This window comes from Alexandromys fortis, unplaced genomic scaffold (genome assembly GCF_014885135.2).
Source record: "Alexandromys fortis isolate MF-2015 unplaced genomic scaffold, M_Fortis_MF-2015_v1.1 scaffold_0, whole genome shotgun sequence".
In the NCBI taxonomy this organism is placed as follows: Eukaryota; Metazoa; Chordata; class Mammalia; order Rodentia; family Cricetidae; genus Alexandromys; species Alexandromys fortis.
Window position 1 is genome coordinate 43,083,865 of NW_026067949.1, and position 72,089 is coordinate 43,155,953.

At 40.9% G+C, this 72,089-nt stretch overlaps 1 protein-coding gene across 1 annotated transcript; it reads right to left on the reverse strand.

Moving 5' to 3' along the window:
• Positions 1-14,547: 14,547 nt before the first annotated feature.
• Btc (betacellulin) lies at positions 14,548-56,552 on the reverse strand. The gene is made up of 6 exons (XM_050150046.1): positions 56,244-56,552; positions 34,985-35,083; positions 24,024-24,141; positions 19,821-19,967; positions 18,101-18,208; positions 14,548-16,319 (listed from the first exon to the last, which is right to left on the reverse strand). The coding sequence occupies exons 1-5, from the start codon at positions 56,305-56,307 to the stop codon at positions 18,103-18,105; spliced, it is 534 nt and encodes a 177-aa protein (XP_050006003.1). The 5' UTR covers positions 56,308-56,552; the 3' UTR covers positions 14,548-16,319; positions 18,101-18,102.
• Between the last annotated feature and the right edge of the window lie 15,537 nt (positions 56,553-72,089).

The following is a 72,089-nucleotide window of genomic DNA, read 5'->3' on the forward strand; positions in this document are numbered from 1 at the left end:
CTGAACTCGAGAGAAACCATTAGAAATTTGCATCACTGATTTTTTTCCGTATCAAAATACTTTAGCTACAGCACTAGGAAAATTATGTTTATCAACAAAAAATAAGCCTCATACTTGAATATGAGCAGTAAAATGTTGGGGGGAAATGCACTGGCTCTTGAAGCTCTCATCTTCTAGAGACAAAGAGAGCTGTTCAACTCAAAACACATTGTCAAGATGCTCCATGAAATGAGAATTTCCTGTGTCAAATGATAATGGGAACATCCTGTCGTGTCATGCTTACCCGGGTCTGCTTGACTCCAGTCTCTGATCGTGTCTGCCACATGATTGCCGCCCCTCCGGATCCTTTCAATGCGATTCTCAGAATTTCTCCAAGAGGTCAAGATAGGACTGGTGAGGGACACTAAAATGCGCAAGGCTTTTAGGACAGCTGTAGCTTTTCAGAATTGGAGAAAATTACTCAGTAAAGCCAAGCAGACTCTTACTATTCAGTCTTAGCACTGGTCCCTTTTGGCTTGGTTGCCATGACAACGTGTATTTATTGCTTGATTCCTGGTGTATTTGCTGGGGCAAGCTTCAGCAAGCGGTTGCTTTCCCTCAGCCTCGGGTGGGTATGAGAGAGAAGCCACTCAGAAAGCAACAAGTATACAAGGAACCTTGTTTATTATTTTTGTGACTATTCTCCTAAAATGCCTGTCTTCATGATAATTATAATCAAAAAGTAAAATTAATGTCAATAATATTGTCATTAACCACCAGCTAAGTAAGCCATTTGTACTACTTGTCTTGATGCTTGAGGCATTTCTTCATGCCCTCCCCTCTCTGCATCCTCCCATGACCACCACTGTAGCATGATTAATAAAGACCCAGAGACAGATATTGTGGTTCAACCTAGCAGCCAGCCACTGACTCTCACCTCAACTTCAGTCTGAAAATGGTGATCCTGCCTCCAGGAATCTCAGAATGAGACTGAGACTAAGAGCTGTCTCTTCCCATTTTATAACCCTCTCTAGTTCTGGGATTAAGGGTGTGCACCATTGGGATTAAAGGCGTGCACCACTGGGGTTAAGGACGTGCACCACTACCACTTGGTTTCTATGGCAAGCTAGTGTGGCTACTGGGATTAAAGGTGTGTGGCATAGCTACCTGGTCTGTAAGGATAGGCAGTGTGGCTGCTTTACTTTTCTGATCTTCAGGCAAGCTTTATTTATTAAAATACAAATGTAATTCCATTACACACCCCTCTCTGCATCTTTCCCATGCCCACCCCTCTCTGCATCATCTTCTCCATCCCCACCCCTCTCTGCATCTTCCCCAGGCCTGCTCTTCTCTGAGATACCTCTCATCTTTCTGCATCCAGGCAGTGATGTCTGCTCCTGCCACTGAACAGAAACAGAAGATAAGCACAGGCTGACCTACAGGGATATTGTATGCCAGAGGTACCGCCATTACCTGCTGTCAGTACCATCGTGTTAGAACCCCTCTTGTCTCTGATTCTCTGACCCTTTACCGGAGAGTTCACTGCAACATCGAAGGAATCAGCTGTTAGCAGCACAGTACACAGGTAGGCAATTATACTGTTGTTATTGATAACCCTCAAACAGTAAGGAATGGGCATCCATTAATTAATACTCGATCCTCGCACAGCTTTGGTGGAATACTTCTGTGGGTATTGACCAGTTCTTCTGAGAGACCTGCACTAAACTGTTCACAGCAGCAGTCCATTCACTAACACACCCGAGAGCTGCTCAACTTCTCAACGTTCCAAGCTCCCACATACATTCGGAAATTAATTTCTGCAAAAACAATCATTCTCAAATTCTCATCTCAAAGCCTGCTTTAAAATGAATGCAAATGAAAATACTAAGGTACTCCTTTCTTGACACCACTGTCTCTAATGGATAATATAATATTAATAATTATTAATATTACTAATTAAAGAAAAAGTAAGTTGGCATTTTGAGGGTCGCCACTACCCAATGTCTGCTTCACCGTGGGTTTTGTTCCCTTAGTGAAACAGAATCTCCATGTACCTACATCAGAGGGCTAACTGCAGAGCATTTGAGGCTCAACAACCATCTAAGACTAAGGCACGGAAGGTTAAGATAGCCCCAGTGAGAAGCAAGTGACTTGGTTACACACTGGAAAGCACTGCTCAAGTTAGGGCTGCTTTCTGTTCACTGACTTCCCACTGGAGGACCGCATCTCTGTCCTCTCCTACTTCCCACACGGTGTGAATTAAAATTCTAGCCTGGAACCACGAGAGGAAACGTGAAAACCTGCAGCTGTGGGCTTGATTTCCTCCTAAGATTCAGAGTGGACTGCGCAAGGGGATGCTCACAGAACAGGAAGTGTGCAGCACACGCTGATAGAACCCACCAAAGAAGCCAGAACTCAGCGTTAGACCGTGCTGGGCAAACTTACTACCCAATATCTAGACAGCACAAACACCATCATGTGTCATCCTTTTGTTTTCTTAACCAAAATTAGGCAGAAATTCTAGTCCAGCTAGAATCAGACCATGGTAATTGAAACCTAACCATACATGTCCATTCATCTTAATTAGTCAGATGTCCCCAGTTACCCTGCTCAGCCCTGCATTTAGGAAACATCTTAATGAATCCAAGTCGTAAATCATTCTCCCTACTGCAGCCCAACATGCCAAGACCCGCTCCTCATGCTGGGTTCCATAGTTAAGCTATAGCTAAACATGGAGGAACATTTACTTATGAGTTTACTTTGTGAGATAAGTGCTGACTCAGGTTTTACTCTAGGCAGGACCATGTGCCAATGCACAGATACCTGCAGCTTTCTGCATTTCGAATTAACTGTAATTTCAGCTCAGTCCACCCTCCTTGTGCCTGATGCCCCCATCCCTTGCTTACTGGCTTCCTCCCGCTTTGGCTTTGGTTTTCTTTACACCGAGTCTGTTTCTCCTCCCATCTCTGGTCTTTCTTTCTGTTCTATGGTTGGGTCTACCTTTTTCAGTCGGGTATCTCCTCCAAAAATCATTGTTGAAATTCTTCCAGCTTTCTCTCTGGAGATTATTAATACTCGAAGGTCTAATAGTCATATTGAGATTCTAATAATCCTTCAAGCCAGAAGAACTTGGCATGAGGATAAATGATCAGATTCGTGTGAAATTTCACCCCCCGCCCTTGACTATAATCTCTTGCTTGAATTCTCTGGTCAGAACACCTAGTTACCTCAAAGAAAACCGAGTTTCTAGGCTTGCTTTAGTTTCTAAGTGGTTTGAATACTGAGCTAAGAATTAGACAGCACCTCTGACGCTTGCAGTGGCAGTGCGGTGACGGCCTGCAGGTGTGAGGGACAACTGGACTGAAGGCAGATGGAGAAGGAGAGAGAAGTCAGCAAGACAGCAGAAAGAAGGCAAGGCACAAGGGAGAGAATGAGTCCTTGGTTCGTGCTTACATCCAGAAAATAGGAGCCTAACTTCCTCTGCCACAAGAGCCAGCATTCACAGACAAAATAAACAAACAACAGCCAGGTGAGCCAGGGCCATGTTCCCGAGGCAAGACCTCCACCCTTGGCTCAGACATGTAACCATAGAAAAATAAACAGAAGGTTGGAGACATTCTGAGAATTTGAGATTTTTTTCTTAATTCCAAACAAGCCCAGAAATGTCTAGAAAAGCCCCTTTAAATTATTCTAGTGAATTCAAACCAGATGGGACATTTAATTACTTTGGTTTTATCCTTTTTTAATAGGAAATGAACACGACATAAGAAAAATGATTAATATATAATTTACTATATGTATTTCATGTGCAACCAAATCTCTCTCTCTCTCTCTCTCTCTCTCTCTCTCTCTCTCTCTTTCTCTTTGTCAAAGCTCACAAAATTGCAAGCCTCTCCAAGGCATTCACGGCGCTTCTGAGGGTGAAGATTTAGATTTTATATTCATATCCTCAGGATCGCTATCAACTTGTCATGACGCTTTTTCCCCTTTGCAAACTCTATGGTTTGGGCTGTAATGTATAATTGATGCTAGCAAGATACCCTCACTCCAGCTGCATAGACAAGCTGATGCCCGGTGAATGCACAACAGAGCCACCATCCCTCCTCACACTCAGCACTACCTCACCTGGGTCTCACTGTCCTGAGCATGCCCAGTTTCCTTGTCCATACTAGCATCAATGTCTCTAGGCTTCATCTGTGTCTCCTACATCCCCACTGCCGCCCAGATCTGCTGATCTTTCTTCTTCCTTGTATGTCTAGTGTCCGTTTCTTATCTCTGTTCCTATTGTCATTAGTGCGGGTCCCCTCAGGGTCCCTCCCTCTGCCCCATGGTCTAAGTATCTGGACACATTAGTCCATTTTCAACTCAGCAGTATCAATCCCTAAACATACTGATTTTCCTATCCCTGTGTGCGTAAATTGAATGCGTTTGCCATTGTGATGAAGCGCATAAGCTGTCGCAGTAAGTGATGCACTTTGAGGCTTGCCTTCGCTGCTAACCTGGATTTCCTGTCTTTCCTCGCTGCATAGCTAGCTTTCATTTTGAAGTCAGCACAGGACTCTTTGCTCTTCATCATTTCAATAACTTACCTTTCAGCCAAAGGAAACAGTCGGTGGCTCTTTTAGAGCGTACCTGCATTCCCATTTGACTGTTCAATTTCATACTTGTAATTTTTTAATTTGCAACTTTATCATCCATTATTAAGCAAAATAAGGGTTACTTGAACATAGCACCGTGAAGCTGGGACCTCCAGTCTGATCTCTCCAGTGACTCCTAGGAGACTAAGGGGTGGGTGATGCACACAGTGTAGGGATGATTGACAGACAAAAGCATCTTTCATATTCCAGCTGATGGGGAACAAGACAAGATCCCCTCCCACGACTTCAAATGGTATACAATGATTAGTTCTAATGATTTTCATATAATGTCTTGGTACTGAGGTTGATTAGGGTAACTAAAGCCACAAGAACCAAAATACTACCACGGGGAAACTGCTGTTATCTGGGCCGTTCCTCCTGGAGCTTTGCTATCTCAGTCCCCTGCTTAAACAGTCTTTGTCTTGGCCGAGACCATAATAACTTATGAATTCCAGGTCATCACTCTAATATATTCAGACTCCTCAAAACTACATTATTGTTCTGAAACCAAAGTCATTCTCACCCAGGCCTCCAGCCCCAGTGCTCCTTGTTCCCCGATCCACATCATAGTTAATCATAGGAAAATGTCACAGACAGGGGGCTCAGAGGATAAAGGTGCCTACTGTCCTTACAGAGGCCCTGAGTTTGATCCTCGGCACCCATTTTGGGTGGTGTACAACAGCTTGTAACCACGGCTCCTGGGGTTCTGATGGGCTCTCCTGGCCTCCACGGTACCCACACATGTCAGTCACTCACACAGGCACATAATTAAAAACAATAAAAACAGTTCTTATTTTTGCTATTTCATTTTTTTTTAAAAAAAAGAAAACAAACTATCTTATTTTCATTATACATACCAATCCAAGTTCCCACTCCCTCCTCTCCTCCCATTCCCTCCACACACCTTCCTACCCCACCCCATCCAGTTCTCAGAGAAGGTAAGGCATGATGCTTTGGGAAAGGTCCAAGGTCTCCTCTACTATATCTAGGCTGAGCAAGGTATCATCCAAAGAAGATAGGTTCCCAAGAAGCCAGCACATGCAGTAGGGATAAATCCTGGTCCTCTGTCAGTGGCCCCCCCAGTCTGCCCCAGCCATGCAAACTGTTCTTAAAACAGAAAAAAGAACTCCCTGATTGAAGCTGAGGTGGTAGTAATGTACAGATAAAAGGCTGGCATTGGGGCACACTCTTAGAATCCCAGCACTGAGAAGGTGAAGACAGGTTACTTAGGACTTCCTGCCCAGCTAGCCTAGCCTACTTGGTGAGTTCTAGGTTAAGGAAAGACTCTGTCTCAAAAGAAAATACAAATAGCTCCTAAACGATGACATGGGAGGTTGTTTTCTGTCCACGCCACACACACACACACACACACGCACATACGTGACTACACATGTTCGTCCACACAAGAACTCTGTGTTTACCAGTATGGTAGTACTCTTATTTTCCTGTAACTCTAACCTGTCCCCAGCCATTTGCGAGATCATGTTAACTCTCCATAATGGCTTGCTTAGGTCACAGTCTTCATGTTTCTCCCTCCCCCGCCCAGCACCTTTAGCTCTCTTGCCTTCTATCCTCAGCTTCCAGTTTACCCTTCACAGTTCCTGTGGAACTGTCTTCCTCAGTTAGAGATCCCATGGTATCTGTCACCTGCTTGCCCCAAACCTTTCATTCTTTCCATCCAGGGAAGCGTAGGGCCCTAGCAAGGCATATCAGGTGCACTATCATGGCAGGCACTATCATCTCACTCTGACCACTCGGGCAGCCTCTCTTGAGGTGCCTTCTTCTTCGTACCCCATTTCCATTATTCCGCATATGGGCTGTCACGTTGAGCAACTACACAGACAGATTGTACAACTGAATGTCAGCATTTGACACATGGTTAGATACACATTACTTGTTATTTTCTACAAATGCAATTCCAACAAGTCTCTGACCTCCAGCTAGCAGCATAGACCAATGCAGGAGTCACCAGATGTACCCTCACTCACTAACCCATGAGAACTCATCTCTGGCAGTTTTCTCTTCAAATGCAAACCTTCACGACACCTCCCCATCATTCCATCAATCTCTTAGCAGTAGATGTGGTCCAGTCTCTATTCCCCACCAGGGCAGGCATTATCTACTTCCCTGTATTAAGATGAACTTAAAGCTGCACCTTCCTCTTCGTATCACTGCAAGAGATGAAGTAAGGCATAATTTTTTTGCCTTACATAGTAATGCCAAAATTTTTATTTTCAAGAAGCAGTGTTTCAGTTAGGGTTCTAGTGCTGTGACAAAATACCGTGACCAAAAAGCAAGTCGGGGAGGAAATAGTTTGTTTGGCTTACACATCAGCGTTGCTGTTCATCACGGAAGGAAGTCAGGACAGGAACTCAAACAGGGCAGGATCCTGGAGGCAGAATCTGACACAGAGACCATGGAAGAGTGCTGTTTACTGGTTTGCTTCTCATGACTTGCTCCGTCTGCTTTCTACAGAACCCAGGATGGTTGATCACTAGTTGAGTGATCAATTAACCTTCCCCATTGATCACTAATTGAGAAAATGCCTTCAAGCTGGATCTTATGGAGGCATTTCCTCAACTGAGGCTCCTTCCTCTCTACTGACTCTAGTTGATGTCAAGTTGACACACAAAACCAGCCAATATAAGCAAATTTAAAATTTCACTAATAAATAGCACAAAGAGTTCTCTCTGGGGCATGATGGGAGGTGAACTCTCTTAGGGGAAAATTTACTAGGCTAGGTGGTAGACTTCGAGATAAAATCTCACTGTGAAAATACAACACCATCCCATGGTTGAGATCCCTAAATTTGTAAAATTACCTAGGGACAAAGCAAAGGGGCCCTGGAACAAGGAAGGAGGGGGGTAATGAAGGCAAGGCTTGTTAGATAGAAAACACCTGGGAAGTTGGAGCTGTAGGGAAGAAAGCTACAGGCCTGGGCTTGAATCCCATTGAAGAGCAGGGATGCCTGAGTTGGGTTCAGTCTTCTTCCTCCCTATTATGAATTGGAAGGTTTTGTGGAGCCACCAAACTATTTTAAAAGATAGAACAGGTCCACTCCCCCAAATGTGTAGTGTGCACTTGTATGAGGAAGAGTGGATGGAGCAGCATCTGGAAGGGAGACAGCATCTCCTCCATTCTGGGCACAAGCTGACCAGACACCTCCTCAAAGGAGTCGTGGGTTCCTCCAGGCCTTTCCGCACAGATGAGATCCCAGCCAAAAAGAGGTGTGGGGGGGAGGGGGAAGGGAGATCGATTTAATTACAGCTTGGCCCTCCCTAGAAGTTAAGGACTTACAAGACTGAAGTATCAAAAAGATGAAAGCAGCCATGTAGGCAGCTCTGTGTAAGCATTTACCAGCCCTGCCTTCTTTGACAGCAGTGATTTGTTGAGCATGTCAATATGCCGAGCTAAATAAAATTGCGTTGTCTGACTCAGACGGAGCAGGTTTGTTACTAGAGAGTGCGTGAATGCTTTTCTCTTCCCTCCCGGAGGCGAGCAGGCTTTTGCTGCCAATTCTTAGCCCTTTCTGGCAGGAAGAAGTATATAAGATTTTGTTTGACCACTGAGAATGGAGAGCTGCCAGCAGAATGAGAGGGAAAAAACTAATAAAATCATAAGCAATTGAATTCCAGTCATTTCATTGCCTAATAAAACAAGGACAATTTTTTTTTCTTTTTGTGGTTAGGTATTGAGACAACGAAAGCAATGCTGCTAACTGGACCTGAGGAACACCCAAGTTTCAAGCTGTTGCCAGCTGACAATTCCCAGAGGGACAGGGCTGACTGGAAGCCAGAACCCAAGGAGGCTGTGAATGGCTGAGCACTGCCTTGGGGACTAAGTAGATGGGTGGACCACTTGAAGCCACCACTTGAGGTCAGGGCATGTTGATGGTGAACCAGTTCTGCAGCTGAGGTCCTCCTTTCGGGACTGGGTGTTTAACACAATGCAGGGTGAAGCTCAAGAGGGGGTGAAGGCTCGCTTCTCTGGATGACAGCGTCTGTCACCACTAGTCATTTTGTCCCTATATGCCCTCTGCTGTCTTGCCCCCTTCCACTCTGGTGTTCCTTTTCAGAAGGCAAAGACTATATAACTAATGAGACTTTGTTTAAACCTTCACATCCCCACAGGCTGAAAACAGGGCCAGTATTTCAAACCACAGCCACAAACCAACCGCAGTGTAGCTGGTAATGCTTGTGTTTTCCTGAATGTCCACTGTGAAGCAGGCACCTGCCACAGGCCAGCTTCAAAATTTCCGTGCTCCAGTGCTAAGGGAAATGCTGAGCACCCCACGCAAAGATTAAGAATTTGAAGTCTAAGTTCACCCTAAATACAAGTTCTGTCTACTCAGCAGGTCGCAGATCTAAAAGCCAGATCTGAGCAGGGACTTCATGAGCTCAACACTCACACATGGGGAGGGGACCATTCTATCAAGTTTATTAAGAAACTGAGGCTGGATAAATTGATCCAGCCACAGTGGCATTCACACTAAACTCAGTCAAAAAGTTTTTAGGTTAATATCTAGAATATTGATAGGTATGACAAAAAGAAAAATTATTTTTAACTTCTAGTAGAGACATTTGTGTATTTAGAGAAAAGTGTGTGATCTCATAAAGTTCACTAATTTTTTTTTGATGTTTTGTTTGGTTCTGTTTTGACACAGGATCTCACTAAATAGCCATGACTGAATCTCACAGTGTAAGCCAGGCTGGTTGTCAATTTATAGATCTGCCTGTCTCTGCCTCCAGAATACTAGGATTAAAGGCTTATGCCAACACGCTCACCTAAAGCCTGACTCAAAGGAACCTTCTGGCTTGCCTTTTTTCAGTCTGGATTGGGATCAAAATAAGACACTCAACTGCTCTTGTTCCATATTTAAAGAAAAGCCAAACACCGTGAATTAAACAAATACCTAAAGTTCACATAAAATCCCCGTGAAACAAAATATTAGAATTATAAATAAAGACGGGCTGTGGTAGCTTATTTTATAGCCTTGCATAGCTGTACAACAGGAACGGTCTGTTTCCAATTAGCCTGCTGTTCTCTGGTCTGTGACGACGAGATCCCAGAGGTGCATGTTTATGAGGGCTGATGATGTTCTGTGAGGGGTGTGGACACCTCCAGTCTTCTGTGCAGTGGGGCTGCAATGCTAAAACTTGCTTTGCTTTTTCCTGCTGGGTTAAAATATCAGGATAGTTCAATAAGTATCTATAGAAGCAATCGTCCTCTCTTTTGCCTCAGAGTCCAAAACAGAAGGGCACTGTTGATAATAATCGTGTTTTCTATAACCCCCATGGTTATGTGTTTGGCACCTGCTTACAGCTGTGCAGTGCACAGTTTCAGGGCAATTGGAGACACCTGTGCCTTTCGGGTACTTGGACTGTTCTCATTTGTGCTTGCGCATTACAACCGGTCCATTCCATCCACACACCATTTCTTCCTTTTCCCGTAACCTCCCCGCATGCAGACATCTTAGCGCATGCGTCTGGTCAGCTTTCAGCATCACCTACTCAGAGCCGGACCTGGAGGAAGATTAGACAATGACGTGTTTGCGACTAGTGTCTGTTATGCTACCACTGACGTCTTAGAATGTTTTATAAGACAGCACTGATATCTCACTCACGCACTCATGCTGGGCTTTTTTTTTTTTTACAGTATTGCACGTGCTAGTCCAAGCCTAAATAAATAAATAAAATTAAATATCAATAAAATCCCAGGTTGATGAAGAAGACTAAGTTAAGGATGCTATTTTAAATTCAATATATTTTAGCTGTATCCAGTTAATTCTGGCTATCAGTAAAGGCGTTTTCATCCTAATTGCAACAATTTACGTAAGACTTTTCTGATTATAAAAGCACCAGGAATGGCCCCTAAAGTTTTCCAATCTTTTACGTTTTCATACCCCATGTTGTTTGATTGGGATGTTTGTTTTCGTTGGTCTACCAAGATGCTCTGCTCTCCAGGTAGAGATCCTTTGGGAAGGACTCTCACTGCCCTTCCCTGTCCATGTGTGTTATACTCAATGTCCTTTCTCTCCATTTTGGTGTGCTAAGCAAGCTACTTACATCTACGTCTACATCTGGGTGAAAGGTTACTACAGAGCTCTCAGGTTTGTACCCCTGTCTAGGTTTTCACTTTTTAAACTGTTCAACAATGCAATCTTACTAGTTTATTTATTTAGCAGATCCAGGGCTCAGAACAACATATTTATTATTTTAGCTCGATTGGAGAGGTAGATATTTTAAATGCACTTTCATTTCAGAATTGAAGATGCTAAAAGTTAAGATGCAATGACAACAGTGGACAAGCTGTGCGGTCCTTGGCTCTGTCCCTAAGCTCACTAGCTTCAGTTTTGCCTTCTAGGAAGTGTGCAGTGATTCTGTGAAGCCCCACTGTGGATAACAGGGGGAGGTTTGTCTAGTCCCTGGACCAAATTATTTTTAAGCCGATCTTTGGTGTTCACCAAAAGTATCTAACTTACTAACATCCCAGTATTTGCTTAAACATCACTAGTCCTTGTGTTTATTTTCATTGGTGTTAGGGCTGTTTCTTAATATTTCCCCATGCTCAAAAGAAAGAAGTAGAGAAAGACAGAATGCAAGCAAGCAGCTAAAAGAACCATCCCAGGACAGCTCCCTGAGGTGGAATTCTTCACCTAAGCACAGGTCCTTCCCACAGGAATAGAAAGACACTCTTTTCCAGAGGACTCAGAAACCTCCAAAAACTTAGTGAGCTTGCCACTTGATCTGTGTGGTCATTCAACTTGAGAGGACAGACCCTGGCTTTCCATCACTGACACCATCACTCCTACTATTGATCTCAGTAATGCACTTCTTCCTGGAATCCAGGAATATTCTTGGTGTAGCAATAAGTATTTAACTGCTGTAATCTCACTGAATCCTCTTAGCTCATCCTATTCACTATCTGTTTCAACTTCATAGAGGAAGACCTTAGCTTGGTAAAATAGTCAGCCCAGGGCCTTGTGGGTAGGTAGCAAATTGAAGCCCTAACATCCAAACAAAGAGAATATGCTCCCGACCTCCACATTGCAATAGTTCAGAGGCGAGCTTTCCCTTCCCACGGCATCTGTGCAGTGATCAGGAGCGTTGCTTTGGTCAGGAGCTCAAATGTTTCGAAGTCTAGTTAGAGTTAGGAGGCAGAGAAATGTTCCCTCAATAATTCAAGTATAAATTCCACTTGTTTTAAGAGTGAAACGAATAAAAGCCAACCAACCAGATAAAAATGCTCTGAAAGTGCCATTTTAAAAGTTTTTCTTCCAGTCCACTAAGTAGACAAAATATTCCTTAGGATGTTAAAAATATAGAGTATAAATAAGTTTAATCAGTTTGTACACTGCAATATTTCAAAAGTGGATCTAGAGATCAAGTTTAAGATTTGCCCTTACCTTTTGCTAAAACCCAGAACAAGGCGCTTTACTTTCTAACTTGGGCCACACAATTTCAAGATATTTTATTATTCTTCATCCATTTTATATAAAATAATTATACTTGTCATGACGAGCAATACTAAGGAGCTCTGTGCTTGTGGGGCACTTTGCCTCGTCAAAGAAACTGGGAACGAAAGACGCAGGGAAGCAGCCTTTTGGCAAACTTCTGTCACACATGTATTTATTTTGCAATTTAAGCTTCAGTGAAAATAAAGCATGAAGGGGCAAACCTTTTGAAAACACAGTTACTCAACTTTGCTTTTAGAAGATAAATACTGACTATAACCGTTGGCCGACTGTACCTCAAGACTCACATTTTGAAACATCCAGCAACAATCTTATCACTTGACATAATTAATGATACAGTTTTCAGAGTTATATAACTTTATAGTTTCCTAATAAAGAATTCCAGACTCCATAAATGTCAGTAGCTGATGGGGGCTTGGGAAGAATGACCTGCCTGCAGATGTGCCAACTTGATGTTATGATAAGACACACATTCCTGGGTCCAGTAACGTGAGCAAAGAGGCAAGAGGGGACTAATTGCCCCTTATGCTCTGGCGGTAATGCTTGGCTGCCAAAGAGGATCACGTGGGAACTGCCACCTAGGAGGGAAAAGGAATTGCATTGACGCATAAAGGACTCCGCAGAACAGCTGGTGCCCAAGTGGGGCACCAGTGCTCCTCGGGCATAACAAACACAAGTATTAAGAGCTAGTCTTAGACCAAGGAACTATAGCTATGCATGGGTGCTCTTGGCAGCCATTATAAAATATGTTAGTTATTGAGAGTCTGAGAACTCCCCCAATCCATCTATATGGGGTTCTTCTGTGAATATTTGCCTTGCCTTTAAGACGGTCCTGCCCTCTCTCCCTCCTGCTTTTCCTTCTTTTTTTCTTTCCTTCCTCCCTCCCTCCCTCCCTCCCTCCCTCCCTCCCTCCCTCCCTCCCTTCCTTCCTCCTTTCCTTCCTTCCTTATTAAAGCTCCTGGAAATAACTGAAATCATCAGGTTTGAAGTCTGATAATAAGCTCCTGGTAACACCAGCTGTTTTGGATAAGTCTCACTTAAGTTCTGCAGTGTGAAAGACCAGAATCACTAGAAAAGGGTCATGAGGTCAACGTTCGTTTCTTTGTTTTGAGTTTTTTTTGTTATTTTTTAATATTTTAATTGTTTTATGTAATCGGTTTAAATATAGTAGTGGCAATACTTGGCACCTTGAAAATACAGATGGATGAAGAAAGGATCAAGCCACCATAAAAGCTATGTGAGAATTGCTCTAAAATAAGTATTTCTTTAAGGAAATATCCTGGTATCAAAATCATGGATGATAAATATTCTTTAATTTCCTTCATAAAATTTTGCTCAAACTGATTCTTTATTTTATATTTATTTTGTTTTTTATTTTAAAAATTTCCATATAATATATTTTGATTACTTTGTTCCCTTTCCCTTTGAGAATCACATGATCCTTTCCTCTGGGAGCATGCTGAGAGCCAAGTCCAAAACACTTTACCAAGTTGCTCAGGTATTCCCTTGTCCAGTGAAGCTGAGCCTAATATTAATAGCATCACCCTATCCTGAGACTATCAGTGCATAGCTCATTTCCTTAGATACTATGCCTGCCTTATTCCTCCTTATGGTTTCCACCAGGAGTGGCCACAGTCCCTGCGGTTCAGTGGTGCTCAGTCAATGTTCCCTGAATACAATGTTCCCCCCTGCATGCTTCCCAGGTAGTAAAAATGGAATAGCATTTCTAAAAGTGGTCCTCCTCTTATACATTAACACATACTATTTGAAAAAAAAAAAACATTTTAGCAAAAGACACCCTTTTTTATCAGAAAACTCTTGTCTACAATCTCAGGATGCACCTGAATCACTCAGGCCCTTAGGTTCTAGGTTAAAGAAACTCAGAGTTATCTTAAGTCAAATGAGGAATTTATTATAGAGATACTAATGTGTCTCATGGAACTTATAGACAGGGATGAACCTTAGCTTTGACAGTAGATGCAGCCAGCACTACTACATTGCTCATTGAGCACTTACTAGAAGCATCTGTCTCCCTAACCACCATCTGTCTTCTCCCCAGGGGCTTCACTTACTTTTCTAGACCACACGAGACAAAGCACAGATATCAACAATGTTCAAGAGGACATATTTATACTTCTTGAATGTCAAGTTCCCAACTCCCCAAGAATTACTCCAACTGACCATCCAAATACAGCTGGAGGTAGAGTTCAAAAAAAGTCAGAGACCTTGGCAGATAGTTACCTAGGTACCCCCATACTTCTAAATGCTTCAATTGATAAAGAAAACACATGGGTCAAGTAAAATATTTCTAATGTTTCAATGAATGGTTTCTATAAAGGTAAACTTTGCAAAGCAAATATGTTTGCATTTATTTCTACTAATAATTCATGTTACTAGTAGAACATTCTCAAGAAAAACTAGGACTGCTTTGTTTAAAAATAAATTTATTTTATTCCATTATAACCTCAACAGTCTATATAAATGACAACATAGCATATGCAAAAACAATTACAAAATACACTCTGAAAAGACATGAAAATTCTGGAAATTCTTTCTAGATATTGGAATGATAAGAAACACCATTAAAAGCTTCAGATAAAAAATAAGTTTCCCAGCACTGGCTTCTTTTAAGAGATTACATTGGTCAGCCAACCGGAGACCAGGAAACAGAGACGATTACCAGGATTGGTGATATTTTTAGAAGTTCTAGTGATCATTATTTCAGGCCTGTTTGGTATCAAATATGACTGGTGAGAAAAGACATACATGAACCCATGGAGGCAATAGAAAATAAAGTCTGAATCCAGATCTAGGCAGGGGTCGTCTTGTTCCAAGGATGGCCAGTAAGTCACAAGCAAGAAAATTCATCTTGAGACAAGTCAGCTCTTTCACGTAGCTTTTCTTGGCAGGTGAGCTATTTCTTCATTAATGAAACCCCAGTCTGCTTCCAAACACTGTGCTAAAAGAACATAGGGAACCCAGGCTTTTGTTTAAATCTATGGAATCTCTATTGTGAAGTAGAATTTACAAGGATCCTGACTGGCAGGTAGCACCACAGTCTAAAGATATCTTCCCATCCTTTGTAAGTGACCCACTTAATCAATGTGAAAAATTCCATGTTCTATGGAATACTGAATAAATATAAATTTTATTTCTTATGCTTAATATATTTCCTACTAAATAGAGCACATAGTCAAAGGAGCACACGACAAAAATAGTTTAAATAATAGAAGCTATGATCAGGATGTCATGGCATCAAAATTCACCTGAAAGCACTCCTACATGCCTTGGAATTGAGGCTATGTTCTCATATGATGATCACATATTGTCACATATGGTCAGCCGCACCATCGCTGATATTAACAGTCTTTTATAGTGCTGTTTATACTGAACTGAGTATAAATACCTATTGAGGGTTTAAAGAACACCAGTCATTTACGTTCCCACCTCTATTTATTACTATAACTATGGGACAAATCTGTTTGCTTTGGAAATACAAGAATTTACTCATGTCACTGAGACTTTATGGAAAAGCTAAATAACAACAACAACAACAACAACAATAGAAGTCAGCTTTGCAGAAATCATGATGATGACGTCAGCACTAGCCATGACTCCATTTCCTGTGTTAACGAGGGAAAATTGCCCTACCATCTCAGAATCATGGGAAAGCACAATTCAGAGAGAAACCTTGGACTATTTATTGAATTAGGTTACAGAAGCACAAATTAACAAAAATGATAAGAGACCAGCTTTGAATCTGGATCCATCTCAGTTCTGACTCCATCAATACCTCAATCTCTAAGTCTAAGTGAGATTATTTAATTTTTGCATGAATGGGAATGAGAATAAAAGAAATAATATATTTTAAACTCAGTGTATGATAAGTATATAAAGCTGGCAAGCCTTATTATTGACTTAGTTCTTAAAATCTAACCTCTTTCCTACTTTTCTTTATTTGACTAATAATCCTGGCAACAACGTTCATTTTGAAATGTCCCTTCTTATTATTGTTACCTAGCCAGGTCCTTTTTCTCAATCATTAGAAGGTAATAAAAGTATTTATAAAAACAATAACAAGCAACACAAAGTTACAAATAAAAATAGCAAAGTCAATACAATATTGAAACATTCATTGCTGCTAGCTGTTTTCCTGAGACATGTCCTGTCAATCTGCAAATGAGTAAGGTGTTTGGGAGCTTGCCACCAGCTTGTGGTAACTTTGTAACCTGTGAGAATGAAGAAAATAAGAGCAGCAACTTTAAAGGCTATACAATAATTACAGAAAACAACAGCTCATCGGCATTTGTGTTTGAAGTCATTAGTGCTAACTGTAATAAACGGGAAGAACACTGTAGCTCCTCAGCAAGGAATATTGTTCACTATTGACTATTGAGACGTTTATGAGAAGGAATGTCATTTTCACAGAGAGTCATAGAAAGTGACAGCTTTCTCATGCTGAGAGTGAACAAGGAAACACCAGACCTGATTGCTCCCAGTCTCTCCTCTACTCTAGAGGAACTGGCCAGGAATTTAGCCAAATCTGTGCACAGTTAACAGAAGAGAAAAAATATATTTCCTTCTGAGTCTCGGGTGTCACCAACTGTGGGGTCAACACATTACTTATTTTTTAAATAGTTGGATTTCATGTCCAAATCTCCCCCGTTTGATTCTGCTAGTGGTGCCCTGTGTGCCACTTGCAGGTTTTCCAAGGGGCTCCTGTTGCTGTTTACACTGGGACTACACTCCATGGTTGATTTATTTTGGCTTGTGGCTATCCAGTGCCAGGCTAGTGCTGAAGATCTGAAACAGGGGCATTTTGGGGAGGTTTCTTATTGTCTTGTTTTGAGTTGGTCTTTGTTTTTTCGTTCTTGTTTGTTTTCATTGTTTAGTTTTCAGCAGTGGCTCTTTCTGCCACAGCAAATCCTCCCACCTGGAGGTGTGCCAGCCAATGCTTGCCATGGCGCCACCAGGGCATGCAATGGCTTCTTGTTGCTGTCAGAGTCATGGTGGTCCTCCTGGACTTTTGGGAGAGTGACCTGGCAGTGTGCTCATCAGAACCTTTCTCCTTAATAAGCTGAGAGGATATGTGACTACTGTTGGGATCCTGACTCACAAACACTTCAAGAGTTGAGAACTATGCTTCATGCATGCTAAATTCTCCATCATCATCATCATCATCACCATCATCATCTTCTGCTGTGGGACAATGGTCTTGTACCCTATAAAGATTTGTCCGTTGTATTGGTTTAATAAAACGCTGATTTGGCCAGTAGCCAGGCAGGAAATATAGGTGGTGCCACCAGAATAGGAGAATTCTGGGAAGAGCAAAGGTTCAGTCTGGAGTCATCACCCAGACACAGATGACACAAAATGAGAATGCCTCACTAGCAAAAGGTACCAAGCCACGTAGCTAACACAGACAAGAATTATGGGTTAATATCAGATGTAAGAATTAGTTAATAAGAAGTCTGAGCTAATAGGCCAACCAGTTTATAATTAATGTAGGTCTCTGTGTGTTTCTTTGGGACTGAATGGCTGCAGGACCAGGCGGGACAGAAACCTGTCAACCATTTTCTTCACATTGCTATTGTTATTGTATTTCCTCACTTAATATGATACATCTAAATTAAAATACTTCTTTTTTACTCAAAATTGTGGAAGAAAAATATACAAAATAAGCATGGCAACAAGGTAGCATTAAAATGCCTATTTCTGTGGCCATACACTCACCATAACGGAAAGGATAGACTTATACATTGAACATACAGTTAGAATCAGTCATTTTAGCAGGATCTAACAAATACTAATTGCTTATTTCTGTTTTGCTGTCTTATTATGTCATGAAACAGTTATAACAAAACTCTTAGGTCTCATAAAGTAGATGAATTTGTCTTTGGATGTTTGTATACATAACCCAATTCTAATCAATGATTATTAGCCATAATTAAGCCGCAATACACCATTCACAGTCACCAGTCTTCCCATCTGCTATGCCCTACATACTCACCATTAAGCAATATTGGTCTCTTGAATATCTTCACTTATGGGAGTTTTATCTTTACCCAACTTTTCCGTGTTCTCTTCCTTCCTTTTTTTACGATGTTTCCGAAGAGGACTTCAAAAATTTCATGTTAGAAATGAGTCAGAATATGTGAGTTCAGATCAGCATGCAAACATTCAGTAAGAAAGCCTATGACTTTCTCTCTATACTATTCAAGATGCATAAGTTCCTTTTTCATCCTAACTCCATTGGCTTTCTCTTTTGACACATTTCTTTTAGCAAGTTCAAGAGCTAGCTCCCACACACCACAGTGGGTGTGATACACACTTATAGAAGTAGCAAGAATTTCCTGCCTGATTATTGAGAGAGATTAGTAAACAGAAGAAGAATTTCCATAAGTTATTTCACAGGGTAGAACAATTAACACTACTTGGTGTGGAAAAGAAGCAATGAGGGCTGAAAATAGACAAGAAACTGGGAGAGTGGCAGTAGCCCCAGAAATATTACTAAATTTCTAGGCACATTAATAATGAAATTGATTTAACATTCTGAGCTGAACTTTAGTTTCCTGAACATGTGATTCAAAATTAATACCAAGATCATTTCCCAGCTGTGCCCAACTTCTTCTCTGCAACATTTAAAATATTCCTTTTTACCATAGAGCACAAAACTCAAAACAAGTTTTCAGTTTAAGAGTGAGGATTTCTGTAAGCCATCTAGTTCAACACTTGTACTTCACAGAAAATACAATCTGAGCTCAGAAACACTAAGAACTTTGTCCAAAGTCTCAAAAAAAAAAAGTCTCAACAGTGAAGATGGTCAGAATTAGTATTTGTATTGTTTTGGTTTGGGTTTGTTTTGGTTTGTTTGTTTCTGTGTTTTAATCCAAGAACACTATAAAGGAATTGTGAGCACACACCCCCTCCCCCCAACCTCTCTGCTTGTTTTCGAGACAGGGTTTCTCTGTGCAGCTTTGGTGTCTGTCCTGGCACTCACTCTGTGGATCAGGCTGGCCTTGAACTCACAGAGATCTGCCTGTGTCTGCCTCCCAAATGCTGGGATTAACGGCATGTTCCACTATTGAAAGCAGCATTTGTCTTTGGCATAGTCCACAGCACAGAAATGGAAGCAATGTTTTAGGGAGGTAAATTACTCAATACAAGAAAATATTAAACTTAATGATGGGTCTCCAGAGAAGCTGCCCATGGGTTAACAGTTGTCCCAACCCACTTTCTTTCAAGGAAAAAGAAAGGCAGCTCTGATTTCAAATGCAAAATGAAAACTCATGATAATGAAAACAGAGGACTAGACTATGTATGTAAAATTAATTATTTTAACATAGTCACACAAATGTATCACTTTGTTTCTATTCTTAAGTGCCATTATGTAATTAGGTAGTTTTGGAAAATGAAACTTTTATTTAACTTACTAACAAACATAAAATACACCTGTGCTCAGGGCTAAATGACTAGAATTTTTAGCCCAAATATAGCTATAAATTTTGTTTCAACTTATGATTATCCCCAGTAAATTAATAGAAATTATCTACAATGTGTTTCATGATTAATATAAATTTTATATCAATAGACACATGCTTCAAAAAGCTGATTTCTTTAAATCAAAGCAAAGGGGAAGAGAAGGTAGAAAAAAGAAGAGAAAGAAGAAGAGGGAGAAGAAACATTAGATGTAATTTCTTGGGTTTAAACTTCAGTGCAATTACACTTACTGACAGCAGGTGCAAACCCCGATGACCAAAATGATGAACACCACCATGACCGCAATCAAGCAGATCACCAGGATCTGCCCTCGATCTTGCTGGAGGTAAAACAAATCCACTCGCTCACAGCGTGCCCCAAAGTAGCCTTTCTCACACCTGTACAAGGAAAATACTTTTATGAGTCTCTACTTCTTTATGTCAAGACAGGGTTTCCCTGTGCAGCTTTGTAGCCTGTCCTAGAACTTGCTTTGTAGACTAGGCTATCTCTCACATCTCTATCAATATAATCTCAAGATAAAGTTCAGCTCAACAGATTCCCTAAGTCTGTGGTTATAGTTAGGGAAACTTTTGACCAAGCTGGGAATTATTCTTTCACTTCTCCCTGAGCTACTGACTTCGTGTTATGTGGATTCTGCATAGATTCCTGAGTTGCTATAGAACCTTAAAAGATACATAAAATATTGAGCACATTTTAATAAAATTTATCTTATGCTATCCTAGCATCTTTGCATTACTATTTCCGGTTATTCTGTACAGACGCAGCCAAACACAGAGAAATACTGGTCGCATGTACAGTTACTTAAATATCGAAACAATCAGATTCTGCACCTTGAAAAGATTTCTGTGCAACCTCATCTATTTGTAAACCTCGGAATTTATTGCCAGATTGTTCCATAGCTGATGTTCAACAAGAGCCAACGAAGTTTATTCCCACAAAGCCAGCTATTTCTCCAGTAAGGAGATCTCAACTGCCAACATTTAGTTGACAAAATGCTTCCAACGCCAACAGAAACAAACTCAGAAACAGTCTCCATGGGAAGAACTATGGTGCAGAGACAGAAAAGGCACACCTAAGGATGCAGCAAGAAGGATAAGTGAGGATGAACAGCTTCATTCAAGAGCACTGGATAGCTTCATTCTATGATCAAAACACGAGCGAAAGAGCTGGAGCCGTGACTCAGTGGTTAAGAGCACTTCTTTCTCTTCCAGAAGACTCGGGTTCAATTTCCAGCACCCAGATGGAAGCTCACAGTCATTCGTATTTCTATTTCCATATAATACAATGCCCTCTTCTGGCTGCTATGGGCTCCTATGTACATGTGATGCATGAATACACACTTGGGTGTGCACGCACAGACACACACACACACATAAAATAAAAGAAGTAAATATTTAATTTTTTAAAAACTACAAGTTGAGAACTTAGAAATGCATTAAAATATTATAATGGTCTTAAAATTACGATTGAGAAAGATTGAACATGACAAAGAATGCTTTTTTCTTTGTTTTTTTTCGTGAGACTTTTTTGTTGTTTATATTGAGTTATATATTTTTCTCCACTTCTCTTCCTTCCCCCCCCTCCCCTTCTACTGTCTCCTATGATTCCCATGCCCCCAATTTTCTACTTCTCAGGTAGATTAGATTCATGTGTCTCTCTCTTCGGGTCCTCTTTGTTGTCTAGGTTCTCTGGGGTTGTAAATTGTAGGCTGGTTTTTCTTTACTTTTATCTAAAAGTCACTTATGAGTGGGTACATATTATATTTGTCTTTCTGCTTCTGGGTTACCTCACTCGATGTAATTTTTCCTAGACCCATCCATTTGTCTGCAAATTTCAAGATGTCATTATTTTTTCAGCTGTATAGTACCCCATTGTGTAAATGTACCGTATTTTCTTTATCCATTCTTTGGTTGAAGGACATCTAGGTTGTTTCCAGATTCTGAATATTACAAACAATGCTGCTATGAACATGGCTGAGCACATGTCCTTGTGATATGGTTGAGCATCCTTTTGGTTTATACCCAAAAGTGGTATTGCTGGGTCTTGAGTTAGATTATTTCCTAATTTTCTGAGAAATCACCATATTGATTTCCAAAGTGGCTGTACCAGTTTGCACTCCCACCAGTAATGGAGGAGTGTTCATCTTACCTCACATGATCTCTAGCATAAACTGTCATCAATGTTTTTGATCTTGGCCATTCTGGCAGGTATAAGATGGAATCTCAGAGTGGTTTTTGATCTGCATTTCCCTAATAACTAAGGATGTTGATGAGCTTTCCTTAAGCGTCTTTCTGTCATTTCAGATTCATCTGTTGAGAGTTCTCTGTTTAGTTCTGTACCCCATTTTTTATTGGATTATTTGTTCTTTTGATGACCAATTTCTTGAGTTCTTTGTATATTTTGGAGATTAGACCTCTGTCCAATGTGGGGTTGGTGAAGATCTTTTTCCTACTCTGTAGGCTGCCATTTTGTCTTGTTGCCCGTGTCCTTTGCTTTACAGAAGCTTCTGTTTTAGGAGATTCCATTTAAATTGTTTCTCTCAGTGTCTGTGTTACTGGGGTTATATTTAGTAAATGGTCTCCTATGCAAATTCTTTCTAGTGTACTTCCCACTTTCTCTTCTATGAGGTTCATTGTGGTTGATTTTATGTTGAGGTCTTTGATCCATTTGGACTTGAGTTTTATGCATGGTGATAGATATGGATCTATTTTCATTCTTCTACATGTTGATATCTGGTTATGCCAGCACCATTTGTTGAATATGCTTTCTGTTTTTCATTTTATATTTTTAGCTTCTTTGTCAAAAATCAAGTGTTCATAGGTGTGTGGATTGATATCTGGATCTTTGATTTGTTTCCATTGGTCCTTAAATCTTACACACATGCACACTCACTTTTAACTAGCTTAACTATTTCTTCAACAAGTTCACTACAGGTGACTTTTTAAAACAAAAGTTTTGCCCACAAATAGCCAGCCATCACACACTGCTCTTTAGGATGTTTTTTTGAACTCTGGGCTCGGTAGCTTTAGCTTAGTGTCTCAGCAAGCAGAACCTTCCATAGGTTGTAACCCAGAGAATTTGCTACCAGTCATATTTTAATGTGTCTAGAGCACCTCGCCTGTCATTTTGCCCTCAATAAATCAGTCGCACATCAGGTGATGATTATTTTCACTGAACATCTCCCACATGGAAAGTAAGAGGAAGAGGGAATGATGCTTTATTTTTTAATTGTTTTTATTAAGATATATATTTTTCTCCATTCCCCTCTCTCCTCCCCTTCTATCCTCTCCCATGATTCCCATTCACCCAATTTACTAAGGAGATTCTGTCTTTTTCTACTTCCCATGTAGATTAGATCCATGTGTGTCTCACTTAGGGTCCTCTTTGTTGTCTAGGTTCTCTGGGATTGTGAATTGTAGGCTGGTTTTCTTTGCTTTATGTCTAAAAGCCACTTATGGTAAGTACATATTATATTTGTCATTTAAAAATTCAGTATATGTCTCCAATCCAGTAAAAATAAAGAAAGAAAATTTCAATAATTCAGGTCTACTTATACACAGACACAGACACACACACACACACACACCTTACTTTTTACGTTATCAACTCCTATCTGGCCTCTAAGTATTATCTGAGCATATTTAATTTTAAAATTGAACTGAATTAAATTCTGAGGAAGTCCATGACTCCTCAAGCAAAACATGCTTGAGAGATACTTAATGGGAAATGGTTTATACCAGGCAAGCTGTGGGGAACATACATACTCTGTGAGCTCAAGGTCAGAATTATGCTTAAGGAATGAATCAGTTGATCCCTGTATGATGTCAAGTCCTAGAATTCTCTTAGAAGGGGACATCCCTTCAGAAGAAAATGAATATTGATAATGCATGAAAAATGTTGAAACTTGGCCTCTTGAGCTAAAGTCTGTCCCTCTCCCCACTCCCCAGTGGGCTAAGTAGGCCTTGGTCAACTCCACTTGCAAACACTCTGACTCCCTCACACGTTACCGACACCTGCGGAAGGATGGCATCTAGCCTGGCAGGAATTCCTTCACATTTACATCAGCTGCGGAACCGCCTCACACATGCCAAAGGATCTGCTTTCATTTGAACCACCCAGGAGATGATTGGGACTGACGAGATCCTCACACAGACAGAATCGGCTCTGCTTGCACCAGGGAGCAGAGGACACCAGCAGGGCAGAACTGGGACTGGGCTCTCACACTCATATTTCAGGAGGAAAGTCTGTGTCAGTTCCTCCACAAGTAGGTGCTGAGCCGGGCCCTAAAAAAAAAAAAAGTAGCCGAAGGCAGGACCCGATGGAACTGTGTCTGGACAGATGGTAGGGTTAGCTCAGACTTTCCGATGCTGTCAAGTCCCAGGCTGGGAGCAAGCTGCACCCCTTTGCTCATGGGCGCAGGTCCTTCTACTTACATGCAGGAGGGAGTTTGCTCATCCACCAGGAAGCGGCATCTCCCGTGGATGCAGTAATGCCTGTACTGCTTGGGGCACCGAGAAAAGTGGGTTTTCAATTTCTGTTTGGGGGTTGTAGCTGGAAAAGAGAAAACACAAGTAAAATGCTAACTCCCCATTTCGTTCATAAATTCATAGCTAACATATGCCAGATATATGAGAAAATAGCCAGAAGCGAGCTCTCACCCAGAACTAAACTTCCATGTACATAATACAGTCAACCGTTTAGGACTGAGGCACAGGGAGAGGAGAGGCAGAAGAAAGCTAGACAGCAGTCTCGGCAGGGACTTGTGTGTCAATGACAGGAAGCTGTGTTTTTGTTGACAGCAATAACCACTAAACCCCTTAATATAAACTTAACACAGAACAACCCTGTGGGGCAGACAGAAGAATCTGGAAGACTTTTGAATAACCAATATACTGCAAATTTCTGTGATGCCAAAATGTAATACAGATCTCTCTGGATCCATGGGAGACTGTTTCTAGGCCCTTTACAGATGCCTTAATCCAAGAAATGTGAACATTTTATATAATGTTGTATAACGTGATATATAATGTATATACATCCCTTATAGAGTCTAAATCACTTATGGGTACTTAGTATAACATGGAAATCAACTGACTTGCTATGCTGTATGTTAGCAAAGAATGGCCTGCCTCTCACTCCCACAGATTTGAGCCCCAGCCGGATGAATCCATCATGCAAACCTCAGGGGCTGAGCGGGCTGCTCGACAGTCTCAGCAGATGCCAGATTGCTGCGCAGGAGCTGGCTGACCTGGTTTTCATTGTTGAATCACTTGACTCCAGGCTGAAGGCTTGGGCATACCAGATGCTTGGTTCTCAAGCATACCAGTTAGTGGGACTCATCAAAGAAGCTGTAATTCTCCTAGAAATAACTACAGCTAATGTGAAAGCAAAAACATGTGCGTTTTGCCAAACCACTGGACAAGGCAGCGCCCACTGGCTGAGTGTTTTCTAAGCCTTTTAAGAGCAGGTTCTGAAGCAACAGGGAGTACGGTGGCCTCTTTGTGTTTCGACGGGCACAAATTGAAAATAATAACAAACCGGGAGAAGAACAGTAACTATAAAAGTAACTACAGTGCACTGGAAACAGTGGAAAGGACGCTGAATTAGGGGGAAAGAACAGTGTGGGATTTCGAGGTCTTCACTAGCGGAGTTCAGATGTCCTAATTAAGCCGTCTGGGTCTCTGTTTTCTCACCTATAAAGGGAAGGTTATAAGGTCTACCTTAACTGCTGTTGCGAGGTATAAAAAAATATATGAAAGTGCTTAGCAGAGTGCCTTAGAAAAGGTAAGAGTCCAGCAAATCAGCTGATCCTTGGTCCCGTAAAATCTTAGTCATTTCAAAAAAAAATCTTGTATAAGTAGGAGAAGTGCTTCCTTAATAAAATAAGAATTTTTGGAGAATGTCATGTTTAGGAGTCAGTCAGCAAACAGTTTAACATTGGGGAGCCCTAAGAGCAGAAACACTGGGAGCTAACAGGAGTGGGCGCCTGGAGGCAGATGTAATGAAGGGCGAGGAGCCTGTCTGGAGCAGCTCAAGGTGCAGGGGATGGCCTTAGGGATGTGAGTCTGCCTGGACTGCAGTGACAAGTAGAGACAGAGAGAATAAAGGGCGGTTTGGGCAATGAAGTTACACGGTACCTGTAAGGAAAAAGACTCCGCATAAGGAAGGAGTCTTCCATTCATCAGGTACGGCAGGGCAGACTACGCTACTAGCAAAGGGAGATGCTGCGCACTAGGAGAAAGCCAAGGAACACTGGGAAACGTCAGCCAGTCTGATGTGGGCCTGGACCAGGCAATGAAAAGCAAAGACATAAGGTCAAGAGGTAGCAAAGCCTAGTGCAGATCTTTTATGCTCCAGGAGGTCTTTCTTGAAATGCAAATCATCCTGGTCTTTACATCTAAGCCATAAACTTTGGGTCCAAAACTTGGACTAATTCCTCTCTTTGCTGGGTTACTTTTTATGCACCCAGACTTGCAATCAACACCACGTAGAATATCATTCCAACAGATAAACTAACCCGCCGCTGCTGGATGCAGTGGTTTAAGCAGCCTCTGCCTATCCAAGCAGCACAAATCCGTGCCAGCCAAGCAGCTGCCAGGTTCTGTTTGGATCACTCAGCTCAGCTCGCCAAAAAAGCATGCTTTTAAATATTCCCAGAGTCATTTGGATTTAAAACCCTTTCCGCGCCACCAGGCAGAAAATGTCTGGTGGAACTTTCAGAGCAGAAACAGAAATAAATCACACATCTTGATATGTAACACCGAACAAACAAAGCCCAAACAAAGCCAAACAAAAACCTGTCTTGCGCTGTCTTTGAAATGAGAAAGTTCGTCAGCATCCTCCCTGCAAATGCCATCTAGAGTCATAGTTACTTCCAGTGTATTCCTCAGTCACAGTGTCTGAAACTGAGTGGGGAAGTCACATTCTGACCATCATGAGACCTGAGAGTAGAGGCGGGGGTGGGGGGGGATGTCATTCTGCTTTTGGTGTTTGGATTTTCATCAAGAAGGAGTTAAGCCTATGACAATAGTAACACCAGTCCCAACTCTTGTATTTCTCTCTTGAAAATTGAACAGCATGCTCCTAAAAATGGACCAATAAGGCACCTTCCATAACGTTAGAGGTGAGTGTGCTTAACTGGTCTTTTCCCTCTCCGCTGAACCTGGTCCACTGCACTGCATCCTAACAGGTACTCCCTTGGCAGTAAGACGGCATCTCCGAATTTCATAGAGCAATGACATCCGTGTCAAGGCCAACTGGCCAGGCCACAAGCATTACCTCAGACTTGGAGGGCTGCTACAGATGCTGTCTCAGTCTGTTGTGGGACACCGGCTTCTCAAGATTCTGACAGTCAGAGTTCTGACAGGTCAGCGTACGCAAGCATCTGGTTCAGAGATTTTGCAGTAAAGGTCGGAAACAAAGACATCTTGCTTGGCTCATATGAACTGTTCAATGAGAAGAACTTGTTCCTGCTGGGTCACAAGGCTAGATAGATTAGATAGGACAGATTCCTGTGGGCTAAGCTAATGGAGACAAATCCAAAAAGCAACTAAATACTATCAGCTTTTCCTAAGTTTGGTGTACTTAACAATATTAGTACAAAACAGGGTTTTTTTGTAAGACGATGAGTTTTTGGAACAGTTGTGACTGGAGCTCTCCAGAATGGACACTGTCATAATTAGGGGTTTTATAGCTGTGGTGAAACACCATGGCCAAAAAGCAAGTTGGGGAGGAAAGGGTTTATTTGGCTTATACTTCAGCATTGCTGCTCAGCACTGAAGGAAGTCAGGACAGGACCTCAAACAGGGCAGGGTCCTGGAGGCAGGAGCTGACACAGAGTCGTGGAGGGGAGCTGCTCACTCCTTGTTTCCCATGGCTTGCTCAGCCCACCTTTTTATAAAAGCCAGGACCAACAGCCCAGGATGGCCCTACCCAAAAGGGGTTGGTCCCTCCCCCATTGATCACTAAATGGGAAAATGCCTTACAGCTGGTTTTCATTGAGGCATTTCCTCAACTGAGGCTCCTTCCTCTGATGGCTTTAGCTGCATCAAGTTGGCACACAGAGCCAGCCAGTAGAGACATATTAGGTCGTTTTTCATAAATTCTCTGCTGACTATTCCAATAGTGCTTGTTATGAGTGTATTTAGTAATTCTGTAAATGGTATGCTACTGAATGAAGGCGTAATTAGTGAAATCCACAAGAGCCCAGAACAAAGGATAACAAGTATTTCTTTATTTGGGAAAAAAAAAAAACTCACAATAACGGTGCAGAATTGTGACTCTCTGTAGATGCTGGTAGTTGCAGACAGAACTCTGACCACCATTTAAGAGAGAGTGTGAGCACACTTCCTGTCTGTGCTTATACTACCTCAGGCCACACCCTAGTGGGCCGTTAGCCAAAAGGCTATTGGCTGAATAAATTCCCACAACCACCAATAACTCAACTCAGCAGGCCACTAACTCTAAGGGTAACTTATACTGTAATTATCCTGACATTTAAACAGTCTGTTACATTAATTATTTCGCTAACTTGCACGTGTGCATGGGTGGGAGACACATGACACGCTGTGGGTGAATAAGTGTATGACATGGCATGAACGTGAATGTCACAGCCTGAAGCAGTGGCTCGCCTGCTTCTACCATGTGGGTCCCAGGGATCAAACTCAGGTCCTCACGCTTGGGCAGCAAGTTCCTTTACCCATCCCATCACACTGGCCCAGTGATGTTTTCTGTAGTGCTTACTGCGGTGGTTGTAAATTCATGTTATTTCTAGCCCCTTGGTTACACGGGCAATAAAGCTAGCTACAGGGCAATGCTAAATATTGAAATAGAAACCTTACAGGGATAAAGAAAGAGAGAGGGGGAAAGAGAGAGGGGGAAGAAAGGCAAATGACTACAAATTAATCCTCCCATACACATATCTGACCTCTAAGTGGAAGAAGCATGCTCAAAAGAGAGCACCCAAGGCCCCACAGAGCATGGGAATAGGCTTCCTTCCAGCCTGTGAAGTGTTGTCAAAGGCTTTAGTAATCTGCTTCTGAGCTTCTGGAGCTCTTCCCAGTAGAGGTTCCCTCATTTTATCATCTTCTTGTGCCAAAATCTGAAGAACACAGTTGTATATTTTTAAAGCTAATTTCCCTTCTTATCTTACCAACTGCCTCCTTGAATCAGGAGCATGGAGAAGTCACAATGTCCTTGAAGCAAGGAAAAAGTTGGAATTTGGGGCCTCTCCATGAGTCTGGCAGCTACATGACATTTCCTGTAGAGAAGCAGAAGGGAGATGCGCCCCTTTCTGAGTAACTGGGATCTACAGTTGAGGCTGTGGGAAGTGGGAGTCATGGGATGGTGTTAAAGCCAGGTTAATCGGCATTTTGACCAAGTCAGCCAAGTTGGCCATTACAAAGCTAAGATCTACACTGAGAGCTGACCTGATTTAGTCTACTAAGGGGAAAAAATGATCAATCACTTTTCGCTATAGTTTGGATAAGTATGATCAAAAGCTCACATGTTAAAGGCTTGATCACCTGTCCACAACCCTATTGGCGATTCTAGAACCTCTAGAAAGATGGGTATTGTGGGAGAGTTTGGCTCACTCAGGGTGTGCCTGGAAAGGCAACTGTAGAACATTGGCTTCTTTCTCCCTTGGGTTCCCAAGTGTCATGAAGTGACTGCCTCTGACACACATGCCCACCAGGAAGTGTTGCCTCACCACAGGCACCAAAGCAACAAGTCCAAGTGTCCATACGGTGAAACTGCCAAAACTCTGAGCCAAAATAAATCTTTTCCTATAATCAGTTGATTTTCTTGGATATTTATTGCTATGACAGAAAGCTAAATGCCAGAACTATGGAAGTATGCTACATTTGCATCCATTCATGGCTGCAGCAAATAGCCAATTGTCAAGAATAAAACTTGTGTTTTCTTTTGTTTTTAAGACAAGCATACTATAAAATTCTGAATGAAACCAGAGTTTCTTTGCTCAGCCTCCTGACTTCCTATACAGGGTCTTTCTTGCCTCTTCTAAGGCTTATCGGTCTCTCGGGGTCCAGGATAATCTCCTTTCTCTATACCCGTCTGTGAGTGAGTCCATGAAGTCCTAGTATCATGGCAACAGTTCCCAGGTTGATGTCCCACCTAAGATGTCTTCACATCATATGAACTGTCCAGCTAACCACACAGTTGGCTATCTAAACTGGCATTTCCACTTGACTTACAAATGGGAATCCTTCATTATCTTCTTAAGCATGTCTTTCCCCCCTTACATCAGTAAATTGTATCCACTCTGTTTATTTAGAACAAATACCTCAGCATCATTTGGACATCTTTGACTTTTTTTTTCTACATCTATTTCATCAGCAAATCCTATTGGCTGTCTTCAAAACACATGGAAACTAACCCCGGCAAACATTCCACTGGACATCAGCCCACCTCAGCTCTAGGCCGGGAGGTGTCCCCTTCCTTGTGACACCTGAAACTCTTTGGCTTTTATATGCAGCATCTCAGCTATCTACAGCTCAGAAGCCAGAGAGAAGCTCACGAAAAATAGACTAACTAACCTGAGGAGTTCTACAAATCACTCCCAATGTTTTCGTGACCCTGTCTTTGCCCCCTTCTGTTCATTGTTTATCCCTGGCATGATAAAGAAGGCCCATTGTGTCTCAGATGCTTGTAAGTATGAGTGAATGTAATCCTTACTCATCAGGAAATGACAAACTAAAAATACAATTCTTAGATACCAAGTTTATTAAAAGCAAAAAAAAAAAGTATTATTTAGACACAGAGAAACTGTCTCCATGTCTTCTAGCCTGTTTCTTGGAGCTACTCATTGTAGATTTCAGGTTCTGAAAGCTTACTGATTTGCCCATGGAGAGAGTCAGTCATTACAGGTCTGCTCTTAATGACAGTTATTCCTGCAAGATCCATCTGGACTCCACGTGAGCTTTGCCGTCAGGCAGATTGTCTCTTAAGTCATTCCCTCACATCACTTTGATGTACATCGAGGTGGCCAATAACATGCATCCTATAGATGGCATCAGATAGCCTTATACCAGGCTACCCCGCTTACTGTGTAAGCTTAAACAAATGTCTTAGCCTCTCTCTTCCTCAGCAGCTTCATATGAAAGAAGAAATAATAAAGTTTCTTTTATTATTAAATCAAATTAATAAATGTAAAACACAACAGTACTTTGCATGTATCACAAGTTTGATGGATAATAGGTATCATTGGTGATATTGATCTCAATGCTAGATATCCATTATATGAATTAAAATGTAAATAAAAAGGTCTTGTATGTGACCAAAGTTGAGTTGTTACAAATTTTAAATAATTATTCTTTTATTTACCTTATTAGTTCATTGCATCCTCTAATTATTTTTATGTAAGATTCCTGCCAATTGCAGATAAAACACTCATAGAGAGGAAAAATCAAAATATACTAGTAAAATAATCAATAAAGTATAAAGCAGACAGGAAGAGAGAAAAAAGAGAATAAAACAACCATGGGTTAGAAAATAAAAACTAAAATAAAATGTATGATTTTTGTCCCTACCAGTAATTACTTAAGACATGAGTGAGAAGAACTCCTCAATCCTAAGTGGTGAGATTTACCTGTGCATTCACTGAGTATGGGAGTTACACTTAGGGAAATGCACATGCCAAAAGTGAGGGGATGCAGCGCGCCCACACCAATGTTAAACAAAGGACATCAGTATCTATAATCTATGCGGTTGTGCATAGATTAGACCTAAGAAGCTTTAGCTCAAAATCTGCCAGCAGACACCAAATATCAAAGATAAGCATTATTGCTTGATAAGGTTTTCAGTTCCCAACTATAAATATACATACACCCAACGCAAGAACACTAGAAATATAAGCAAATATTGGCAGATCTGAAAGGCAAAATGATTCTTACCACATATGGAGTCCAGCAGACAGGACACTCTTGTGAATTAATGAAAGATCTTTGCTACTCACAGACAGGCAACAGGAGATGGCAAATTACTGAGATTAGTGGCAAGTGCATTGTTTGGGGCTCATAAAAGCTGTACATGCAGAATGGACTCTGACCTGTATATGGGCCACACAGCATTGCAGATGAGTAGTGATGAGGCAATGCCTGCCTGAGTCTCTACCCTTAATAAGTGAGATGCCATAGGCTCAAACATATTGCATTCCAAGAAGGACAGGAACAGACTCCAAGTTTCTCTGGCCAATACTTCCTGATGTTGACCCCTAGAATACTCTACAGTCATTGCTAGGAACTAAAAGCAAGAAAAAGAATCTAGGCTTGTCCAGGGCCACTCAGGGAACTGTCACATAGATAGAAACAGCTGTAATAGTAGAAGGGCTCAATATCTCACCTTTACAATAGATGCATTAGGGCAGAACATCAATAAGGAGACAGTGGCTTGATTATTACATACTGAACATATCTAACCAACATATAATCAACTTTCCTCAAGCAGCAACAGAAGGTGTAATCTACATATATAATATACATATACATGTAGCAACAATTAAGGAAAAAGAAGCCATGAATTTTAAGGAGATAAAGGAATATACATGGGAAAGGTCAGAGAAAGAAAAAAGAGAAAAATGATGGAATTGTATTATAATCTCAAATAATAAAATAAATAAATGAAGTTTGAAAATGAATATCATATAAAAAAGAAGAAAAATTGACTCCTTTCTCACACTATTCACAATAGTATACTCAAAATGGATTTGAGATTTAAATATTAAGACACGAAACTTTAACACTTGTATAAGATATCATAAGAGAAACTTTTTGATGAAGATGACACCAAAAGTGTAGACAACAAACGTCAAAATGAAAGCACCAGCAAAGGAATCAGCAGAGTCAAAGGCACCTATAGGATAGGAGAAAACATTTTCAAACTATAGTATAATAAGTTGTTGATATCTAAAATATACAAGAAATGCTTTAATCTAATAGTTACTAATATTTAATAATCTAAACTTTGAAATGGGACTATAGAATTAAATAAGTATTTTCCTAAAGGAGACTTATAAATGGCCAACACACACACATACACACACACATACACACCTGCTTAATTCCATGGATCATCAGAGAAATACACATCAAAGCCAGGGTAAAAGACTGTTTCATTCTTGCCAGAATCAGAGAGAGAGGAAGACAAAAAATTATGTGGTGAATTTAGAACCTTATAACATGTGGGTGAATATTTACTCTCCCAGGCTGCTATGGGAAAGAGTGGATGTTCTTCAACCAAAACTAAACTAGAGCAACCATATGACACAGGATACCCCACTCTGGGATATTAATTCTAGAGAGCTGAAATCAGGAAATCAAAGTGATATGTGCGCTCCATGTTCATTGTAGCATTCTTCACAAGAATCAAATGTTGATATAGCCCAAGTGTCTTTTGCTAAATGAATATATAAAGAAAATACAGCATATACAATGAGGCAATAGTCAGCCATGTAAAAGAAGAAAACCCTGGAATACACAGCACCTTGGATTCACCTGGAGAACATCATACTACACTAAACAGGGCAGTCAAAATGAATTAATTCTGTATGTTCCCACTTCTCTGAGCTATCTAAATTAGTAAAATTCACAGAAACAGACAATAGATGCATGGCTTCTTGAGGAAGAATGATATGGGGAGTTGCTATATAATAGGCATAAAATTATTTAATCTCAATGAAATAAATTCAAGATATCTTTTGTACAACATCATTCTTTTAATAACAACTATATGATACACCTTAAAATTTGTTTTAAAAGTAGAGCTGTTCATATATTCACTATGACAAAAATAAAATTGAAAAAATATCTTTAGGATTATGGCAAGAAGAGTTTTGAACTTGTCAATCATAAGATCATGGAATAATTTTTCAAAGTGATCATGTGGAAACTCTCATCATTTATGTTTGAAACTTTACTGAAGAAAAGCAATCAGTCACATAAAGTTGATCTTGGTATCCTAACAAGGGCAACAAGACCAGGCTCCCATAAGCAGGGCCCAAGACACCAGTGGATTCCGTGGCCTATGCACATCCTGCAGCCCACCCACTGCTCTGAGGGATAAAATAGGAAGGTCAGGCCAGAGCTGGTGACCCAGATGAGAAAGACTTGCTCAGCATGTCGCTGGCTCGGTCAGAGTGCTCACTGTGACAGTGTTCCTAGGTTCCTCGTCAAAGAGTACTCACACCCAGTGACCATGCTCCCAGTTCAGGGAACCTCTCAGGAAAGGCACCAGGCGCTTCCCCACTACACCCAAATATTTAAGTGGTCCTGTAACTTTAAAAAATTTTCCACCTAAAGTTAAAAATAATCCATGGTGAGGGCCAGATCACAAAAATCTGTGTAGAACCAAAAACGACTTGCATCAGCCAACAATAGCAAGTGGTGGTCCAAGAACCAAATCTGGTGCACAGCCTGTTACCCCAGCCTAACACCTTGGAGAATATTAATTCAAGCATCTGCAAGATAAATTATGTAAAAATCCTTTCCTCCTTCCCTTTTTTAGGGTATGGAGTAGACAGAGTTGAAAAGGATAGAAGGCACCAAGAATTCATTTAAGCCCACGTATCACATAATGGAGTCTGGAATTCCAGGCATTGGTGACACTGGGAGCAAAGGTTAATCTTGATGGATGACTTGACAGAACTCAGAACCATCTAGGAGATACACATCTGGGCATGTCTATGAGGATGCTTTCACAGAGATTTAAGTAAAGAGGGAATACCCATCCTGAATGTCCACAGCAGCTTTGGTCCAGCTACTATACCTGTGCAAATATAAAGGAGAAAACTAGACAGCCCCAGTGTCCACCTCTCAATGCTTTCTGACTGTGAGTATGATGTGAGCAGCTGCCTCAGGCTCCCAGGACCACAGCTCTAGCCATGGTACAGTGTATCCTCAAACTGGGGGCCAAAATAAATCCTTCCTTTCTGGAGTTGCTTCTATCGAGAATTTTTTTTTCAAGCAACCAAAAAAAGTAGCTAAGACTCTCAGTATATGGTGGCTAAACAGGAAGCACTAAAATCAGGGAGACTGGAGCTCAAATCACAGAGTTGCAATTTACAGGCTTGGGACCTTCAGTGGGGTGGCCTTGGGGGGAGTTTTGTAACCTGAAATTTCCCCATCTTTTCTGTCTAAAACTATATCAGCTCACTCTTACAATATTATTTAAATGCATAAAATACAGAATATTGTTTTTAATTTTTATCTCACTCTTACACGTAGTGAATAATTTACTGCATGCAAATTACTTAACACAGTACCTAGTATGTTACTACATGCACAAAGAACCACCTAGTAAAATGAATACTATTTAAAAAAAAAAGATGAAACCTAAGGGATATGGTTTTCCAGGATTAACTAAGAAGCATCAACATTACCTGTGCAGTTTTCCCCAGGAGCCCCACAGAGAGAGCCATTGGTTTCAGGCGTTCTGGTTGTGTTCCCATCGGCCACCACACAATGGAGAGTTGCAAGACCTTCAGATTAGAAACAGAACCAGAAAATAAGTTTGAAACTTTGCTTAATATAAAATACTCTCTAAATGTCATGCCCCACTCTGGACAACAGGAAGCCTTGCTTTATGCTGCATGAAGCCCTCTCCCAGCAGGGAAAGGACCAGGGAGCAGCAGGACTTCATGTGTTCAGCTCAGTGTAAGACAGAATTTTCAAGTTAGGACAACTTCCTATAACAACACGTCCTTAGGGAGGAGACTTGTCTATAGTCCACAGTGGAGGTTTGTCACAAAAGCATGGTGGAGGGATGGGATCCCGGTCCCAGATAAATACACGGATGAAGATGCAGAGAAAATAAGTGATGAGCACTCATGGCAGAGGACCTATTTATTTCATCCCCACAGCCATGTGCCCTGTTGTTTCCCAGAGGCTAACTTCCAAGTGTGCTTCCATTGCCGAAGCAATTTTATTGTTGGTATTAAACCTAGGTTTCAAGCATTCTCGGCAAGCCCTCTGCCATCAACCCATACCCCCATAATGATTCTTTAAGAATTTTAGGTCTCTCAATTTAGTAATCTCTAAGAGGGATTTTATATTTTTCTGAGAAGAAGAAAGGTGTTGTTAGAATGGCTGAGAAAAGAATGCCTGTACCTGTTTCAATCCTGATTCAACTATGAGAAATCATATATAAGACCACCAGGAAATTAGCATGGGCTGGATGTTAGATCTGACCAAAGAATTGCAAACATTTCAAAATACAGTAGGGACATTGTACTTTATATTAAGAATTCATATATCATAAATATATTTAAATAGTCATTAGTTAAAGAAGATACATAAAATTCATTTTATTATTATCATAACCATTATTATTTTGTGATATTGGCAATCAGACCCATGGCCTTTGGATTGCTGGGCAAGTGCTATATCACTGAGCTACCCCTGCCTTGAGCATCATTTTAAAATAACATTATGGGTCTGTGGTACAAGATGAGGAAAGAAAGACAAAAATGAAGTCAAATTCGTCACATGTTAATAGTTCCTGAAGTTGGATCAATCAAGGTTTATTATGCCAGATTTTCTAGTTCATACATGTTTAAAATGTCCATGCTGTAAAGGAAAGAGAATAGGAAAAAGTAGAAGAGACAAGAGGAAGAAAAAAATGGCTTGGGAATTGGCTGCTCCTTAATTCAAAGCCTTGTTGACAGTGTTGAGTATGTGAAGTATGTGTTAAGGATACACATCACCAAATACGTCCTGGCATATAATCAGTGCTCAGTAAATTGCCTCATTGTTATGCAGCTGACAGAAATAACAGGCATTCCTATTGGTTGTTGGAAATTATACATCTGGACAACAGTTGCTAGGCAACATGTTCTTCAATTCCATTTAATTCAACAAACAATCATGAAGCTTTGGAAACATCCAGGTGGATCAGATACGCTTGATCCTCAAGATGCTCTGTAGTGATGAGGCAGCCAAGGAGCTGACCCATTAGCCATGACACAAAACAATAGCAGTGTGCCAGGAAACAATGGCTAGCTAATTTTAATGTCAAGATCCCCCCCAACAGCCTTTATAATGTCACATTTGCCAGTTATTCAAATCGGAAAAGATTGCTTTAAAGAAAGAGGAAGAATTAAATGTTGGAGAAATTGAACAGAAGTGGAAACTCAAATCACTGTTGATGGGCAAATTAACCCTTGTTTTCTGGAGGACAATTTAACACAAAGCATAAAACAAAAGTAACTAAATGTGTGCAATCCTTCATGTCCAGTACTTATAAACTAGGAAGTTCTCCTATGGAAATAACACAGGATATAACACAGGATAAGCTACCTACAAAGGCCTCTGTGTGACTTAAGTTAAAAAGCATTAAGAGTTACTTAAATAGAAGGCAGAAGATAGTTCAGGGGTTCTGAGCACTGGCTATGCCATCATGAGAAACTGAGTTCAGGTCAATGAAACCACACAAAACCTAGGCTGCCAGCCCTACTCCAGGTTCAGTCAGGGGAAAGAGTGTTGAATAATGGAGTCAGATCTCCAACACACACACACACACACACACACACACACACACACACACACACACACACCACTTACCCTAGAATCTAGCGATACAGGATTAATTAAACACATTTGATCTACCTTTATGCAATAAAATGCTAATCAAACATGAAATGGTATTAAAAAATTAATAGTACCTTTTAGTGGATTTCCAAATAAGCAAACAGAATCTAAATAGCCAAAAGGTAGATAAACAGAAAATTAAATTAATTCAGCTACTTGAGAAACCTTTTCACTAATTTCTTGCATTCCTATTTTTTAACTTTTCTATAAGCACATTTTGTTTGTTGAGAAAAAAAAACAGGAGAAAGAAGTGAAATTTCTTTTTTAAAAAAATCACAACCACCAAACTTCCATTATTTATACTTTTCATCTTGCACTGGCTCCTCCCTTCCCACTTAGAACAATTAGAAGCAAACAATTGCTGTGGGCTCTTCAAACTTGGGAATTAAAAACCACTCATTTTTGTAATCTCAGTACCTAACACAAAATATGACATATAAAGAATCAGTAAACAAAGTCTGTTTTCTTTCTTCCTTTGTTTCTTTCTTTCTTTTTCTTTCTCTTTCTTTCATCCTTCCTGCCTTCATTTTTATGCACCGATTCCAGTTCCCCCTCCCTCCTCTGCTCCCACTCCCCCTACCTTCTCCCCACTCCCCATCTACTCCTCAGAGAGGGTAAGACCTCCCCTGGGAAATCAGCTAAGTCTGTTCCGTTGCCTCATTGGGGTAGGACCAAGTCCCTCTCCCCCATGCCTAGGCTGAGCAAGGTAACTCTCCATAGGGAATGGGCTCCACAAAGTCAGTTCATTTAGGGTTAGATGCTGATCCCACTACCAATGGCTCCACATACTGCCCAAGACACACCATTGTCACCTGCACATAGGGGGCCTGGTTCAGTCCTATGTAGGTTCCTCAGTTGTCAGTCTAGAGTCAGTGAGCTCCCACCAGCTCTGGTAAGTTGTTTTTCTGGGTTTCCTCATAGTGGTCTTGTCCCTTTTGTTCATATTATGGCTCCTCTTTCTCTATGATTGTGCGCTGGGAGCTCAATGCAGTGGTTAATTGTGGACCTCTGCGTCTGCTTCTATCTGTTTCTGGATAAAGGTTCTAGCTTCTATGGGGTGGTGGATTGTAGGCTGGTTATTCTTTGCTTTATCAACTTATGAGTGAGTACATACTATATTTATCTTTCTGGGCTTCCTTACTCTGGATGGTTTTTTCCCTAGTTCTATCCATTTGCCTGCAGATTTCAAGATGTCATTGTTCTTTACCACTGAGTAATACTCCATTGTGTAAATGTACCACATTTTCTTTATCCATTCTTTTGTTGAGGGACATCTAGGTTGTTTCAAGATTCTGGCTATTACGAATAATACTGCTATGAACAGAGTTAGGAAAATGTCCTTGTGGCAGGACTGTGACCCCTTTGGGTATATGCCCAAAAGTGGTATTGCTGGGTCTTGAGGTAGGTTGATTCCTAATGTTCTGAGAAATCATCATATGCTCAATCTCCTACTGCCGTCCAGCCCATCTCCAGCTAACAACTGGTGGCCATAAACTTCTCTGGGAGAAAAAAGCACTTTTGGCCCAAACAGATTCTAATAATTGAGCCAAGGCAGTTCCTCTCAAATCAGAATTTACTCCTTCCATCTTTATAATGGAAGATAATAACTTTTCCTCAGAGGACGTGGTTGGGATGAAAACATAGTAGATCTTTAAGTACCACAGACCCCATGAGGTTTTCTGTCTTCATTTTAAGACGACTGGGGTCTTCACAGGACTTTACGATCTGTAAGAACAGACTGAGAAATCAGCCAAAGAGTCACAAAGCCAATTACCAAATACTGCAGGCTGCTTCGCAAAGAACACTCTTGCTCCATCCATTAGTCAACAAGTACCCTTTACACACATGTGCTTAGTACTGATGCAAGACACTGAAGGCCAAAAGATAAAGGTATTAAGGCTAACCTTAAAGCTCTCATATTCTGGCCCGAGAGGTGCACAGATCATCCAGGTGCCTTGCAATTAACAACGTGAGGTAACATAAAAGGAATCCCAAAAGAAAATCAGCTCTGCTTAGGGGCAAAGATTTCCTATAGAGACTAAGGTTTGGGTTCAGTTTTTAATGGGGGAATAAATGACTTTTAAAGTATCAATTAAGGACCTAGTTCAGTCCTATGCAGGTTCCCCAGTTGTCAGTCTGGGGTCAGTGAGCTCCCACTAGCTCAGGTCAGCTGATTCGGTGGTGGCACACACCTTAAATCCTAGCACTCGGGAGCAGAGGCAGGCACATCTCAGTGAGTCGAGGCCAGTCTGGTCTACAAAACAAGTTCTAGGACAGCTAGGATGCTAGGAATGTTACACAGAGAAACTCTTCCTCAAAAAACAAAAACAGCTGTCAGCTGTTGGGAAACTTGGCCATTAGAAAGAATGAAAAAAAGCTGAAGTTCAAAAGTATCTCATGTGGGAAGGGAATCATCAAGGTATCTACTTATTCCTTTTAAAATGTACTATCTGAAGCTTTAACTGTTAAAGAATTCTCTTGCTTTTGGATTCTTTTATTGAGCCTATCAAATATTCCACTGCACATGACCATAGAATTCCTCGGAAAAGAGTAAAAACAGAATAAGAAGAAAAATACAATGTCAGCTATGCTTCTGTGTGACTAGAAGTTGAGTTTTTATTTCTGGAATTAGTTTTTACAATATCAACCTTATTCATAAATTCAATGAAAAGGGGAAAGAGATCTGGCCGAAGCCTACCTACGTTAATACACTTTGAGATCGTCAAATTAAAAATTACAGAATGTATTAAATTATTATCCCCACCAGTCAGCCTAGGGAATGAAGTCAGTAGGAACAATACGGGCATTCAAAAGGAGACAGCCTGACAAGGCCCATGACACAGGCGCAGTCACTGCTAACGCTGAGGTAAGAAATAACCCAGCTGGATCAACTATTTAAAATGATCATATGTGACCATACAGTCATGTACGTTGTATTTGCCTCATCTCTGAGCTGAAATTTCCATGTATAAAGCCAAGAACATTTTGTATTTTAAAAACAAATATATTATCACAAAATGTTCATTTATCTCTAATGATTAAAGACTTCTTAGATACCTTGCAGACCTCACTTATCTACTGAATTCAAGGTCTTCTATCAGACCAATTTTAAGATTTGAACCACACTCCATGTTCCATTAAAAACTGGAAGACTATTTCATTCTCGGGCCCCTGGGACTCATTTATATTAAAGAAAAATGGTATTGAGCCACAGAACAACAACAGCTTTGCAATCAGATGAAACAGGACTTGGATTCTAGACCTGAATTTTAATTGACTAATTTGTGATTATGATTCTTACTAAGCTTCAGAGTTCTTTCTGCAAACTTAACCCCCATGTCACTGCAAAAATTTAGCTATCTGTGTAAACGAAGAGGGGCAAAGGAATTATATAAACTTTACCATGGCAACTGCTTTTGAATTTATGGAAAGCTACATCCTCACTCTCATAAACAGTAAAGGGATGCTGACTAATTTCTACATTTAGATGGTAATCTCACTTGTATAGAAAATGTTTGAAACAATAGCAACAAACTAGCAGTGCATACACACACAGACACACACACACACACACACACACACACACACACACCATTCTCGCAATGTGTTTTGTAGTTAATGAGACAAAACTGAGTAGGGGACTCTCCATGCACTGTTTCTTCCTGGTGGTTTGGTTTGGTTTTTAAGATCTCCTAAGTTCAGAGGTCTTGGCTGATTAATAGCAGTGTGGGGTCTTTCTCGTGTGTGGGGTCTTTGTGTTCCTGGCTGTGAGTCAGCACACCATTTATGTGAGTTGGGATTGCTGACTCTATTGGTTGAGTCAATGGCACAAATAGAGTTGATAAGGTCAGGTATGAGACAGCGCAATTCAGTAACAATTGACTGAATTATAATCATTTCTCTAGACTTCCAAAAGCACAGTTAATAGAGTTTGTTGACAGTTTAAATCAGTATGAGGAGCAACCTCGGAAGCATTTGAGGACTTTTCCCGCAGCATCTTTGCTGCCAAAAAGAGAAACGGAATCTGGAATGTGTGCACTAAGAGTGGTTCCCACGTCCAGAAAGAAGCCATATCTAACATGAAGCTGGAAACAATGACAGGGTGGAGCTGCTGATTAACACCGGGCTTAAAATAAAAAATTGTGAAGTGGGTGAAATTTAGTATTTGTGCTCTCCTTAAAGTAAATTAACTCCCTTTCTATCTTTTCTGTTGCTGTCTTTCACGATGTATTAACTATTGCACTTACAAATACTGCCCTGAGTGTAACGTTAACATTTAGCTTGTTTTCCCAGAAAACCTGTAAGAACAGAAATTACTTAGCTCTGAAGAATTTTCCTAGAGCCTAGAATGTCTCAATCCATGCCCTCCAGGAGCCAGATCCTGAGACATGGATTAAGGAGTTACAATCCCAAGGCCATGAAAATGATGGAAAAGGAAATGAAAGAGAGAAGGGAGGTACTTACAAAGGTGTCTTCGTTGTATCACACAGGGACATAAGAATTCCAACCCCCCACTGCCATGTTTACTCACACACAGGCCACGTAAGTGGCCCAAACAGTAACTGAATCGAAAGCATGCTTCTGGAAGTACAGAGAAATGAATTGACCCAGTCAGGCTCATCACCAGTTCCCCACTGCTGGCTACTAATTTCTTCAGTCATGATGAACAAGAGGCCAGGACTTAAGCCATGGGTTGTGATATTTGAATCAAGGTCCAAAGTGGGGTAGCCTGTGTGGGTGAGGGTCTGACGGCGAGGCAAGGGAGGCAGAAGGAAAGCTCAAAGGATTGGTTCACTAGGTTCCAGCACAGGCATCTGGGCAGCAGGTCACCTCTTAGGAAACAGAGAAACAGTATGCCAAGATAAAGTGGGGTTTCCAAGTTCTTTTCAGTGATTTCATCTGGGAAATGTCCTATTCGATCAAACTAGAAGATGGGCTTCTGGAGTCCCAAGGACTGCGGGGGAAGCATGGACAAACAGAAACAGTTCACAGGGGCTCCACAAACATGTCACTTTCATGCCAAATCAGGAAAGGAAAAGACAATTTTTTCTTCTTCCAATATGCAACTCTGTTTAAAATGGAAGATACAATATCTTGGTGTCTAATAAAGACTAAGAATGAGAGATAATAGCATTTTTTTACACAGGGTATAACAGTCATGCTTCAAGGCATACCCCATTCTCAAGAGTCATCAGCCAACACAAATTGGACTCAATGTTTTTTAAAGAGAAACGAACAGTGTTTTAAAGAGAGAAGAACAGGAAGTTTAGTGTTAGGATAGAGAGAGAGGAATTGGGAGGAGTTGGAAAAAAAAAGATGATCAAAATATGTTGTACGAAATTACCAAGGAGTATATGAAAAAAAATTGTTTTAAGAAGAAAACTTTAAGAAGTTTAACAATAGTAAAGAAAAGACAATGGATTTCAGAGTGGAGACTTACCCAGCCTTCAATAGTCCCAAAGTTCTTTAAATGAATTTGAGTAAACCAATTTCCCTTAACATTCATTATTATCTATAATAATAACATCTATCATTATCTTTATCAGTAAAACTGTTCATAAGGACTAAAAATATGAAGAAAGAAAAGCACATTATATTAGGATTATCTTTGAAATGTAAGAAATATAGAAATAAATTATACTAGGATCCCATAGAGAGACAACGTGGTAATCTTGTAAAATATGAAAGAAAAGACTTCATTAAGAAGCAGAAAACTGAAATGAATCAGAGGCAGTGATGTGGAATGAACTCCATGTGTGTTGGAGACTGTGGGCAAAGCTGTGTGGCTAGGGAAGAAATGATAAAAAGAAAAAAAGTCTCATGGATCAAGGGCCCTCTTGATGTGTGTGCTGTGACTGAAATAATTAAATTGATTTCCCCGTGTGACTTGGGAAAATAAGACTCATTAAGAAACAGTCACACCACATCTTTCCAGTTGACTCTTTGCAATGCCTGCTCACCACTTCATGAAAGACAGATTCACAATTATGTAGCTGATTAGTCTTAGAAAACCACTCAATCCATGAGTAATAGTGATGATTACTGTTGAGTAGAAATCAATAAAAAAGAACAATGGGTTGTCATTTAGTAGGCTTTTGCCTAAAAGGGGGGAGGCTTCTAACTATGTGTGCGAGCTTGTCTTGCAACACAGAGCCACTTGATCACTCTTCTGGCTCTCCATTACAGACTGACTATAATTAATCTAAAAACAAATGCAGAGTTTTCTCCCAGTGTTCTTATATAGCAGTGGTTGACATTTTCAGCAGTATATTTTAGCAGATATAGCTGCGATTCCCTTTTTCTCCACACTAAGGTATAATAGTTATTACTCAACTATCAAATCCAAAGAATCTTCAAGGTAGAAACATTCTCAGGCATTAGGCTACTGCTATTTTCCAGGATGAGGTCCATGAGAAGGAAGTCGTGGAACCCAAGTTTGGGTGGGAAAAAAATCAGATAACTTTCTTCTTCAATGTTGGCTTCCAGTTTTGATGGCTCTGCCTCTTCTGATCGTCTCAGGGGAGGCTGACAGCTTCTTCGTTTGAAGATCTCCTAACCTTCAAAGTAGCCTCAAGTTAAACTAGCATTAGTCGGTATTCATAAAAATACAATACTCCCTGGAAGTCTCTTGGTCCACTTGCCTTCTTACTGGAAGATCACCTCTGCATGTTTCCCATCAGGTCTAAGAACACCCCCAATGTGCCCAGGTGTGGCAAACTCACCACAGCCTGGAGCATTCACTTCCATTTTGTTTCCAAAGCTTCATATGGGAAGTGAATTCTTCCTGGATTAAGTGAGATTTGTCTTCCATAGACTTTGAGTTCATTAGCCTAACTTATACTCTGAACCACATGGAGGGCACCTTTGTTGAAATTGCTTTTCAAAAATGTTAAGTTGTATAGGCAAATTTTGGAGAGGGGGCACCAGCTCGCAAAAAAAATATGTGGAGACTTATTATTAATTATGAAAACTTGCCTTTAGCATAGGCTTGTTCCTAACTAGTTCGTATAACTTAAATTAACCAATATTTTTAATCTACATTCTTTTACATGGCTCAGTTACCTTTACCCTCTTGTTTTCTCTCCATCTGGCTGGTGACTCTGCCTTCTTCCCAGCACCCTCTCTCTGCCCATCTCTCCTGCCTAGCTATTGGCTGCTCAGCCCTTCACCACACCCATCACAGCAATGCATCTTTACCCAGTGCACAAACATTCCACAATGTTGTTCCTGGTAAACCAAGATTCACCCATCCCAGCCAGCACCCCATTTCTTCAGTGACTTGTGTTCATGCACGTTCGGTTTCTTTAGTTATCTTCAGTCTCTGGTTCCTGGGCTTTCAAGAGCACCAGTGATGACCACAGCTCATGTAGCTTTTCCATCCTCTTTGCTCCCAGCATCCATAGGGTGAGCCTCAAACCTTCAACACCACCAAACTGCTTCAAGCCTCTCATTCTCCCCAACTCTTCTTGATTGTGATGAAATAAACATAACATAAAAGTTAAAATCTTGCCTTTTTAAAGTATAATTCAGTGGCAGAAAATTCATTCAAATTATTGTGAAAACTGCCTATATTTGGATACTTTTCATTTTGTAAAATTGAAACTTTTATTCTTATCAAACAAAATCCCCTCACCCCACTCGACTCTACCATTGGGAACATCCATTCTCCTATTCTTTGATGTAGGAGTCCCCTCAGTATGCTGTAATTACTATTAAATGAATAAAGAAACTGCCTTGGTCTGTTGATAGGGCAGAACTTAGGTGGGCAGGGAGGACTGGACAGAATGCTGAGAGAAAGAGGACAGAGTCAAAGGGACGCCATGGAGCCCAGGCCAGAGTCAAACATGCCGAAACTCTGCTGGTAATCCACTGCCACGAGGCAATACACAGATTAATAGAAATAGGTTAAATTAATATGTAAGAGCTAGCCAATAAGAAGATAGAGCTAATGGGTCAAGCAGTAATTTAATTAATACAGTTTCTGTGTGTTTTTTTTTTTTTCAGTGCTGAACAGCCGGGCAGCCGGGACAAACAAGCAGCCTCCTTCTACAATTCTTTATGATTTTTGCCTCCATTTCCTTTTCTGCAGTGTCGCCAGTGTCACAAAACACTCATGGACTCAATTACTGAACAGTCAGTTACCAGGACAGCATACTGTGCCCAACATAGTGCTAGAGACATCACAGTCAGGGGAACAATTAATTTCTATTTCAGCCCTGTTTTCTTTGTTAAAATTTTTTATTAGTTTTATTGAGCTAGACATTTTCCTCTGCTCTACTTCCATCCTCTCCCCTACCCTTCTACCTTCTACTATGGTCCCCATGCTCCCAATTTACTCAAGAGATCTTGTCTTTTTCTACTTAACATGTAGATTGGATCCATGTGTGTCTCTTTTAAAGTCCTCATTGATGGCTAGGTTCTCAGGGATTGTGAATTGTAGGCTGGTTTACTTTGCTTTATGTCTAAAAGCCACTTATGAGTAAGTACATATGATATTTGTCTTTCTGGATCTGGGTTACTTCACTCAATATGAAGTGAGTGTAAATTTGTCTGCAAATTTGAAGATGTTATTTCTTCTGCTGTGTGGTACTCCAGTGTGTTACACATTTCCCTTATCCATTCTTTGGTCAAGGGGCATTTATGTTGTTTCCAGGTTCTGGCTATGACAAACAATGCTGCTATGAACATAGTTGAGCACGTGTCCTTATGGCACACTGAGCATCCTTTTGGTATAAACCCAAAAGTGGTATTGCTGAGTCTTGAGCGAGGTTGTTTCCTAATTTTCTGAGAAATCACCATACTTATATTCAAAGGGGCTGTATCCATTTGCACTCCCACCAGCAATGCAGGAGTGATCCCTTTACCCCAAATCCTCTCCATGAACCTCATAGAAGAGAAAGTGGGAAGTACACTTAAATGCATTGGCATAGGAGACCACTTCCTAAATATAACCCCAGAAGCAGACACTGAGAGAAACAATTAATAAATGGGACCTCCTGAAACTGTAAAGCTTCTTTAAAGCAAAGGACATGGTCTACAAGACAAAACAACAGCCTAAAGAATGGGAAAAGATCTTCACCAACCCCACATCAGACAGAAGACTGATCTCCAAAATATATAAAGAACTCAAGAAATTGGTCATCAAAAGAAAAATATAATCCAATAAAATAATGGATTACAGACCTAAACAGAGAACTCTCAGCAGAAGAATCTGAAATGGCTGAAAGACACTTAAGGAAATGCTCAACATCCTTACCCATCAGAGAAATGCAAATCAAACAACTCTGAGATTCCATCTTACACCTGTAAGAATGGTCAAGATCAAAACCAGCCCTGTTTTCTAAGCAGGTCGTTGTTCAAACGGGAGTCTCTTTTTAAAGAGAATGTTTTATATTAGAATTTCATATTTATTAAAAACTTGTAAGGTATTAAGTATTAATGATATATCTCTCCCTCACTTTTAGCCGCCTCTGATGTAACCTGGTCACATTACTGTGACATATGTACCAGAGCTATTCTAAATGCATCACTGTTGCTGCTCATATCTTTCTGTGTCTAGGTTTTTCGTCTCCTCTGCCCTGTAACTCTGCCCTGTCTTTCATTGGTGCTTATGACCTCAATGACACAGTAAGTATCCTGCGGTTTGCCCCTCGGTTTTCCATTCGTCTGCTGTTTTTACATAGCTCAGCTGTGGTTAGAATTATTGGAGAGCATGCAACAATGTTGATTCATCCTTCACATTATAATGCATTAGAGAATACGTGGCATCTAAATGACAAGTTTGCTGTGTTAACCTGGATTACTTGGTTAAGGTGTTCACACCAGACTTCTTCACTATACAGTCACTACATTCCCCTTTCACACTCTGTTACATGTTAGGAATTCAGAACATGCTTTAAGTATGTGGTGCATGGTATGTGCATGGTCAAGCTCAGCACTCTGTGGGGAATCTCCAGGATTGCCATATTGCATCACTGAATCCTAGCATCCTTAGGGCAATACCTCCTCATTTCTCAACCACCTGCGCCCCTGGAAAACAGCAGTCTACTCTGCTTCTACAGGCTTTTTTTTTTTTTAGCGTGGTGTACATACCTGTAACTTCACCATTCAGGAGTCTGAGGTAGGAAGATTATGAGTTCAAAGCCAGCCTGAGTTCTATAATGAGACCTTGTCTAATAAATATAAAATAAAGAAAAGAACCATGGGACACACCACTGGTCCAGACTTTTGGTTAAGGTGAGGCAGTTCATCACTGAACAGTAGGGAAAGGCAGACTAATCTTTTCTCAGCATTCAAACAAACTGACAACTAAGAAGCCATAGAATATTTTAAAGCTTCACTTGTCATTAAAAGATGCGACTTTATCTGAATGACAAAATCTCTTGGCTCCAGTCCCTAGGAATCCCATGAAGAGAACACTGCTTCAAGAATTCGGTGTCCTGACTAAAGGCTTCATTTTAGAAAGCCCTTTTTTCTGTAGTCAGTCTTTCCCTTGATACACCACAAAAATCAATTTTCTGTTCTAGGCATTTGAACGTTCTTATTCTTCTGTTGCACACATAAAAATAGCAGCTATTCATCTACCCACCTCTAAGTCTTTCCTATGTACTCTTCCACCTCTGTCAAGGAAGAAGTGCCACCAGTCTCTACTCTGTCAGTGGATTCTCTCAATCATCCAGCCCTTACATACTCCTTCTATGGGGATCATACTTAACCCATATTATAAAATTAGATCAGTCTATATTCTTTCATTTTTGATAAACATTTTAACCCAGCATATTATAAAGTCCTTTCAGAAAATAATTGTTTATAAATAAATAGTTCTTATTAATTCATTGATGCCTAATAATCACAGACATTCATTAAAATAATTAGGTGTACTTTTGTAAAATTATAATAAGTTTAGAGCTTTCCCATTATTATATGTTCTATAAACAACAATAGTGCTTTCTGTTGATCCCAAGTATTGTGTCATGTACAGAAGAGCCCTACTTTGGGGTAAATTGATAATGTTGTTAATGGTGGTTATCAACACTAAAGTCCACCAATAAATGAAATTCTGCTAGATCACCTCACTCAGAGACCAAGCTCAGATTCCATCTTGGTAAGGAACCATGTATTGAAAATAATTTTTTTTAGCAAATCTAAAGACAAATAAAAAGAGTTGTGGAAGAAAGTAAAGGGTTCCCACATGTTTGTTACCAAAGAGCCCTCTCACATGCAATCTCTCTCTCTCTCTCTCTCTCTCTCTCTCTCTCTCTCTCTCTCTCTCTCTCTCTCTCTCTGTGTGTGTGTGTGTTATAGTCTAAAATTTATACCAAACACTTTGTGACATACTATGAGCAGATACAGGTCTAGAAATGCTCACATTCATTTGCTCAACAAGTTATTTACTGAATATTTCCTGTATAATAACATGATTCTAGGCACTCAGATGTAAGGGTGAAGCAATCTGACAGGACCTCTGTCATGGTTATGGACAAAAACGTGCTTTCTTTCCCTCCAGAAATGAAAAAGGGTGGCAATTTCCTTCTCCTTTGCTCAAAGCACAAAGTCTATCATTTCGTTTGGCTTAATGGATGAAGTGATTTTATTACTAGTTTACAAATTATATCTATGAATATTTTGAAACTCATTCAAAAAAGAATAGTAGTGCTGTGCTGGCCATTTGTTTTCCGATTATCCTGGTAAAATATTTCCCTGTATTATTCTATGTTGTCCTCAAAATGACCCTGTATCCCTAAGTGATGATGATGATGATTTTCTTGAGTAGATCAGAGAATGAGATGTGGAAAAGGTAAGGAATCATCTCACTGTTAAAAGACAGTGATGGAACCACTTAATACTGTGAATGGCTATCTAAAGAATCTAAAAATTTTCTCCTAAAATTTATGAAATAATATCTTTTTCATCTTTCTGATATTTAGAAATGAATTTTGACATTGCATCACCACCCATTCTCCCAAAATGACAGATCTATTTCATGTTAATTGAGGTAATTATTTCTGTAATTCAAAGAAATGAGACAATGCCATTTTGATGAGATGACTTCAAATATCAAAATCGCCTTTTAAATACATTCAGCCACCACAGAATGACTTTCTCTCTATGTCATTGTCACACAGGGCTGTGAAGCTCTTAACTACAAGAATCAGGCAGGTAAAAAGAATCTGTGGAGACATTTCATATTCAGAGCATAGATATGCATTTCATTTTTGAAAATTTATATTACACATTTTCCTTGCAAAATCAACCAAAGTAAAATTCTTTGGGGAATTTTTGTCTGTTACCTATTTCATAATTTGCAGATCAGAAACTTGACAGACAAAGACAAAGAATGTATAATTAATTTATACATTCTTATTGTAATCAGAAATCCAGGCTCAAAATTACAACAAAAATGGTAAGAAGGTATTGGTCATAATGACTTCTCCTGTGATTTCATATCATAGATTATGCATACCTAGAATGTGCTCTTTGGATACACTGTAGGTGTTTCCCAGAGTGATGAGGGTGATCCATGCAATAGCCTTGGTTCCCTTCCTATCAACTTTTGTAAATGAGGGCTGAGAAGACTTAAGGGACTGAAGCCTCAGAGTTAGTAATTCATAGCACCAGGGATTACAGTCAATGGTCTGGCTGAGTCTGTCTCCTAACTCCTATATTAGCCCAAATCAGAGTAGACTTTTTAACCAATTTCATTAATAAGCAATTTGATATCATCTAGAATAGTATAAAAGAATAGCCTCCCCCAGTTTCCCACAAGAGCATGTGGGTGTCCCATGGCTGAAAAAAAGACCTGGGAAGATGCAGGAATCATCAGATGTATTCAGGTTTATTTAATATGTGAATCCATTGTCAGTTTTTCTATATTAATGCAGTATAACAACCTGGGCTTTTAGCATCCCATCTGTCCCTATCTGTCACATTCAGCAATAAATGCTTATCTATCAGCACCTGGGTACTCCTCAGTTTAAAATTCATATTCAATAAAGCCACACACCTGAACTTGTTGCATGATCCCTGTCACTCTACTCCTCCTATATAATGGGATTAATAATGAAAATCTAGCTCCTTTATTGGGTGAATATGTTTTATAGAATAAATAAGTCATTGGTCTTTTAGACCAGTGCCTGCCCTGTCTCTACATTACCGGTTGGCTACTGCTTTTGTGCTGAAGACCAAATAGGACAATAGGTACAGAGATAATTTTATAAAGATTCCCCAAAGCCTAAAGAGCAGTGATGCTGGGGTTCTATACTAAAGATCCAGCAGAGATCTAAGTACACAGCAGCATCCTGTGTCCATCAGGAGCCCAGAGGACAGACCACTAAGAAGATACTCAAGAGGAAGGCAAGTGCAAGTCCACCAAATTTCTTTATTCAGTTCCACTGACAATCCTTTGATCTTGCTTCTGGTTGCTCTGTCTTGGATCCATTCCTGCTCTAGACAGCTTGGACCATGAAGCTATCCAAGAAGAAAGGATAAAGGTTTGTGTGACATGTGTTTAAAACTTAGCAAATGGTAGCTTTACCATCTTAATGTGGGATTTAGAATCAGTGGTGATTTCTCCAGTACTAACAAGTCCAAGAACAACAGCCTCTGAAGCAAATCTATTCCGATGTCCACAACGGCTACCAGAAATGTATTTTGTTGTTATTTTTTTCCTATTGAATATCACCCAGAAGCCTATGAATATAACAACTTCATAGTCACTATCAGTGAGAAGCATTGTTCTAATCAAACAAGAGACAAATTACCTGACATCCCAAGAGCATTTTTGATGAACCGCAGGAGACTGCCTCAAACCTGCTGTCCTTCCCTACCCCACATCATCACTTCTTTTTCTTTCCTTGGTGTTAGATATGAAACCCAGGGCCTCAAACATGCTCCAAATCTCCAAAGACTTATTTTGAATAGCTTTTTTTAAGCAATCAAATCTGCCCTAGGTCTCAGCCTGTAAGACGGGTATAGTAAGTTTGACTCTTCAACACAGAAAAGAGGAAATGATCTTACTTCTTGCAAAAGAAGAATGCTTTTGTGGAAGTCTCATTCACCCCTCCATCACCAGCCCCACATAGTAAGAGATGAAGAAACATGTCCTACAGCCTCTCTGAGCTGTTGGGTTTTGCTTTGCAACACAAAATCAAAAGATTTACTTGACCTTGTTACATTTTAAAAATAAATTTGTTTATTTATTTTCCATCCCAACAACAGTTTCCCCTGCCTCCTCTTCTTCCAGTTCATTCCTCTATCCCCCCTCCCCCCCCCCGCTCTGTTCCCACCCTCTGATCCACGTCCACTCCATTTCTGTTTAGGAAGGGCAGGTCTCCCATGAGTATCAACAAAACATGGCATATTAAGTTACAGTAACACTAAGTACCTCCACATGTATTAAGACTGGGCAAGGCAACTTAGTATGGGGTAGGGTCCCAAAAGCCTGTAAAAGCATTAGAGACAGTCCCAGTTCCCATTGTCAGGAGTTCCACAAGAGACCAAGCTACACAACCGTAACATATATGGAGAAAGCCTAGGGACTTGTTGCATTTTTAATGGGGGCATGCTCACCAACAGCTGTGTGCATTTACCCATTCATTTAACCAATTATTTTGAATTTCTACTTTATGCCAGGCATTCTTCATGCAACCCCCTCAAGAGCAAATCAGGCCAATTAATAAACTTATAATTTTGAAAAGATGAAAATGTTCTATTAGTAACCCATTCCTTTATACAACCCATGCCTCACTTTCCAACAAGAAAATTGAATACGAACACTGATGCATTTATTCTGTAATTCATGCCACTAACTTTAAGTCAATAAATAACAATCTACATATCCTTCAAAAATGTAAAGAATGAATGAAAGTATTTCATGGCCAGTTGACTTGAACAGCTGATAACCAATGTAGGCAACTACTTAATTGATATGAATTCGATTAAATACCCCATCTCTCTCCAACCATCTAAAAACCTCTCTTTATTTCTTTAAATTCTCGCCACTAAAGACTCACCTAAGCTACTGAGATTTTTTTTTCTTTTTCATTTTTAAGATACAGTCATTAGCCTTGAAAACATACTCATTGCAGTTGGGTTGCTTTTCTCTTCAGTGTTACTTGTGAGCATTCTGTAACACAAAGGGCAAGTCTATCTGTATGAGTAGCATAAAGAACTAAAAAATCCCTGGACACTTTAAGTAACTCTGCAAGTTAATTGTGTATCAAGTTCTCCATATAAACAATGAACATAGATCATCTTGACAGGAGGCTGGGAACTACTTCATCTGGAGTATTTTGTGCTTGTTATATTAGGTGTCTTAAGAAAAGTGTTGGCTTCATAACTGAATGATGATATTAAGTACAGCATTTGGTGTATAAACTTTAGAGGCATAAGTCAAAACCTATTCTCTTCCTTAATGTCTGTTATCACCTGTCTTAGGAACAAGTACGCTGTGTTGGAAAGTGTCATGCAAATAAATTCAAGCATGGCCATCAATTATATAGGCCTTTCTCATAAAAGGTCATCAATCTATATCTGTGGAATGCATGACAGACACAGGATACACTGCAGATGTTACCTCATTCCCACCCTCCAAAGTTCTCACTTATGAGAAGCAATACATCATTATCAAAGTGTAATGGTGAAAGCAAACATGTTATCTGTAACCTGACGTTTGCTCATAGATTTAGATGTAATATTATTATCATTAGTTCTACCCGTTCATTAGTACATTGTAAATCCATAAGCTTTTTATGACTTAAGCGGGACTGTCAACCACAACCATTGTTGGCATAGGATATGTTGTGGGATGTATGTTCACAGTGTCTGCCGTGAATGCTAGCTTTTGGAATATAAGCCATTGGGAAATCACCAATGGTGGTCACCTGAACCAGGCTCAGATTCTCAGGCCTTTACACAGTGAGTAAATGCAAATGGGGCCTGGGGTGACAACACTAGAGGCAAGAATTCCAGAATTGACTTCTTTGTTATTTCAAGAATTATACAGGACATAGATTGGACTGCATCCTGTCAACTATACCTCTAAGAGCTAGGACTAATTCCACTGGGCTCATTTCCCAAACACAATGACAAGGCTAACAAGGCAGTATTCAATATCTCCACCTGAACGGTGCCCTCTCAACCATTGGAATTAGATTTCCAGCCTTAGCTGAATTTGATTAACAATTAAGAGAACACAGACAAGAAATCAAAGCCAAGGTTTTCAGTGACTCTATAAAAATGTTTTTAGGTAGGTAGTTTTTGTAAAATAAAACCAACTCAATGTGTATAAAAGATATTAAGTACATATATCAACATGTATAAATGCACATATAAGTTTACAATATGTGTGTTAAATTTATTTGTATCGTGTAAAACTAACTGTTTTGTGTAATACTTTTTTTCTAGCTCCAACTCACTTATTTCTTAATAAAATTTGTAAAGGAAGCATCACCGACTTTTCATATATGTGAGAATGATAATTACCCTATATAGATCAATCTGCCTAGTACCCCCATTATCTTTAGATGCATCTATACTTAAAACACATAGCTATTCCTTGCTAATAATAATATTTTGTGCATTTTTTGTGAAGAATATGATAATGGAAACCTAACACCTCCTCATTTTACAAAGGAAGAAAATTATGTCAAGAAATGTATAACTTACAGGTATCCTAGAGTCCCGGAAGAGCAGGGGTGGAGCCAGCTCTCCCCTCTGCTCAGTGACAGTGCTCAGTGTTCCTTTCCACTGTCATAAGGTCATGTCACATCACATCGCATTGCTCCCAGTGTTTGCAAAAGTAACATAACATATGGTTTAAATTAGGAATGGGACTTCGAGTGTACGTGTGATAGACGTAGGAATGCCTAATGGAAACAGTGATGCCAACAAATTAAATGGCACTCTGCAAGCATGTAGGGTTCTGGAGATAGAACCCATGCTCCTAATTCATCAGTCATCAAGGAGGCTCTGTATTTAGTTTTTCCTGGCTGTACTGTAAAACTGGGTTAGAAGATTTCTTTTTCCATTCTTGTCTTTTGACAGGTTGGGGGTATGAAAGAGACGGTGTGACAGTAAAGGAAGAAATATCCATCAGCCCTGAAATACCATTTATTTCCTGACTCTGCTGGCCCAGCAACATAGCTCATGTTTAACTCATACTCTTGAGACAATCAAGCTATTTAGCCCATCGTCCCTTCTCCTCCCACACTGCACCCTAATTTTATCTCCTCTGATTCATTGTTTACATCCTCCATTCATAAGTTGTAATGAGTCTGTTTAACTGCCTATTGATTTCTGATCAAATAGTTTAATCTGGCTTGTCTTTTTGGTTCTTCATAACCTGTTTACATTTTCTCTTCTTTTTTCCAGTAGAGAATTACCACCAAATCAACATCCCATTACTAAATGCTTCTGCCTTGCCCACGCCTACCCTATATGCCTCTCTTTTTCTCAGATTCTCCCAGTACCCACACATATCTTCCATGCAGCTCTCGTCACCATTCCACACTCACCATGGAGCACTTCCATCACTGCTTATCTGAGCTTTTCCCTACTTGTTCTGTATCGTCAATGTGGTGTTTCCAACTCGACGGAAATGCGAGAATCACATCGAAGAATCTTTTGAACATTCTTTTGCCCATTTCTTATACACTTGAGCATTCTGTTCACTCTAGCAAGATGAAGACTTAACTATGGGCCAGTACAGACAAGAGAGAGGATGAGAGAGAACCTGTTGCATCTAAGTGATACTGATCATTGCATCAGGGCTCCCTCTGGACTTTCATGTCAAGCCTCTTGGTCCACATCACTCCACACTGGGTTCATATGAACAGCTGCTACGGCGGGTTCAGCCAACCCTTCTTCTCTAACCTGGGTCCTACGTCCAATCCACATGCCACCAGGTCGACAGTCATTTTATCTTCCCTTCCCATTCTGAAGACAAAGTCAAAAGAAACTTTCGTTTATAATCCAACAATTTTTTCCACCTTGAGAGACAACCGCATCCCTTTTGACGGGCGGAATCCCTTTTCGGGTTTGGAAGGAGATTTAATAACATGATGGCCCATGGGAGGCTCCTCCCAATGTCTCAGTCTTCCTCAGACCCCACCTAAGGCCAGGAAATATCACTAGCACCCATGCCCTTCTAGCACCCTCAGGGACCTTGAAGTAGAGGTCTTAAATGGCTGGACTTTGCACCAAACTATCTTCCTGTCCCCTACTCAGGGAGCAGAGAGCAAGGTGCCACCCAAAGCTCCCACTCTCTTTCCTGAGCTCTGGCTCCCAGGGACCTGTCTTTCCTCTCTTCCCTCCTTCAGACCAGAGCCAAGAGTTCTCAACCAGCTGACCTTAACTTTACAAATGAAGAGAAATATTTTCTCCTGTGACTTCTTAAAGTAGGAGACAACAGGTCCCAAGTGAGGGAGTTTGATATATTTTTTCTTTATTTTAAATTTATCTTTGCTTATTTAGTCGTGAGTGGAAGAATCACAGAACTGTCTCAGAAGAAAGAGACCACTCCCAGCTTCAGCTCTCCCTAACGGAACAATAAAGAAAAAAGACAAAGAGAAAACGGGTGTGTGTGTGGGGGGGGGGGTGATTCCTCCTACTGATAGCTTCAACAGTCGTCCTGGAAAACACATACACGCACATTCACACGCACACACGCACGCACACATGCACATAAAGGCACGTTTCTCCCTCACCCTTGTATGAAAGGAGTTCCCTCCTCTGCCTCCTGCTGGTATCCTCAGTGTAGACTCCCTTGCTCCTGCCTCACCCACCTACTATACGCCTCCAGGGTCCCCACCAAGACCTCCCCCGGGTTCTCCTCCTGGCACACAGAACCGGCAGTGCCACCTGAGTGCAACCCAGCAGCTTAGCCCACAGAGTCGCTTCCGCCCTGGGGCCTCGCGCACAACCGGGGAAGCCTCCAGCAGGTGCAAGCCAGAGGCGGGATCTTAACTTAGCTGCCTCCCTCTTCTGATCAAGGTTATCAAGACTCCAGCACCTTGTCTTTCCTCCTGATCTGTAGCTCCCGGAATGGACACTTACCCAGGGCAAGAGCCAGGAGCAGCGGCAAGGAGCTGACACCGCTGTCCGGGGCGGCCGGGTCCATCAACCGTGCTGTGCGGGGCAGGGCAGCCCCTGGAAGAGCCTCCCTGCTCCTTCTTCGTGCCCTTCCCAGGCCCCGGCACCGACAGGGTGCTTGGAAACTAATCCCTGAGCCAGGAGGAAGCGAAACTACACAGCAGGCAGCCTGGCTACAGGGCAGGGAAACACCCGGGGCGGGCAGCCAGCGGGCTCCAGTGTCGCCCAGCCCTGGGAGTCTCCTATTTATCCTGGAGCCTTCTGCACACACCCCCGGAGAGGCGCACCACTTGGTGCTGGTAGCCTGCACGCTGCTCCCACCCTGCTGCCCCACACCCCATACCCACACCCAAGGACATACTCAGATGGCCATGGGGCCAGCTCACCCACTCCCCCTGCTGGGTCTCACCTGATTCTTCCTTTCTCTCACCCCTGGGGAAGTAAGCAAGGTAAAGTGGACCCAGAAGAGTGACAGAAAATGACCCGCTGCCAGCCCATGCCTCAACTCCCTCACAGAACCCTCTGAGGGAAAAGTCAGAGCCAAACACTTGTGGAACTCTCCATCTGGCTAAGCTGGAGTTAGAGAGACCTGAGCCAAGTTCCTTGAAGAAACTCAGGCATTTGACAGTTGACACAGGCAGGCAATTTCTCCAGATCCATAGCTGTCTGTCAATTTCTTAAAGGAGGCAGCTCAGTTTTCAATGGCTTCTATCAATTTATTAACTTTTATGAATTTATTAACGAGCTCTTCGGTAAGATTTTAGCTCACCAAAATCTCCTTTCAAAGCTGTGGTGGGGCACACCTGTGATCCCAGCCTTTAGGGCTAAAGTAGGAGAAATAGCAAGTTGTCAGGATCAGCCTGGCTCACACAGCATAATCTTAGCTCCGAAGCTAACTTACTAACCGAATCCACTAAGTACACAGATAAATGAAAGAACTTGATTCATGGTTTATTTATCCATTATATTTCGTTTATTTACCCTCTTAATTCTAGTTGGATCTTTCCAAATAAGACTTTTTTTCTTGCCTTGCCAAGCCTTGTTTCTACTTCAACATGCCTGGCTAAGGGAAGTTGTTATGCACGAAGCTGTTTCTGGAGCCCAAAAACATGCTCAACAGCCTTCAAAGAGGGAAGCCGGTTTTACCTTCCATTATAAACCTATTTGCCTCTGAAATGGCCAAAGGGTTTTGGTCTTAGGTACTTGACTTATTGATCTTGTAAAAGCAATACATAGACGCCTCCCATGTTCAGAACTTGTATTTCTAATATTTCTGACATACAACAAATATCTTTTACATATGAAATGTAGGTCAAGCATCTGCCTCCCTTTCCCATCCCATTTTGTTACTAAACCAATCCTAATTATTTTAGTGCTTTAGGCAACTAATGTATCGTGAAGAAGGAAATTTGGTTCTTTGGTTTTTAAATCTATCCATTCCAGTTTCCCCCTTACAGCCCTGGGAAAGAGGGCTTACTGAGACAGAGGGTGGGGGTGGTGGGGTCTAGAACATCTCAGGACTGGGGGATAGAAGGGCTGCGGATGGAGGAAGTCAGTGGGCTCTAGAATCACTGCCATTGGCTCAGCACTTCTTTGTCCTTTTTCTTTCTGGCATCTTTCCCCTCTCTTATACCAAGGCACTCCCTGAGAGGGCACCATAGTCAACTCCTGTCCTCTACCTCCTACAGACTGCTACAGTCCTCTGTCCTATCCAGTATCTGTAAATGTGAACTTAAAAAAGAAGAAAGGAAGGAAGGAAGGAAGGAAGAAAGAAAGAAAGAAAGAAAGAAAGAAAGAAAGAAAGAAAGAAAGAGAAAAAGAAAGAAAGCACACCTAAGCAAAGTGCACCATATGTTTACTGAGAATTATAAAGGGCCAGGACATGATATATATATATATATATATGTGTGTGTGTGTGTGTGTGTGTGTGTGTGTGTGTGTGTATTTAGCATTCCTGACATTCAAATGGTAAATTAACTTTTTCAGGCCACTAGAGGATGAAATTGTCTAATTTAATAAACTAACTAGGTCAGATAAATTAGTATCTTTTTATGAAAGCTTTAGTTACTGACAGAAATAAAAAAAATGCTCCCAAGAAAATGTCCTCTAGATTTCCAGGCTTCAGAGAGCCAGTCTCTTGAAGGTCAAGAGAATCTCTCTTCCTCTTCTACTCTCTTCCTTCTCCTTCTTCTTCCCTCTCCTCCCTTATTCTCTTCTCCCCTTCCCTTCCTCCCCCTTCCTCCTCCTTCTCTATTTCTCCACTTCTCAAAACTCTACTTGTTTAAGGAGGAATTTAAATCTGAAATCCAAACTTTAATTTTGGGAAGCTAGAGGTTTAGCTTTGATCTTTCTGTGCCCTTTTTCTTGTTGCTAAGGTGTGTCTCAAGTCTTCAGAGAGTATGCTTGGCTATAACCAAAGAGGAATAACTCAATGTGGCACAGAAGTCACAAACAGAACTTACATCCACTGAGCTAGACATTATTCGGATGACGTCATCCTTGTGCCAGGATTAGTCAAGCATAACCAGCACTCCCAAATCTGGTATGAGGCTCAAGAAGATTCCTGTGAAGGGCCTATAAGCATCAGCCTTGTCTACTTCCCACACAGAGGAGCCTCCATCGAGAACATTCTTCCCCCTCCTCTGGACAAGACAAAGTGAGCCACAGCACATAAACAGACACACATGATGATGCAAGGAAGATTCCAGAATGCTTTTATTCTGGGTCAAGATAGTTTCCAAATTTTGGCTGTAGACTATAGATTCAGCAGTCTGGGGAGGTTTAGGAGTGACTATCAGTATGGCTTAATTCAATAAGAGTAGCAAATGAACCATCTTTTTATAGTACATTGCTTTGATATAATGATGAAACAAATTTTATAAAATATTGAGTTACTGTCTAATAAAATGCTGATTAAATATCACTGCTCAGATTTTCTATTTACTTGGTTGTATTTTACAGTTGAGTTATTCTATGGTGGACTCCCTGCCGTTTTGCTTTGCCTGTCTTTTTCTTGCCCATTTTTAGGTTTGGGAAACCTTTCTGTTCAGTGTCTTGGGCAATCTACCTTTCTATAAAATGCCTATTTGGCTCACTATCTTTTCTAAAGAGCAGTCTTGAGACTTCAGCAGATCTCAAACATATTCAGCCATGGAATGTTAATTCTGATTGTTTGGGTTCACTTATTTTTTCCTTTAGTCAAAGGATTAATCCTATAAAACAAAATTCATCTGTTTAAAAAGGAAAGGGCAAATACGCAAGCACCTGAGGAGCACGACTTTCAGTTTCCTCCGTGACAAGGCCCTGGCATCCCTCACTAACATGCTTGCTACCATGGTTTGCTTTCATGTCCTCCCACACGGTGCCAGGCTTCCGTCAGTGCAGACACTCCTGGGGTGGGATAACAGGGGTGGGATACTATGAGACACTGGTTTAGGACTCTGTTCACCCAGAGCTGGATCACCAGATGGATGAATCACAAAACCTTCACTCCTCCAAGCCTCAGTCTCCCCAGCTACAGACTGTAACTGTAACTGGTGTAGTGTTTATGGCACACAATGATAGACACCTCTAAGGCCAAAATCTGGTGCATTAGAAATTATCCAATGAGTTATAACTTTTAAGCTATGAAACTTTAGAAGAGCCATAGAGAAAGCTAAGGGGAATTGTTTTCTTACTAGTAGCTGAACTGGAGTGAAGGAAATAGCAGAGTAAAGGCTGTGCTGAGATAGTACCCCAAGTTGAGATTCTTTGGATCTGGGGTACTGATGTGGGAGTGATTTCTTATTAATAAAGAAACTGCCTAGGCCCCTTGATAGGCCAATCCTTAGGTGGATGGAGTAAACAGAACAGAATGCTGGGAGAAAGAAACTGAGTCAAGGAGTTGCCATGATTCCCCCACTCCAGGCAGACACATGTTAAGATCCTCCCTAGTAAGCCACCTCGTGGGCTACACAGAATATTAGAAATGGGTTAGTTCAATATGTAAGAGCTAGCCAATAAGAGGCTACAGATAATGGGTCAGGCAGTGTTTAAAAGAATACCGTTTCCGTGTAATTATTTCCGGGCATAAGCTAGCCATGCGGGCGGCCGGGTGCCGGGGACGCAGCCCCGCTGCTCCTATTTCTACAGGCTACCATTATGTCTCCTCACACTCATTGGTTCTCTGGTTCTTTTCTCTGCACCTTCCCATCCATCCATCCATCCATCCATCCATCCATCCTCCTTCAGTTATCCTTATTAGGAAAGGTGTCCCATGACCTAGCATACAATATTTTACTAAACAGTGTCTTAGTTACCTTTCTATTACCATAAGTGAATGCTATAGACCTGATGACATATGAAGAATGGAATTTTATTTATTTAGCTCATAGTTCTGAGAACTGGGGTATCCAAGAGTATAACAGCAGTACATGATGAAGGCCTTCTTCATAAGATGTTAGGAAGCATCAAGTGGCAAGACAGAATATGTATTGCTTGGACCTCATTTTCTATGTACAAAGTTACAAATATCATTGTGACCTCATGGAACCTTAATCACTACTCAAGAGCCCCACCTTAACATATAATTAATGTAAATAACTTTCTAACACATGAACTTTTGTTTAAAAACACTCAAATCACAGAATTATTCCTCTGGCTCTGCAATGAAAGAAATGTGCCTATTCAACCTCAGAAGTCTCAAAGTCTTAATTCATTCCAGCACTAGTTGAGAAGTCTAAAATCTAGAGTCTCATTTGACTTAGATGTGAGATTCAAGACTGGATTAACCCTGGGTCAGATCACACCAGCTCTGAGCCTATGAAATCAAGAGAAGTAATGTCCTTCCAAATACAGTGGTGAGACAACCTCACTCCAAATGAGAAAATGAAGTGAGGGAAAGGGAGCAATAAGGCCCAGGAACTCCAAAACTCGACAGAGAAAATAACACTGTTTCAGAGATCAGTCTCATTTGACTCCATGCCTCACACATATATCTCTGTGGCCTTCTTGGGTTTACCTCAAGCAACTACCCCATAGCCTGAATGCTTTGCTGCTCAGAATTCCCCCTGAATAGGGAAAGGGGGCTTCAAAGTGTGCATAACAAATTTAGAGGGTTTATTAGTCAAGATTCTCCAGAGGAACAGACTAATGGATGTGTACTATGAAAGGAGATTTATTAGGTTGGCTTACATGATTTTAGGAGATATCTTAGAAGCAAGAGCTGAGGCGAGGAGTGCCCTCCTGACCCACGCACTATCACTGTGAAGCTGTCGGAGCAAAAGAGATCTCATTCCTACCATGGCCCTACGTTCCAGTTAGTCAAATGCATAGATGGGTAGCGGCATATCCCTTCAATCCCAGCACTCAGGAGGCAGAGACAGAGACATCTTATCTCTTCAATAGGTAGCGTTCACAGACTGGGGAAGACTTTCCTTAGTTAAAGATACATGAGGGAACTTACTAACTTTAATGAATTCCACTATAATGAAATACTGGAGGCAATTCATTCATAAAGAAACAAAAAGTTTTATTTTGGCTCATAGCTATGAAGATTTCACTCCAAGATCAAATAACCCCATTTCTTAGGGTCTGCAGTGATCATAGCTTGACATGTAGAGGACACATTGTGCAGCAAACCACTCACCTCTTAAGGCAAAAAAAAAAAAAAAAAAAAAAAAAAAAAAAAAAAAAAAAAAAAAAAAAAAGAGAAAGAGGAAGAGACCAGGGTATTACAACTTCCTTCAAGGGTATTCCCCCAGTAAGCAAAGGATCCTTCTCTAGCCTCTGCCTCCCAGGCTTTACTACTACCCAACAGCACCTTTATGGAGATTGGGAATGTAATAATATGTAAATCTTTGGGAGACATTGATTCAAACCACAGTAAAGAAATGCTCAATTGTCTACTAAAATAATAGCTGGGCATTTACTGATGCTCACTATGCACCAGAAATCATTCTGCACATTTCATATACATTAACTTTTAAAACCCAAATCCAGCACATTGTGAGCTATGTCCTCTTGTTACACTAATTTCACATTCACATTCATGGCAAGAACACAGACGCTGAGCGATGAACCCAAAACAACATGTAATAGGTGGCCGAGCTATGCTATATTCAGGTTCTGAGCTCTCGGTGTATTCTTCAAATTCAGTGGACTTCCCAGAAACTGATTTTGTGGAGTTAAACAGTAGTGGGGGGATAAGAAGAGGTCAGTCTTTTTTATTTTGTTGTTACATAATTTTCCCACAGGCAAGAAAAACACCTGAAGGGACCTGAAAATGCAAGATGAGAGGTGGAGATCTTGAGATTTCTCCACGCCTTTGATGAGGAATTTGGTATTGTGACTTCATCCTGATTGTTTCTCAAGACACCAGGGGTCAAGCTCAGCTCAGGGTGATCTGGTGAAGTCATGACCAAAGGACTATGGAACAGGAGTTTGTTTTTAATGCTCCACAAAGAGAAGAACACATTATCATGTAGATAGTAGGCTACCAAACTTCTCAGACCCGAGAGACTTCTAGCCCCTGGAACACACCTTTCTATGTTTCTGTGTTTAGCTTTCAACAGAGAGGGCAGAGAGAAGAAAGAAGACTGGCAGGAGAGATGTCGTCAAACACTTGAAAAGCTGTCACACTGAAAATGAATCATATTGATACCTGTCAGCCCCAACGGCTGCAGTGACTACCTAAGGGTTAGAGGCAGGAGAATTTCAAGTTCACTGTGAAAAAGAACAGTCTAAAATGCTAATGACTGAACACGTTTCTGAGCAACACAGTGAGTTCTTGGCACTGGGCGTGTTTATACTGTGTACTGCAAAGTAAATTCAAATCATTTCATCTCCCTAACCTGGAGACCCTGAGATTCAAAGACTAGATGACCACAAACAGCCTCTTATCAGCCCCCAAATGCTTATACAACATAGTAGGATTTGTTTTAAAGTCACCAGATGGTCACTAAAAAACCATCTGCCATAAAATTAGACCTTAAGTTGCAATATAAATGAATTAATTAACTTACAAACAGTTGAAAATCCCTCTACATACATTCTAGGCATCCTCGGGTCGCATCTATAGTATTTTGAGTTCATGGTTCATAATATTTATATGCTCACTTGCTTTCACAGAAATAAAAAAAAAATCGTAAATGTATTTATTACAAACTTTGGATTTCTGGTCTCCAAAATGATATAATCTCATAACTTCTGCACTCTGTAGCCGATCAAGAAATTCAAGCTACCGTCAATTATCAGTTATTATCAATTACCATTCTGATGCAAGTTGTTAAACTTTGATACAGCACAGACAACTGTGGATTATCTAGAATACAGTCTTAAGTGCGCACCTAAGGACACAAAATGATTTGACACAGTGATAAGACTATCAGATGGGGGCTGGAGAGATGGCTCAGTGGTTAAGAGCATTGCCTGCTCTTCCAAAGGTCCTGAGTTCAATTCCCAGCAACCACATGGTGGCTCACAACCATCTGTAATAAGGTCTGGTGCCCTCTTCTGGCCGCGGGCATACACCCAGATAGACTATTGTATACATAACAAATCAATCAATAAATATTAAAAAAAAGAAAAAAAAGACTATCAGATGGCATCTACATGGTGCAAATATTCACACAAAAAGAGCTTGGGGCAGGGTTCTTTTCAGCTACAATTGGTGAATGTTGAGTCTGAGATCTCATCTAGATTGGAGAGCTATTACTGAAAGAGACTTGCAGCCATGATGACAAATGACATTTATAAACCTTAATAACTTTTAAGTGTTGTACCCCTCTTTTAGGGCAAACTGTCAAGATGAGCGACCCAGCATATCTCCTAAAATAAATAAATGGCCTTCAAATATTCTTAGGGTGAGATTTTAAGTTATAGTAGTCAGTCTTGGAACTAAAATAAATATCTCAATTTTTTATTTTTTTTAAATTATTTGTGGGCACAAGTATATGTGTCTGCATGTGGGTGCTCAGATGACATGGCACATGTATGTATGCCTTTTATGACTGATTCCAATCAATAATCTAGCACACTAAAGTATTGACATTTCGTTAATAAATACCTTCAGGCAATCTGGCCTTACACATTGTCCTTTCCTGTCTCTTCAGGGAGAAGAGAGCAATTATTCCCTCCAAGACAGTATGAGAAATTTAAACATTATTTTAAAAGGCTTCCCTCAACCCTCTAAGTTTATGTACTTCCACAGTGCCTCTAAATTTAAGAATATATTTGAACTGCTGTTATTCTTGGTCAGCTCCCTACTAACGTCTGAAAGATTTTCCTTTGGACTCAAATGATAGCTCTGCCAGCGATGAGCATCTCCCAGACTTTACTGAGAAAGTGTTTCCAAATGTGTTAGCATTCAGGAAGAGAATCGAGCTGCCTGCATCAGCTTAGGGGAATTTTTTTTTAAATGCCCTGCTCAGAAAGAAGAATGTAAGGCAACTAAGGACAGAAATTGTCACCTCTACCCATCCAGCTCTTCACAGCCTGATTTCCTGCTCAATGCCTCTGCGTCAGCTGAGATCTTTACCTCGCTGCTGGCAGTGTCAGCTGACTGACGTGCCTAATACAGCACCATGTCTCTGCATCCGTGCCTTTCTATGTTCCATTTTCTTGCAAAGTGGAGAACAGTGACCATACCATTGCTGTTGGACTCATCGGAAGTAAAATGTGCAACGCACAGAATGTGTTTAAACAAGAAACTGGAACATAGAAAGCACTTCAGAAATATTAACTTCACATAAAAATTCATCCTCTATGCTGGGCCAAGGCTCCTGGACAACCCTGCAGTGGAAATACAGATCCATCGAGATCCTTCATTCCCCATCAATTCTGTTTGCGTTGGTCTGGTCCACTCTTACCTCTTGCCTGGATTGTTACAAATGGCTTCTGATGGGTTTCCCAGCTTCTATCTGTGCCCCTCCAGACCAGCGTCAATTCAGGACAACTCAGTGGCTGTTTTTAAATTAGATCTTGTCACTTCTCTATCTCCCCCTCCCTCCCTCTCCCCGCCCCATTATCCACTTATTCTCCACCTTACACCCCCCTCCCACCAATACTCTGCAAAATACTCACAATGATCAATAAAGCCCAAAGAGGGACCGAGGACTCTTTGGTCTCTGCAGGTTGCACACATGCCTTTGTGGAGGTAAAGTTGTATCCAGGATGTGTGATAATATTTGCAGTGAAATAAACTGAGATATATCTTGACCCCATTTCTGAAAAATCTCTCTTCAGTGCTGCAGGCTCTTTCTAGTCTTCATTTCTTGGTGTATAATTTGAAATCTAGCTGACCTTCATGCTCAGAAGCCTGGTAATGAATTCAACTCATCTTTGGGCAGATGGTGATAGAACAAATCCTGCACATTGGGAAAGGAGGGCATTAATGAAGCAATTAACCTTAGTCAGCGTGTTGCGTGACCCTGGCCCAAAACCAGATAGTAAAACACGGAAAAATGCCTGAACCGAGAAGAGGGTTTATGATCAGTGGGAAGTGGGATGAATCTGAAAAGCCATGGAAAAAAGCAGTAACATGAGAAAGGTTAAAGGGGCTGGTACTCAGGGGTCATCCCTCCTTGAGGAAGTGACAACTGCATAGCATTGCAGGGACGGGTCGGTGGAGAAAGACATCCTTTATTCTTTCAAGCATTCTTCATTTTGGTTCTTTTTCTTTTCTTTCCATTTTCTTTCCTCCTCCTTCTTCTCTTTCTCTCCCTACTTCTTTCCCTCTTCCGCTGCCTCTTTCTGTCTCTCCCACTCTCCCAATGGCCCTTTCCAGGTTCCACATTTTGTCCAGCATCCATCACGCTCTGCTATGTAATCTCTCCCTGGGCTTCCTCCAATACCTCCAGTCAAGAGAGATTCCCAGGTTGCAACAATTCAGGAAAGATGCAGAAAAGGTAGGTGGTCAGATGTGATTTTCCCTTCACACTCAAGTTTTCATCAGTAAGTATGGAAACAGCGTGAGAGATTCTTCATGGAGTCTCTGATCTTCCTTTATCTTCTTGTGCATCTCAGCACCAGCCTTGAGTTCCCATCAGCCCACAGACTAAGCACTTGAATCAGGAGGATGTTGTTCCCAATGTGTGGACCTCAGTCAACCCAAATCAGCCATAGGTCTGAACAGAACAAAAAGCAAGAGAAGAGAGAATTTGCCATCTTCCTATCTTTGAGCGGATACACTGAACTTAAACATATAGCACAAAGTCTTCTCAGATTTCAGAATCACACTATGCTGCTTAACTCTTCTGAGTCTCGAGTTAACAGATGGCAGAATGAGGGCTTCTCGGCCCTTATAATTGTGTGAGTAAATTTCTTATACCCATTTCTCTCCCACTCCATGTCTCTCTGTATGTGTGTGTGTGTGTGTGTGTGTGTGTGTGTGTGTGTGTGTGTGTATATGTCTTCCTGTTGGATATTTCTCTAGAGAACCCTGAATAACGGGTACAACATTATTCTCATCCGCATCTCTTTGTAGCTCTTCAGCATGTCTATGTCCTTGGTTAGCACTTCTGAATGCAGATGAATGTTAGGGCATGGTGTTGTCTCCATAGCAACATGGCAAATACTCACAGAGAGAAATTATACAACTCAATATCCTTTTCCATTTCTACACTGAGAGCTGCTCTGTAGTATGGCTAATTGGCAAAATAGACCAGGATTTAGCTATGCTTGACAGCAACAAAAAAAACAAACACATCTTCTATGGATGTATGTCATCTCTGGAAGATGGGCAGAGAGCTGGATGAACTACTGTGAAACCACTTCCTTCCAAAGTGCTTAGAGGACTCCTAGATACCACACTTTTGATTTTAGTGTACACATATATTTTTATTGATTTTATTGAGCTATGCATTTTTCTCTGCTTCCCTCCCTTCCTCTCCCTTGCATTCTACCCTCTCCCATAATCCCCATGCTCCCAATTTACTCAGGAGATCTTTTCTTTTTTCTAATTCCCATGTAGATTAGATCCATGTATGTCTCTCTTAGGGGCCTCATTGTTGTCTAGGTTCTCTGGGATTGTGAATTATAGGCTGGTTTCGTTGCTTTATGTCTAAAAACCACTTATGAGTGAGTACATATAACTGTCTTTCTGTGTCTTGGTTACCTCACTCAAAATGATGCTTTCTAGCTCCATCCATTTCAAATCCTGCAAATTTCAAAACGTCTTTATTTTTCTGCTGTGTAGTGCTTCATTGTGCAAATATACCACATTTCCCTTATCCATTTTTCTGTTGAGGGACTTTTAAGTTGTTTCCAGGTTCTGGCTATGACAAACAATGCTGCTCTAAACATAGTTGAGCACATGTCCTTGTGGTATGATTGAGCATCCTTTGAGTATATATCCAAAAGTGGTATCACTGGGTCTTGAGGAAGGTAGTTTCCTAATTTTCTGAGAAATGACCATACTGATATGCAAAGGGGTTGTACCAGTTTGCACTCCCAGCAGCAATACAGGAGTGTTCCCTTTACCCAACAACCTCTCCAGCATAAGTTGTGATTAGTGTTTTTGATCTTAGCCATTTTTACAGGTGTAAGATAGAACTTAGAGCTGTTTTGATTTGCATTTCTCTGATGGCTAAGGACATTGAGCATTTCCATAAGTGTCTTTCAGCCATTTTAGATTCCTCTGTTGAGAGTTCTCTGTTTAGGTCTGTACCCCATCTTTTATTGGATTATTTGTTCTTTGGATGAGCAGTTTCTTGAGTTCTTAAATACACCCATCAACTCAAATACTTAAATGCTCAAAATTTTGTGGTAAAATATAAAAAATTATACTCTTAGCAATTCTCAGTATGCAGTACTGTTACTAGCAGCATTTACCATGACATACAGTAAGTTTCAAAAAAATTACAACTAATTTCAGATTTTGGAAAACACCTTGATCTTGGATAACTGGATCAGAAATCAATGTTCTTATCACTCCTAATTCTTAAACAAAAAAAAATTCATAAATATAGCTCTAGATAGATACTGTGTGTGTCATTTTACCTCTGGTTTTTTACAATCAACAAAATATCTACCTGAGCACCCAGAGTTTCCCAGGGGCACCGATCTCTACAATGGAGTTGCACAATGGTTTATTCTATTGTTCATTATTCATTGATATTTATTTGGTTAATTCTCAATTTTGTACTATAAGCAGCAATGCTGTAACATAATAGGATGAGATATGCGTTTGAAAGTAGAGCTGTGGGACTTACTAATGATCTACATAGTGAGATGGAGGTGAAAGAAATTGACTTCCAGAGAGAGGAGGATCCACCATGAACCTAAAAATGCCTGTGCTTCAACAACACATACCTAAAGGGTGGTTTTCCAAACACTCAACAGATGACCTGGAAAACTGGATTTATTACTATATAATTTTTGTTATAGAACCCTCAAGATTTCAGGTTTTGTAAAACATCCCCATTAGTTCTAGATTTTCTCCCTAAGAAACAAACAAAAAGGAAAATACCCACACTAACAATGTCACTCATGTTACACCCAAAGCACCAGCATCATATTTGTCAACAATGCCTCAAGGCACACCATTATAGAACAAGCTTAATTCTGTCTTTGGGATTTTTATCTTATTGTTTATCTTACTCTATTGTTTTTATCTTATTTTATTGTTTTTATCTTATTTTATTGTGATTTTCTTATTTGTAGGGTGAAATTTCTTCAAATGATATGAAATGTGATGCTTCCTTCGAGTTGCAATGTAGCATCAACTCAAAAGCAGAATGCCTGGTCCTCACTTACAGGAGAAACGTCCCCTTTAACCCAGCCAGGTCCTGGTGCAGGACAAGGTTGAAGCTGAAGGGCAGAACTACAGTTGGCCATGTCTCCTCCTCATTTGTATTCTCCCCCACAGTCAGCTGCTATTTCTGAAGACTTGTAGACAAGGATGTGGGGTTGGGAGGAAAGAAATTGAATGGCCCTGTCATAATCTGGCCTTTCAGAGCCTGACAATCCTTCAAGCTGGCTTTCCTTCTGTTTGGGCACATTAACTGATTGTTGGATGCACAACCCTTCCATCATGAGGGTGATATTACCCTGAAGTTCGCTTCACTTAGGAAGGGTGCATCTCTCTATTCTACCTAGTCATCAAGATCCACAGAGCTTGGCTATATCCCCAGTGTCTTCTCTCTAGGCAACACCCTTTAGCCATGTAAGGGATCTTTTGGATGTAATACATCCTTCTTGCTGTGCACAGCGGACATCTAGAGGAAGGAGAACAACAGTCATATTTCCACAGCCATCTTCTGGGTGAAGGCAGTGCCCTTCCATTGATCCATTACCTGACTTGTCTTCACTGTATCTGCAGACCACAAACCATCGCTGTCAGCCTCCAACTTACTAGCAACTCACAATGATCTCAGCAAACTCTCCTGCGAGCATCCACCTTTATCTTTTCAAGGTGCTATCATAAAATATAGAGTGGGCATCTTTTAAACTATATAGTAAATATATTTGTCACAGTTCTGAAGGCTCAAAGTCCACAGCAAATTCTGTATCTGTTGAGGGCCTGAATTCTCCTCATGCTCAGCCTCACCTGGCAGAAGGTCAGTGTGTTTCCTGGGCTCCCTTTAGAATGCCTACCACAAGGAAAACACCTTCATGACTGAAGCACAACCCAAAGCTCCATGACCTATTACCATCACCTTAGGAGGTTGCAACTTTAACATATTAAATTTGGAGGTCACATTGAATGGTTACAGCACATGGCTCTTTTCAGTTAGAGAGAAACGTTCTGCCCCTTTCCCTTTAAGAGAATGGCAGGTGTCGCCAACATAAAAAGGAGTCGCTCCAAAATGGCCTCTTCTCCCAACGTTTCTTTTGCTCTAATTGAAACTCACCCAATTCTTTGGCACTTAAAATTTTCAAATTAAAATTAATGTTTTCTATTAGCATCTTTCATTTTGAGACCATAGATCAGTGTCTCAGTCCACACATAGAGAAGCTTCCTCCTGCAGTGGATGGGAACCGATACACAGACCCACAACTGGGCACAGAGTGAGAGACCTTGGAACACTCACTCCCAAATAAGATGTCACCACCAAATCCCTCCCCTCAGGGGTCATGGGGCTTTGCAGAAGAGTTGAGGAAAGGACTGTAAAAGCTGAGGGAGAAGACAGGGGATGGATGATACTGAGGAACTGTGTTATAGAGACAATTAGACAAAAGCACTGTGACTCTATGAACTCACAGAGGCTGTGGTAGCATGCAGAGGGTCTGTACAGATCCAAGTTATATTCAATGGAAATAACTTCATTTCCTCTTAATTCTTAAACAACAACAAAAAAAAAAAAAAACGTTGAGGTGCTGACAGTTATATCTCCTGTCTTGGAAATGTGTATGCAGGCTGTAGGGCTCCTTCCCAGCATGAAGCCCCCCTCCTCCTGAGCACTAGGATTAAAGACATATGTACCAAAAAGAAAGTATCCACGGAGTCCAGCTTTAATAAAAACTATTGTTGAACTTGGTCTTAAGGAGAAGATAAGAATGACTATAGTCACCTTGTCTAAATATCACAGACTCGGGGCTGATACATCATCCAATCTTACAGCATTGCACCCCCTCCCTACTCATGAGCTTAATAGACTTCCTGGAACTGACAGTTCTTCAGACTCACAATCAGATGAGGCCATGCCCTTAGGAATGTTCGCTCACCCCTCCACTTTGTCCTCTAGCTTATTCAGTGAAAACAACCGAGAACCAGGTATCTATTAGGATCACCTGTGTTACTTCATCTCTCACTGATTGCACAGTTTGGGAGAATAGGTAAAAGAGAGGGCATGTTCTCAACTACCTTTGAGCAAGTAACTCTCAAATTTCATTGTGCATGGAATCTTCCCTGGCAATGTATTTATTTTTTATTATTCTTTATTACTTTATAAATAATACCATTCAAAATTTCCACTTCCTCCCCTCCTCCCATTTCCCTCCCACTCCCCCACTCACCCTCCTTCTCTCCCACTCCAGTCCTAAGAGAGGGCAGGGCACCCTGCCCTATGGGAAGTCCAAGGCCCTCCCCGCTCCATCCAGGCTTAGGATCCAAATAGACTAGGATCCCAAAAAGCCAGTACATGCAGTAAAGACAAATCCCAGTGTCATTATCATTGGCTTCTCAGTCTGCCCCAATTGTCAGCTACATTCAGAGGGTCCAGTTTGATCCCATGCTTGTTCAGTCCCAGTCCAGCTGGCTTTGGTGAGCTTCTATTACACCAGGCACACTGTCTCAGTAGATGGACCAATCCCTTGTGGTTCTAACTTTCTTGCTCATATTCTCCCTCCTTCTGCTCTTCAACTGGACCTTGGGGGCTCAGTCCAGTGCTCCGATAACCTGACCTCACAGCTTCCATCTCTATAGGCATTGGCAGAGACAGAAAGATCCTAGGGATATCTGTCCACTCCATCTAGCCAAGTGAGAGCTCTAGGCTCAGTGAGATGCCCTGCCTGCTCAATAAACTAAGACAGAAGGGTCAAGGAAGACATCCAACATCAACAAACATACACACACATACACATGTATACATACACACACAGGGGGAGGGGGAGAATAGGAGATAGGAAGATAGAGAAGAATTTATGCTTTTGGAGAAAACTTCAGGACTCGAGGTAGAAGCTCATTCCCTGGCTATGACAGAAGAGCTCCCGAACAGGCCATTCCCAACAACAGCTAGACTCAGAGTAAAAACAGAGGCTCATATGTCAAATAAATAAGTATAAAAATAGAACGAGCGATGCGTGTGGGATGACATCACTAACACAAGCCTATTTTAAGGAGTGAGAACACACTGGGAGCTAAGTTCTTCTAACAAGCATGCTTCATCTTTT

Excerpts from the sequence above, each read along its gene's own strand:
- Btc (XM_050150046.1), bottom strand. The coding sequence starts at position 56,307 with ATGGACCCGGCCGCCCCGGACAGCGGTGTCAGCTCCTTGCCGCTGCTC. Across the intron at positions 19,968-24,023 it reads GAGCAAACTCCCTCCTGCAT|GTGTGAGAAAGGCTACTTTG; the intron begins GTAAGTAGAAGG and ends TTCCTTGTACAG. Across the intron at positions 18,209-19,820 it reads GGGGTTTGCACCTGCTGTCA|TCCTCTTCGGAAACATCGTA; the intron begins GTAAGTGTAATT and ends AAATTTTTGAAG.